We start from the raw sequence: 68,221 nt of genomic DNA, 5'->3' as shown, positions 1-68,221 counted from the left end.
TCCCAGCCTTTCCCCACCCTCCCAGGGAAGGATTCCTTCCTGATATCCCAGCAAAATATCCAATCCCAGGTCCTCCAGGGATTCCCAGAGTGGCTCCCCCATCCCGAGCCGGCACAAGGATCGGCATCCCCCAGATCCCAGTTTGGAAGCGCCTTTCCCACGGGGAATGACCATTCCAAGCCCAGGCTGTGCCTCCTGCTCTCCCAGCCAGGTTATTCCCGGCTCCATCCCACCCTGGGATCAGGGCTGGTGCAGTGGGAAGGGAAGATCCAGCTGGGATGGGGCTGGGAATAGGGCAGGACACGCCTCCATTTATTTCCTGGGATTTTGGGACCCTTTCCCGAGTTTTCCCAAATGATCCCTGCACCTGCCAGGCTGGCTCAGGCCATGGAGGACTTTTCTATGGGAATTCTGGGAGCAAAACCCACGGAACGAGCTCCAGGGCAGGAAAGGAGCCTTGGGATGGGGAGCTGGATCCTCATGGGATGTTTGGATGCTGGTTGGAGCAGCGGGACCTTCTGTGGAGCACCGGGAATTCCCAGCAGGAATCGCAGCTCCTGGGAAGGAGGAGAGCCCAGGTGGTGCTTCCAGAGGGCAGAATTCCTCTTCCCCATCCCCAGAGCGTCCAAGGAATTCCCCTTGGGAAGCGGCTGAAATGGGGAGCAGCATTTCCAAGGATGCGCAGGGATCAGCTCTGCCGGGATGCCAGTCCTTGGCCGTGGATCGGCGCCGGGATCAGCTCATCCCAACAGTGCTGGGAAGGAGGAAAGGATTGGAGCTCCGAGGGCTGGGAGAGCTGGGAATGTCCGGCTGGAGAAGGGAAGGATCCAGGGAATCCTTGGAGCCCCTTCCCGAGCCTAAAGGGGCTCCAGGAGAGCTGGGATTTGGGAAAGGGCTGGAGGGGCAGGAGGCAGGGAATGACTTCCCAGTGGGAAAGGGGATCTTGGGGTGGGATGTTGGGAAGGAATTCCCAGCTGGGAGGGTGGGGAGGGGCTGGACTGGAATTCCCAGGGAATCCCTGGATCCCTGGGAGTGTTCAAGGAAAGGTCGGATCCCCCCTGGGATCGTGGCAGGTGTCGGGGTTGGACCGGGATGATCCTTAAGGCCCCTTCCCACCCAAACCTATTTTGATCCCGAAATCCTCGCTGTGCTGGTGCTGGGAATTTCACATCCACGCAGGCAAGGGAAAACATTCCTCCCCCATCCCCATTATCTCCTGGAGGCAGAGCTCTCCCTCCGAGAGCCGTGTCCCTAAAAATCGGGAAAAATGCCGGATTTTCCTTGTTTTGACTGCGCGGCTCCGTGTTTACATCGCTGCAGCTGTCTCAGCATTCCTGGCTCCGGCTTTTTGGGACGGCGAAAGGATGTGCTGGGGGTGAATCCCAACTCCCACTTCTCTGGTGGCTCCCGGCTTTCTGAAGCTCAGAGCCCGGCTGGTCCTAAAAAAGCAGTCGGGGAAGAGAATTCTTGATGAGCCGGAGCTTCCAATGGATGTGGAGCTCTCCAGGAGGGAAAAACCCCTGGAAAAGGCAGGGTTTTGTAGCTGCTTCTCCCGGCACCTCTGGATCCAAAATTCCCACAGAAGCAGGGTTGGGAACGTCCTGTGGGATCGGATCTTGTAGGAATGCTGGAATTAAGGGGTTTTTTTTCCCTGGAATAAAAGGTTTCCCTGGCAAATTATTTTAAAAAATGGATTATTCCACCCCTGAATTCTTCATCCATGGGGTCTCCTTATCCCTGGGAGCCTTGGGAAGACCCTGTTCCCATAAAAACATCGGAGCAAGGGTCCATGGGGTGGATTTGATCCCTCCTGGGTTTCATCCAAGCCAGCTCTGCTCCCTTTTCCCTGGAAAACAGCTCAGGAAGGGCTGGAATCCGCATCCTTTGGGGCAGGGACTCTCCCGGAGCACGCTGGGATGGGGGCTGGGAAGGAATTCCCAGCAGGAATCCAGGGCTCTTTTTGGGACAGGATTTGCTGTGGGGACATGGAGGATCTGGGATCTGGGATTATTCCCACCGCTCTTCCCTCAGAGATTCCCCCCATGCACTTCCAGGATGTTCTCCAGGTTTCCAGAGATCCCAAGGCCTGCGTTCCTAGCATTCCATAGGATTGGGAGCAGGATCGCCCTCCCTGGCTACTGCTCCTGTTCTGGGCCAAATTCCCGCTGGGATCCACAGGATCAAACTCTGAGGGAAATCTGGGATGAAGCCTCTTTGCTGAGATTCCCACCGGGATGTGGATATTTGGGATATCCATGGATGCTGGAATTGTCCGGACAGGGGTCGAGATGTTCTGCTCCGCTCCCGCTCTGGAGCTGTCCCTGCTCTCCAGGAAAACCCTGGAGCAGGTGGATCTTTGATCCCACCCAGTGCTGCTAACAGGAAATCCCTTTTCCTGTTAATTCCAGGGATCATCCCTAAGATCCGGGGTCACAGATTCCCTTCCCAGCCGAAGAATCCAAGTTTCCTTCCAGCTGATTTTTGGGAGCACAGCACACCTGGAATTTTGGGGATGTTCCAAAACTTTGCTGCTGCTTCATCCACATTATTCCGACAGCTCGGAATGGAGAAACCCAGGCCCCAAATGACCCGGAGTGAGAATTCCCGGGATCTGCTGCCTCCAGCCCCGGGGTTGGGAAGTTTTGCTGAGGCTCCCCCAAATCCTGGGTGCTCAGGGAATGCTGCTCCTGGAAAAAAAAATGAGGGAAAAGCAAACAAACATCCCTAGGAATGATAAAAACCCTGATCCCAACCCTGCTCCCATCTCCGGGGCCGGGATCGGAGCTCGGTGTTCCCGATGTGGGAATATTCCAGCGCTCCGTGGTATTTATAGCATCCAGCTCATGAGTTTTTAATTAAAATTCCATTTCCTTGTGCTCCAGATGGCACGGACAACCAGCTCCGTGTTTTCCTTGGGTTTTGTCGGGATCACGCGGCTCCGGCCGGGATGGGGTCATTTGGGAGGGCGTTTTTTGCGATAGGGGGGTTCTCGTGCCCTGGATTGGCATTCCCGGTTGGATTTCGGGGCTGGAAGGGTGGAGGGGTGGCTGCTCCTGGCCCAGAAGTGTCAGATCCGCAGGGATCGCATCCATCCCAAGGGAAGGGAGGGCGGGAAGGGCTCCACGTCAGGAAAAATCACATCAGGAAAAGCAAAGCTCTCACCAGAGCTAAATCGGGACGGCTGCAGAGGGAACAGCGGGAACAGCGGGAACAGTGGGAACAGCGGGGCCGGGATGGATCCCAGTTTCCTCCCTGGGATGGGGACATCCCAATGTCCCACTGGGATGAGCAGCTGGGATGCAGGAGGGATTTCCATGGATGATTTTCTGGCTGGAATCTGGGGGATACTCCCTTTCCTGCCCCATTCCCGCAGCACCTGGAGATCCCAGGAGCTGGGAGCAGCTTCCCGGGGTCCATGGACCCCCTCTCCAAAACCTGGGAAGTGACTCCTCCAAATAACGACTTCTCGAGGTCCAGGAAAATTCCCAATTCCTGGAGCTGGTGCTGCTGGGATGGAGGAAAAGCAAATTCCCAGCTCAGGGGATTCCCAACCTGCAAAGCTGCTCCAGTCTGGGATCCAACATCCCGAGGACATGGAGCTGCTGGAGTGAGGCCAGAGGAGGCCATGGAGCTGCTCCAAGGGCTGGGAGAACTGGGAATGTCCAGCAGGAGAAGGGAAAGATCCAGGGAATCCTCGGAGCCGCTTCCCGAGCCTAAAGGGGCTCCAGGAGAGCTGGGATTTGGGATAAATTTTGGGAGGGGCAGGAGGCAGGGAACGGCTTCCCAGTGGGAAAGGGGATCTTGGGGTGGGATGTTGGGAAGGAATTCCCAGCTGGGAGGGTGGGGAGGGGCTGGGCTGGAATTCCCAGAGAATCCCTGGATCCTTGGGAGTGTCCAAGGCCAGGCTGGATGGGGTTTGGAGCAACTCATCCCATCCCATCCCATCCCATTCCACCCTGAAGGCTCTCCCAGCCCACCCAAGCTCCATTTTCCCAAGGGAGGAGTCTCTCAGAAATTCCCTGGATACCCGGAAAGGCGGGAGGATCCCAGTCTGTGTCCTGCTCCATCAGTGCCCATTCCCATGTGGGATATCCCGGGATTCCCAGCTGCCGGCAGCCCCGGATCCCTGCCCTGGGAGAAGGGATCCGTCGGAGCAGCTGCCTCGGGATACCGGGAGCAGGGATCACCTCCACAAGGCCCTTTCCTCCAGCCAATCCCCAAACCCAACCTGAATCCCTGGATCGCAATTCCAGAGCTCCCATCCAACCCCCTCAGTCCCATTCCCAGCATGGGCTGGGAGCTCATCCCAGAATCCTCGTGCGGAGATGGGATAACAGGGAATTCCCAGTGCTCTCCATTCCCAGCTTTTCACTCCCAAAACCTCTCCCAGGGCAGTGATGGAAAGAAAATTCCTGCAGGATCTTCCCGAGGGGGGTCGGGAATGGCTGACCCAGGACACGGAGCCGACCCACGGCCTTGGAAGGCCGGGAAGCTGCAGGAACATCGTCAGCCGATCCCATGGGAATCGCCGGCTGCCGGGGCTGAAATCCATTAGGATCCCGCAAAGACGAAATTGAAGCTTTTTGGGAATGACTCGGCAGCTCTGGCGGAAGAGCGGGAACACTTTGGGCTTTTTAGGAGCAATTTCGGGAGGATTTTTTTCCGTTTTTTTTCCTTTTAATTCCTTTTATTTTTGGCAGCGGGGAGGGAGCGAAGGGCCCGGCCGGAGCCCAGATCCATTTGTGGTTTTCCAGAGGCAGCAGGGGCCGGAGGTCAGGAGCCTCCAGAGCCCAGGGAATGACTCATGTCGGGAATGGGGAGAGGGGACAAGGAACGGGAGAGGGGAACTGGGATGGGGAGGGGGAACTGGGATGGGGAGATGGGAAAGGGAATGGGGGAGATGGGAACTGGGATGGGGAGATGGGAACTGGGATGGGGAGATGGGAAATGGGATGGGGAGATGGAACTGGGATGGGGAGATGGAACTGGGATGGGGAGATGGGAACTGGGATGGGGAGAGGGGAACTGGGATGGGGAGATGGGAACTGGGATGGGGAGATGGGAAAGGGAATGGGGGAGATGGGAACTGGGATGGGGAGATGGAACTGGGATGGGGAGATGGGAACTGGGATGGGGAGATGGGAACTGGGATGGGGAGAGGGAACTGGGATGGGGAGATGGGAAATGGGATGGGGAGAGGGGAAATGGGATGGGGAGATGGGAAATGGGATGGGGAGAGGGGAAATGGGATGGGGAGATGGGAAATGGGATGGGGAGATGGGAAATGGGATGGGGAGATGGGAGCTGGGATGGGGAGATGGGAGCTGGGATGGGGAGATGGGACTGGAATGGGGAGATGGAACTGGGATGGAGGAGCAGGAAATGGGATAAAGGAAGCCTCCCTGGGATGGAGGCTGCTCCAAACCCCACCTGCACATGGCATGGGAACGAATCCCAGTTCCCACCTCTGGGATGGGATCTGGTGTTCCGGTGTGGGGCTGAGGGAGCAGGGATCCCTGTTCCCACCTCTGGGATGGGATCTGGTGTTCCGGTGTGGGGCTGAGGGAGCAGGGATCTGGTGTTCCCACCCCAGGGATGGGATCTGGTGTTCCGGTGTGGGGCTGAGGGAGCAGGGATCCCTGTTCCCACCCCAAAAATCCCCGGAGCAGCAGAGGAGCTGCGGGAGCCGGGAGCACTGGGATCCCCCTGGACTCAGCTCAGCAGGGAGCAGAATTCTTGGGAATAAAGATCCGTGGGATACTTCCCAGCAGGAGAAGTTCCTCCACCTTTTCCCGGTTCCCGGGGACGCGGCAGCTGCCACCACAGCTTGTGTTGGATCCGGCTGCTCCCGCCTTGGCTCGGGATGGAGCCGGGAAAGCGGGAACAGCCGGCAGCCACAGCATCCCGGGAATCACATCCAACCATCCCGAGAGCCACAGCATCCCGGGAATCACATCCCAACCATCCCATCAGCATCACGGGAATCACATCCCAACCATCCCCAAAGCATCCCGGGAATCACATCCCAACCACCCCCACAGCATCCCAGGAATCACATCCAACCATCCCCACAGCATCCCGGGAACCATATCCCAACCATCCCATCGACATCCTGGGAATCACATCCAACCATCCCGAGAGCCACAGCATCCCGGGAATCACATCCCAACCATCCCATCAGCATCCCGGGAATCACATCCAACCATCCCCAAAGCATCCCGGGAATCACATCCCAACCAGCCCATGATCCACAGCACCCCATAACCCAGCACCCCATAACCCACAGCACCCCATAACCCACACCCCATAACCCCGCACCCCATAACCCACAGCACCCCATAACCCACAGCACCCCATAACCCCACACCCCATAACCCACACCCCATAACCCACAGCACCCCATAATCCACAGCACCCCATAACCCACACCCCATAACCCACACCCCATAACCCACAGCACCCCATAATCCACAGCACCCCATAACCCACACCCCATAACCCCACACCCCATAACCCCACACCCCATAACCCACAGCACCCCATAACCCACAGCGCCCCATAACCCCACACCCCATAACCCCACACCCCATAACCCCACACCCCATTAACCCCACACCCCATAACCCACAGCACCCCATAACCCACACCCCATAACCCCACACCCCATAACCCCACACCCCATTAACCCCACACCCCATAACCCACAGCACCCCATAACCCACAGCACCCCATAACCCCACACCCCATTAACCTCACACCCCATAACCCACAGCGCCCCATAACCCACAGCACCCCATAACCCCACACCCCATAACCCACACCCCATAACCCACACCCCATAACCCCACACCCCATAATCCACAGCACCCCATAACCCCACACCCCATAACCCCACACCCCATAACCCACACCCCATAACCCACAGCACCCCATAACCCCACACCCCATAACCCCACACCCCATAATCCACAGCACCCCATAACCCCACACCCCATAACCCCACACCCCATAACCCACACCCCATAACCCACAGCACCCCATAACCCACAGCACCCCATTAACCTCACACCCCATAACCCCACACCCCATAACCCACAGCACCCCATTAACCTCACACCCCATAACCCACAGCACCCCATAACCCACAGCACCCCATAACCCCACACCCCATTAACCTCACACCCCATAACCCCACACCCCATAACCCCACACCCCATAACCCACAGCACCCCATAACCCCACACCCCATAACCCCACACCCCATAACCCACAGCACCCCATAACCCACAGCACCCCATAATCCACAGCACCCCATAACCCACACTCCATAACCCACACCCCATAACCCCAGCACCCCATAACCCACAGCACCCCATAACCCACAGCACCCCATAACCCCACACCCCATAATCCACAGCACCCCATAACCCACACCCCATAACCCCACACCCCATAACCCCACACCCCATAACCCACAGCACCCCATAACCCACACCCCATAACCCCACACCCCATAACCCACAGCACCCCATAACCCCACACCCCATAACCCCACACCCCATAATCCCGCACCCCATAACCCCACACCCCATAACCCCACACGCTCCCCATCCCCCCCGCCCTCATTCCCAGTGCCCAGGCCCTGCCAGGGCTGCTGGGAATTCCCTCTCCGGCTGCAATTCCCAACTGGGGAGCCCCGGGATCCCCCTCACCCTGCTGGGAGCAGCCCTGGGGGGCCCTGGCTGGCCCAGTGACCCCAGTGACCCCAGTGACCCCACTGACCCCAGTGACACCTGGGGCCTGTCCCAGTGATCCCAATGACACCCGGAGCCTGTCCCAGTGATCCCAGTGACACCCGGGGCCTGTCCCAGTGATCCCAATGACACCCGGAGCCTGTCCCTGTCCCCATCCCAGTGACACCCAGGGCCTGTCCCAGTGATCCCAGTGACCCCAGTGACCCCAGGGCCAGTCCCAGTGACCCCAGTGACACCCAGGGCCTGTCCCACTGACCCCAGTGACACCTGGGGCCTGTCCCAGTGATCCCAGTGACACCCAGGGCCTGTCCCAGTGACCCCAGTGACCCCAGTGACACCTGGAGCTTGTCCCTCTCCTCATCCCAGTGACACCCAGGGCCTGTCCCAGTGACCCCAGTGACACCTGGAGCCTGTCCCAGTGATCCCAGTGACCCCAGTGACACCTGGAGCCTGTCCCAGTGATCCCACTGACACCCAGGGCCTGTCCCAGTGACCCCAGTGACACCCGGAGCCTGTCCCAGTGATCCCAGTGACCCCAGTGACACCCAGGGCCTGTCCCTCTCCCCATCCCAGTGACCCCAGTGACACCTGGAGCCTGTCCCAGTGATCCCAGTGACACCCAGCGCCTGTCCCACAGGGAATGCTCCGGGTCCTTTTCCTTGCAGGAATCCTCCCAAACGTGGAACCCAACTTTTCCCGGAACCCTTTGGATTTTCCAGGGCCTTCCCTGCCCCTCTGCACCCACACAGCCCAAAAACACCCCCAGGAAAAGGGAATGGGGGACACAGGAGGACAACTGGCACCTCCTGGCACCTCCTGGCACCTCCTGGAATGGGGGAAGATCCCTCGGGAAGCTCCCAGGGGAGTTAATTCCTCCTGCCTGGCTCTGGCACCCGATCCTTCCCCCCCAGAGCTCTTCCAGCAGCGCCAGCACCTCCAGGCCCCCCGTTGGGGACAGGATTTGTGTCCCCCTTGTCCCCCAGCCTTGCCGGGGATGAGGCAGTGGGATGGGAGGAGCTCTGGAGAGCTGTTGCCATTGGAATTCCCCGGCTGGAATTCCCTGGGAATCGCAGGGACACGTGTCAGGGCTGCTTTGAGGTGCCAGGACACGTGTGAGGGACAATTGTCCCTCGCTTCGGGTGACAGCAGCTGACAAAACCCATCCCGGGCTGGAAAACATTCCCTGCTCCAGATGGTGGCACGATCCAGCTGGCAGCACCGGGAGCCGCAGGGATCCTGGGCTGATCCCAAAATCTGGGCAGCGGGAAAAGGGGGAATTCTGCCCCTGTGCCCCGCCCAGGTGAGGCCCCACCCGTGGATCCCAAAATCAGCGGGACATGGGGCTGCTGGAGCGAGGCCAGAGGAGCCCTGGAGCTGCTCCGAGGGCTGGATCAGGCTGGGAGAGCTGGGAATGTTCACCTGGAGAAGGGAAGGATCCAGGGAATCCTTGGAGCCCCTTCCCGAGCCTAAAGGGGCTCCAGGAGAGCTGAGATTTGGGAAAGGGCTGGAGGGGCAGGAGGCAGGGAATGGCTTCCCAGTGGGAAAGGGGAGCTTGGGGTGGGATGTTGGGAAGGAATTCCCGGCTGGACTGGAATTCCCAGAGAATCCCTGGATCCCTGGCAGTGTCCAAGGAAAGGTTGGGCAGGGATGGGATGGGGTGGGATGGGATGGGATGGGGTGCAGTGGGGTGCAGGTCCAGGGCTGGGTTCGGGGGATGGGTGCGGTTTGGGGCGCAGGTGGGGACGCGGGTCCGGGGCAGGGTTGGGGTGCAGGAGCTGCTCCCGCTGGGGACGCGGGTTCAGGCGGGATTGGGATTGGGGTTTGGGAGCTGGGGACGCGGGTTCAGGCGGGATTGGGATTGGGGTTTGGGAGCCGCTCCCGGTGAGGACGCGGGTTCAGGCAGGATCGGGATTGGGGTTTGGGAGCTGGGGACGCGGGTTCCGGCGGGATTGGGATTGGGGTTTGGGAGCCGCTCCCGGTGAGGACGCGGGTTCAGGCAGGATTGGGATTGGGGTTTGGGAGCTGGGGACGCGGGTTCAGGCAGGATTGGGATTGGGGTTTGGGAGCTGGGGACGCGGGTTCAGGCAGGATTGGGATTGGGGTTTGGGAGCCGCTCCCGGTGAGGACGCGGGTTCAGGCAGGATTGGGATTGGGGTTTGGGAGCTGGGGACGCGGGTTCCGGCGGGATTGGGATTGGGGTTTGGGAGCTGCTCCCGCTGGGGACGCGGGTTCAGGCAGGATTGGGATTGGGGTTTGGGAGCTGGGGACGCGGGTTCAGGCGGGATTGGGATTGGGGTTTGGGAGCCGCTCCCGCTGGGGACGCGGGTTCAGGCAGGATTGGGATTGGGGTTTGGGAGCCGCTCCCGGTGAGGACGCGGGTTCAGGCAGGATTGGGATTGGGGTTTGGGATCTGGGGACGTGGGTTCAGGCAGGATTGGGATTGGGGTTTGGGAGCCGCTCCCGGTGAGGACGCGGGTTCAGGCGGGATTGGGATTGGGGTTTGGGAGCTGGGGACGCGGGTTCAGGCGGGATTGGGATTGGGGTTTGGGAGCTGGGGACGCGGGTTCAGGCGGGATTGGGATTGGGGTTTGGGAGCTGGGGACGTGGGTTCAGGCGGGATTGGGATTGGGGTTTGGGAGCTGGGGACGTGGGTTCAGGAGTGATTGGGATTGGGGTTTGGGAGCCGCTCCCGCTGGGGACGCGGCTCCTGGCACCGGCTGCGCTTTGTGGTGCGGGCGGGTGTCCCCAGCGGCGGGGACGCGGCCCCGTGCGACACCCGCGTGTCGGGCCGCGCGTGCGGGGGGTCCCCGGTGCTGAAGGACAGCTCCGCCCCCTCCCCCTCATCCCTCCCCCTCCTCCCTCCCCATCCCTCCCCATCCCTCCCTCCTCCCGCTCCTCCGCCGGCCCCGCCGCCGCCGCCGCGGCCGCCGCAGCCGCGCCTCGGCCGCCTCCCCCGGCCGCCCGCCCGCCGCCGCTGCCGGGCGCTGCCGCCATGCCCCAGCCGGCCCCGCCGCGCCCCGCAGCCGCCGCCGGCGCACCATGAAGCGGCAGAACGTGCGGACGCTGGCGCTCATCCTGTGCACCTTCACCTACCTGCTGGTGGGCGCCGCCGTCTTCGACGCGCTCGAGTCCGAGGCGGAGACGGCGGAGAAGCGGCGGCTGGAGGCCAAGAGCCAGGAGCTCAAGAACAAGTACAACCTGAGCGCCGAGAGCTACCGGGAACTCGAGCGGGTCGTGCTCAAGCTCAAGCCGCACAAGGCCGGCGTCCAGTGGAAATTCGCCGGCTCCTTCTACTTCGCCATCACCGTCATCACCACCATAGGTACCGGCTGCCCCCGCCCCGCCCGACTCCCCGCGGGCAGCTCCCGGTTTTTTCCCCAAGTGCCCAGCCCCGGTGGGATCGGGGGATGCACCCGGGAAGCACCGGGAAAGCTCCGCCTGTCCCCGAGGGAGGGGGGGAAATCGGGAGCTCGGTTCTTTCGCTGCACGGAGCGGCCCCCCGGCTGCCGGCCCTGCCGCCCGTCCCGGTGGGATCGGGGCGATCCTTCCCCGCCTCCTCCGGTACCGGGAAACACCCGCCGGGACCCCCCTGTCTCCCATCCCGCTGGGAAAATCGGGGCGATCCCCCTGCCCGGACCCCCCTGTCTCCCATCCCGGTGGGATCGGGGCGATCCCGCTGCCCTGACCCCCCTGTCACCCATCCCTCTGGGATCGGGGCGATCCCCCTGCCCGGACCCCCCTGTCTCCCATCCTGGTGGGATCGGGGCGATCCCCCTGCCCGGACCCCCCTGTCTCCCACTCCACTGGGATCGGGGCGATCTCCCTGCCCGGACTCCCCCTCTCCCACCCCGCTGGAAAAATCGGGGCGATCCCCCTGCCCGGACCCCCCTGTCTCCCATCCTGGTGGGATCGGGGCGATCCCGCTGCCCCGACCCCCCTGTCTCCCATCCCGCTGGGATCGGGGCGATCCCCCTGCCCGGACCCCCCTGTCTCCCATCCCGCTGGGATCGGGGCGATCCCGCTGCCCGGACCCCCCTGTCTCCCATCCTGGTGGGATCGGGGCGATCCCCCTGCCCGGACCCCCCTGTCTCCCACTCCACTGGGATCGGGGCGATCTCCCTGCCCGGACCCCCCTGTCTCCTATCCCGGTGGGATCGGGGCGATCCCGCTGCCCGGACCCCCCTGTCTCCCATCCCGCTGGGATCGGGGCGATCCCGCTGCCCGGACCCCCCTGTCTCCCATCCTGGTGGGATCGGAGCGATCCCCCTGCCCGGACCCCCCTGTCTCCCATCCCGCTGGGATCGGGGCGATCCCCCTGCCCGGACCCCCCTGTCTCCCATCCCGCTGGGATCGGGGCGATCCCTCTCTGGCTCCTCCGGCACCGGGAAAACTCCCCCTGCCCTCCCCTGTCTCCCATCCCGCTGGGATCGGGGCCATCCCCCCGCCAAGCCCCCGGGAATTCCCCCCAAATCCCCGTTCCCGCAGCGCCGGGACTTCCCCGCCTCTCCCACCCGGAAATCACCGCCAGACCCCCGGCACCGGGGGGATTCTCCCGGCCGGGATTCTCCGGACCCCCGGGATGTTCCCGAAATCGCTGCCACCCCCCCCGCCGGTGGCTCCGCTGCCCCGGACCCCCCTGTGGGACCCCCAGCCCGGGGGGAGGGGACAGAGACGTGTCCCCACCCTGCCAGGCCCTACCAGGGGGTGTCACCGCTGTCCCCCAGGGTTGTCCCCACCCCTGACCCCACCCTGGGAAGTGTCACTGGGGGGGGTGTCCCCCTTTGGGGCAGGGGCTGCAGGGGCTGGGGGGGCTCCGGGGTCCCCCGGGTTCCCGATGTCCTGTCATCGTCACCCCCCGTCACCCCCCTGTCACCCACATTGTCACCCCCCTGTCACCAACATTGTCACCCCTCTGTCACCCACACTGTCACCCCTCTGTCACCTACACTGTCACCCCTCTGTCACCCACATTGTCATCCCCCTGTCACCCACACTGTCACCCCCGTCACCCCTCTGTCACCAATATTGTCATCCCCCTGTCACCCACACTGTCGCCCCCCTGTCACCCTCTGTCACCCACATTGTCGCCCCTCTGTCACCCCCATTGTCACCCCCATTGTCACCCCCCTGTCACCCACATTGTCACCCCACTGTCACCCACACTGTCACCCACAATGTCACCCCCATTGTCACCCCCTGTCACCCCCTGTCACCCCCTGTCACCCCTCTGTCCTTTGGGTCCCCTCCAGGGGTGGTCGGGGTCACCCAGTGTCCCCTGGTCCCCAACTGCCCCCCAAACTCAGCGCTCTGGGAGGGCCTGGGGGGCTGGGGGACAGCGGGGGGACAGCGAGGGGACAGCGAGGGGGCAGTGAGGGGACAGTGAGGGGACAGTGAGGGGACAGCGAGGGGGCAGTGAGAGGACAGCGGGGGGACAGTGAGGGGACAGTGAGGGGACAGCGAGGGGGCAGCGAGGGGACAGTGAGGGGACAGCGGGGGGACAGTGAGGGGATAGCGAGGGGACAGTGAGGGGACAGTGAGGGGACAGTGAGGGGACAGCAGGGGGACAGTGAGGGGACAGCGAGGGGACAGCGAGGGGACAGTGAGGGGACAGCGGGGGGACAGTGAGGGGACAGTGAGAGGACAGTGAGGGGACAGCAGGGGGACAGTGAGGGGACAGCGAGGGGACAGCGAGGGGACAGTGAGGGGACAGTGAGGGGACAGCAGGGGGACAGTGAGGGGACAGTGAGAGGACAGTGAGGGGACAGCAGGGGGACAGTGAGGGGGCAGTGAGGGGACAGTGAGGGGACAGCGAGGGGACAGCGAGGGGACAGCAGGGGGACAGTGAGGGGACAGCAGAGGGACAGTGAGGGGACAGTGAGGGGACAGTGAGGGGACAGCGGGGGGACAGTGAGGGGACAGTGAGGGGACAGCGAGGGGACAGCAGGGGGACAGTGAGGGGACAGTGAGAGGACAGTGAGGGGACAGCGGGGGGACAGCGAGGGGACAGCAGGGGGACAGTGAGGGGACAGTGAGGGGACAGCGGGGGGACAGTGAGGGGACAGTGAGGGGACAGCGAGGGGACAGTGAGAGGACAGTGAGGGGACAGCGAGGGGACAGTGGGGGGACAGGAGGGGACAGTGAGGGGACAGGAGGGGACAGTGAGGGGACAGTGAGGGGACAGCGGGGGGACAGTGAGGGGACAGTGAGGGGACAGCGAGGGGACAGTGAGGGGACAGTGAGAGGACAGCAGGGGGACAGTGAGGGGACAGCGAGGGGACAGCGAGGGGACAGTGAGGGAACAGTGAGGGGACAGCGGGAGGACAGTGAGGGGACAGTGAGGGGACAGCAAGGGGACAGCAGGGGGACAGTGAGGGGACAGTGAGGGGACAGCGAGGGGACAGTGAGGGGACAGCAGGGGGACAGTGAGGGGACAGCAAGGGGACAGTGGGGGGACAGGAGGGGACAGTGAGGGGACAGTGAGGGAACAGTGAGGGGACAGCGGGAGGACAGTGAGGGGACAGTGAGGGGACAGTGAGGGGACAGCGGGGGGACAGCGAGGGGACAGCAGGGGGACAGTGAGGGGACAGCAAGGGGACAGTGGGGGGACAGGAGGGGACAGTGAGGGGACAGTGAGGGGACAGTGAGGGGACAGTGAGAGGACAGCGAGGGGACAGTGAGGGGACAGTGAGGGGACAGCGGGTGACACGTGGAGCTGGAGGGATGGGATGGGATGGGATGGGATGGGATGGGATGGGATGGGATGGGGGACACCCGGTTTGAGGCAGATTTCGGGGTGTCTGTTGTCCCCGGAGCTGTGACACGGATTTTGGGCCGTCCCTGTGCATTCCCAGCATTGGGACACGGATGTTGGGGTGGCTGTTTGTTCCCGGGGCTGGAATCCCGGTGTTGGGGTGCTCGGCGATTCCCAGGGTTGGGATTTGGATATTGGGGGGTTCCCAGGCCCGAAATCCCAAGGTTGGGATGCAAAATCATTCCCGGAGCTGAAATACCGGGATTGGGGTGTTTGGTATTCCCAGGGTTGTTATCCTGGTGTTTGTTATTCCTGGGGCTGTTATCCCGGTGTCAGGACGTTATTCCAGAGCTGTTATCCCGGTGTTTGTTATTCCCATTATCCCGGTGTCAGGGTGTTTGTTACTCCTGGGGCTGTTATCCCGGTGTCAGGGTGTTATTCCAGAGCTGTTATCCCAGTGTTTGTTATTCCCAGGGCTGTTATCCCGGTGTTTGTTATTCCAGAGCTGTTATCCCGGTGTTTGTTATTCCCGTTATCCCGGTGTCAGGGTGTTATTCCAGAGCTGTTATCCCAGTGTTTGTTATTCCCAGGGCTGTTATCCCGGTGTTTGTTATTCCAGAGCTGTTATCCCGGTGTTTGTTATTCCCGTTATCCCGGTGTCAGGGTGTTATTCCCAGAGCTGTCATCCCAGTATTTGTTATTCCCGCACTCCAGGTGCTCATTATTCCGGTGGCTCTTTTCCCAGTGTTTATTATTCCCGGCATCCCAGTGTTTATTACTCCCAGTATCCCAGGGTTTGCCATTCCCATTATCCCGGTGCTGTCAGGGTGTTTGTCACTCCCAGTATCCCGGTGTTTTTCATTCCCATTATCCCCCTGTCAGGGTGTTTGTCATTCCCGGTATCCCAGTGTTTTTCATTCCCAGTATCCCGCTGTCAGGGTGTTTGTCATTCCCAGTATCCCAGTGTTTGTCACTCCCAGTATCCCGGTGTTTGTCATTCCCATTATCCCCCTGTCAGGGTGTTTGTCATTCCCGGTATCCCAGTGTTTGCCATTCCCATTATCCCCCTGTCAGGGTGTTTGTCATTCCCGGTATCCCAGTGTTTGCCATTCCCATTATCCCCCTGTCAGGGTGTTTGTCATTCCCGGTATCCCGGTGTTTGTCATTCACATTATCCCGCTGTCAGGGTGTCATTCCCAGTATCCCAGTGTTTGTCATTCCCGGTATCCCGGTGTTTGCCATTCCCATTATCCCGCTGTCAGGGTGTTTGTCATTCCCAGTATCCCAGTGTTTGTCATTCCCGGTATCCCGGTGTTTGTCATTCCCATTATCCCGCTGTCAGGGTGTTTGTCATTCCCAGTATCCCAGTGTTTGTCATTCCCATTATCCCGGTGCTGTCAGGGTGTTTGTTATTCCCAGTAACCCAGTGTTTTTCATTCCCATTATCCCGGTGCTGTCAGGGTGTTTGTTATTCCCAGTATCCCGGTGTTCTTCATTCCCATCGTTATCCCGGTGCTGGCGCAGCTGCTGCCAGGTGGATCCCAGCTCTGGCCTTTCCCAGGATTCCCGATCCTGCTGCCAGGAGCAGCCGGAAAAGCTCTGGAAGCTGGGCGGGTGGGGGGGAGCTGGGAAGCTCCAGCGGGATCCAGCCCATCCCAAGGATCCTGGAATGTCCCTCCGGAGAGGGACACAAATCCACCCGGATCCACTGGGATCCATCCCAAGGAACCGTGACCACGGGCAGGGACCGGGATCTCACTCTGCCTCTCCCGAGATTCCCAATCCCGCTGCCGGGAGCTGGGAATGCTGGAGTGGGGCTGATCCCAAGCCAACCATCGCATCCCAGAAATTCCTGCTGCTCCCAGTGCTCCAAACCTTTAAATCCTGGTGTTGGACTCCATGGCTTTGGGATCGGGATGAGGATTCCCGGTATCCCAAATGTGTGTCCGGGGTGGGAATTGCAGAGGGAATGGCCCCCAATGGCTTTCCCTGTATCCAGCCTGGTTTTCCCGGGATTTCCAGGGATGTGGGAGAAGGGGCTCGGACATCCAGATGTGCAGGAAGATCGGTTTTCCCAAAATCCCATTATTTGGGTGTCTGGATATGCAGCAAAGCTGGGATGAGGCTGGAATGAGAGGAAACCCCTCCAGATCCAGGGAAAAGGGATGGAAAACTCCATTCTTCCCATGGAATTGGGTTTTCCAGGGCAGGAAAAAAGGGATTTTTCCGGGAATTCCGCACCCAGCTCTCGGCGGGACAGGGAAAAGCCAGACTGGGATCGGGAAGCAGCTCCTGAGCCGGGGGAGATCCCGGTGGGACGGGAAGGAGGAAAACCCGGGATTACAGATCCCACTGGGAAAAGTTTGGATCCCTTTTGGGTTTTTTTCCCCTTTATCCATGAAAAAAAAAGCCAGGAGAGGAGCAGCTCCCGGCGCTGCTCCAAAGCAATTCCAGGGGCTGGGATGTCCCCCCCTCCCGCAATTCCAGAGGCAGGGAAGGAGCGGGGCCGCCCTTGGAGCGCGCAGGTCCCCGGGGGGGTGGCGGTGTCACCCCGCGTGTCCCTTGTCACCTCTGCCGCTGCCCCGAGCCAGGGCGGGCTGCGCTGGCTCTGGATCACTCCCAAAAAACGCCATCCCAAAAGACGCCATCCCAAAAAAACGCCATCCCAAAAGATGCGATCCCAAAAAAATGTGATCCCAAAAGACGTGATCCCAAAAAAACGCCATCTCAAAAGACGCCATCCCAAAAGACGCCATCCCAAAAAAATGCCATCTCAAAAGACGCCATCCCAAAAGATGTGATCTCAAAAAAATGCCATCCCAAAAGACGCCATCCCAAAAAAACGCCATCCCAAAAAAACGCCATCCCAAAAGACGCGATCCCAAAAAAACGCCATCCCAAAAGACGCCATCCCAAAAGACGCCATCCCAAAAAGACGCCATCCCAAAAGACGCCATCCCAAAAGATGTGATCCCAAAAGACGCCATCCCAAAAAAATGCCATCCCAAAAGATGCCATCCCAAAAGATGTGATCCCAAAAATACGCCATCCCAAAAGATGTGATCCCAAAAAAACACCATCCCAAAAGACGCCATCCCAAAAGATGTGATCCCAAAAGACGCCATCCCAAAAAAATGCCATCCCAAAAGATGCGATCCCAAAAGACGCCATCCCAAAAAAATGCCATCCCAAAAGATGCCATCCCAAAAGACGCCAGCCCAAAAGACGCCATCCCAAAAAAAACGCCATCCCAAAAAAATGCCATCTCGAAAGACTCCATCCCAAAAGACACCATCCCAAAAGATGTGATCCCAAAAAAAGCCATCCCAAAAGACGCCATCCCAAAAGACGCCATCCCAAAAGACGCCATCCCAAAAAAACGCCATCCCAAAAGACGCGATCCCAAAAAAATGCCATCCTAAAAGACTCCATCCCAAAAGACGCCATCCCAAAAAAACGCCATCTCAAAAGACGCCATCCCAAAAAACGCCATCCCAAAAGACGCGATCCCAAAAAAATGCCATCCTAAAAGACTCCATCCCAAAAGATGCCATCCCAAAAAAACGCCATCTCAAAAGACGCGATCCCAAAAGACGCCATCTCAAAAGACGCGATCCCAAAAAACGCCATCCCAAAAGACGCCATCCCATCCTCCCCGCTCCCCCCCGGCCGCCAGCGGAGAGGGAGCAGGTGGCAAACGCCACCGCGGTGTCACCATCTGCCACCGACCCGCCCGGGCCTCTGGCACGGGAACAGCGCCCGGAACCGGAGCCGGGAGGAGACCGGGGCCCTTTGTCCCCGTTTGTCCCCTCCTGTCCCCTCCTGTGCCCCCCGTCCCCTCCTGTCCCCATTTGTCACCCCCCCCCGGCCCTTCCTGTCCCCAGAGCCCCCCCCCGTTTCCTTCTGTCCCCTCCTGGCCCCGCTGTCACCCCCTCTTGTCCTCCTTCTGTCCCCTCCTGTCCCCTCCGTGTCCCCTCCTGTCCCCTCCATCACCCCCTGTACCCTCCTGTCCCCCGTGTCCCCCGTCCCCTCCTGCCCCCACAGCCCCTCCCGTTCCCCTCTGTCCCCATTTCTCACCCTCTCGTCCTCCTTCTGTCCCCAAAGTCCCCCTCGTGTCCCCTTCGTGGCCCCTGTCCCCCCTTCTGCCCCATTTGTCACACCTCTGTCCCTTCCTGTCCCCCTCTGTCCCCACAGTCACTCCCTGACTCCTTCCTGTCCCCCCTTATCACCCCCCGTCCCCCCTTATCACCTCCTGTCCCCCCTTATCACCCCCCGTCCCCCCTTATCACCTCCTGTCTCCTCTGTCCCCTCCTGTCCCCCTCTGTCCCCTCCTGTCCCCCTCTGTCCCCACAGTCACTCGCTGACCCCTTCCTGTCCCTCCTTATCACCCCCCGTCCCTCCTTATCACCCCCTGTCCCCTCTTATCACCCCCCGTCCCTCCTTATCACCCCCTGTCCCCTCTTATCACCCCCTGTCCCCCCTTATCACCCCCAGTCCCCTCTTATCACCTCCCTGTCCCTCCTTATCACCCCCTGTCCCCTCTTATCACCCCCTGTCCCCCCTTATCACCCCTTGTCCCCCCCTTATCACCCCCTGTCCCCCCTTATCACCCCCTGTCCCTCCTTATCACCCCCTGTCCCCCCTTATCACCCCCCTGTCCCTCCTTATCACCCCCTGTCCCCCCTTATCACCCCTTGTCCCCCCCTTATCACCCCCTGTCCCCCCTTATCACCCCCTGTCCCTCCTTATCACCCCCTGTCCCCCCTTATCACCCCCTGTCCCCCCCTTATCACCCCCTGTCCCTCCTTATCACCCCCTGTCCCCCCTTATCACCCCCCGTCCCCTCTTATCACCCCCTGTCCCCCCTTATCACCCCCTGTCCCTCCTTATCACCCCCTGTCCCCTCTTATCACCCCCTGTCCCCCCTTATCACCCCTTGTCCCCCCCTTATCACCCCCTGTCCCCCCTTATCACCCCCTGTCCCTCCTTATCACCCCCTGTCCCCCCTTATCACCCCCCTGTCCCTCCTTATCACCCCCTGTCCCCCCTTATCACCCCTTGTCCCCCCCTTATCACCCCCTGTCCCCCCCTTATCACCCCCTGTCCCCCCTTATCACCCTCCTGTCCCTCCTTATCACCCCCTGTCCCCCCTTATCACCCCGTCCCCCCCTTATCATCTCCCTGTCCCCCCTTATCACCCCCTGTCCCCTCTTATCACCCCCTGTCCCCCCCTTATCACCTCCCTGTCCCTCCTTATCACCCCCCATCCCCTCTTATCACCCCCTGTCCCCCTTTATCACCCCCTGTCCCCTCTTATCACCCCCCATCCCCTCTTATCACCCCCTGTCCCCCCTTATCACCCCCTGTCCCCCCTTATCACCCCCTGTCCCCCCTTATCACCTCCTGTGTCCCCTTATCACCCCCTGTCCCCTCTTATCACCCCCTGTCCCCCCTTATCACCTCCTGTGTCCCCTTATCACCCCCTGTCCCCCCTTATCACCCCCTGCCTCCTCTGTCCCCTCCTGTCCCCCTCTGTCCCCCCAGTCACTCCCTGACCCCTTCCTGTCCCCTCTTATCACCCCCTGTCCCCTCTTATCACCCCCTGTCCCTCCTTATCACCCCTTGTCCCCTCTTATCACCCCCTGTCCCTCCTTATCACCCCCTGTCCCCCCTTATCACCCCCCATCCCCTCTTATCACCTCCCTGTCCCCTCTTATCACCCCCCTGTCCCTCCTTATCACCCCCTGTCTCCTCTGTCCCCCTCTGTCCCCACAGTCACTCGCTGACCCCTTCCTGTTCCCCATGATCACCCCCTGTCCCCTCTTATCACCCCCCGTCCCCTCTTATCACCCCCTGTCCCCTTTATCACCTCCTGTGTCCCCTTATCACCCCCTGTCCCCCCTTATCACCCCCTGCCTCCTCTGTCCCCTCCTGTCCCCCTCTGTCCCCCCAGTCACTCCCTGACCCCTTCCTGTCCCCTCTTATCACCCCCTGTCCCCCCTTATCACCCCCTGTCCCCCCTTATCACCCCCTGTCCCCTCTTATCACCCCCTGTCCCTCCTTATCACCCCCTGTCCCCTCTTATCACCCCTTGTCCCTCCTTATCACCCCCTGTCCCCTCTTATCACCCCCCATCCCCTCTTATCACCCCCTGTCCCCTCTTATCACCCCCTGTCCCCTCTTATCACCCCCCATCCCCTCTTATCACCCCCCTGTCCCTCCTTATCACTCCCTATCCCCTCTTATCACCCCCTGTCCCTCCTTATCACCCCCTGTCCCCCCTTATCACCCCCTTTATCACCCCCCCTTATCAGCCCCGTCCCCTCCTGTCCCCTCCCGTCCCCCCCGGGCCGGTGCCCCCCCGCTGTTCCCAATCCATGGCATCCACGGCCCTTCCCTGCTCCCAGTCCTGGCATGGGGCAGGATTTGGGATCAGCGCTGTCACCTCCAGCAGTGGGGCCACCGCCGGGGCCGAGGCTCTGAATTCCCTGGATTTGAGGGAAAAACTCCGGGAATATTTGGGAATTGCTGGGATAAGGAGCATGGAGCAGTTGGGGAACGGCCCCTTCTCCTTCCATTCCCTCGGGACGTTGCTGTTCCACAAAAAACCAATTTCCGTGGAAATCTGTGGTGGCCCCTTGGAACAGGGAATGGGACTTGGAATTAACAGGAAAGGGGGAGAATTCCCACCGGAATTCCAGGGCTGGAATTCCTTCCATCCCCTCGGGACGTTGCTGTTCCCGTTCCACAAAAAAAACCCCATTCCCATGGAATTCACTGGTGGCACCTCCCAAACCATCCATAGGCTTTGGAATTAACAGGGAAGGGGGGAAATTCCACTGCAGTTCCAGGGCTGGAATTCCTGTTCCCTCCTGGCTTTTCCCGGGAGAGCGATCCCGGCCATCCCTGGGGTTGTTGGGGCGTCCCATTCCCGGGAATTGTCAGAGAGCAGCACTGGAAAATCGGGATCGCTTCCCTCCCTTCCCAGTTGCCTTTCCCAGTTTCATACTGGGATTCCTGGGTGTTCCCTCTGGATCCTCTGCCAGGGATTTTCCCACCGGGAATGAGCAGGAAGGGGGTGGACGAGGACGTGGAGAATTCCTGTTGGGATCGGAGCCCCTTCCCGGTGGGATGAGGGTGTGGGGTGACAATCCCAGCCCGGATGGGATCCAGTGCCTTTTCCAGGGAATCTCTTCCCAAGGAGACTCCGGCAAACCCGAGGGTGGGGAGGCCTCATGTGGGTTTTCCCATGGGATTCAGCACAGGGATCGGGATCGGGATTGGTATCGGAGCCCCTCTGGATCCTCCCTCTCCCTGCATCCCTCTCCCATCCCTCTCTCCCGCCCAGGCCATAAATTCCCGGCTTTTTTCCATCCGGGAGCGACAGCAGCCATCCATTCCCGCTCCTGGCCTTTCCCAGCGGATTCCTCCTTAAATCCCAGCAAATCCCGGCTGGGAGCAAGGAACGAACACCACGGGCCGGGGAGGGGGGGTGGATCCGGGCCAGGAAAAACCATCCCAGATTTTGGGAGGTTTAGGAGTTTTTCCCAATTTTTCCCGAGCACCGGGGCTGGTGTCTCGGGCTGGGTGTGGATCCAAGAGCCGGGAATGGGATTTCTGGGATGGACGGAATCAGCAGCTCCCAGGCAGAAGGGACTGGATCCATCCCTGCATCCCTCATTCCTGCCCTGCATCCCCATTCCCATCCCACGTTCCCATCCCACATTTCACATCCCATATCCCACATCCCACATCCCATATCCCATATCCCCATATCCCCATATCCCCATATCCCCATCCCACATCCCCATCCCATATCCCATATCCCATATCCCATATGCCCATCCCATATCCCATATCCCCATCCCATATCCCCATCCCATATCCCATATCCCATATCCCATATCCCCATCCCATATTCCATATCCCACATCCCATATCCCATATCCTCTATCCCATATCCCATATCCCACATCCCACATCCCATATCCCCCATCCCCCCTCCCACATCCCCCTCCCATATCCCACATCCCATATCCCACATCCCATATCCCATATCCCATATCCCACATCCCATATCCCATATCCCCATATCCCCATATCCCCATCCCACATCCCCATCCCATATCCCATAGCCCACATCCCATATCCCATATCCCCGTCCCACATCCCCATCCCAGGGATCCTTTGGAATCCTGCCCGGGGCCGGGGGCTCTGTCCCTCCTCAGGTGGGCTCAGGACCCCTGGATGCTCCGGGAGGGAATTCCGTGCCTGGACCAGGATCCCCCTTTCCCGGGAAGGACCCGGCCCCCCATCCCTGCCCATTTTGAGACACAAATCCATCCTAAATCCTTGTGGACTTTTCATTCCCGCTGGAGCCGGTGCCCCCCTCCCAAAGGTGGGACCACCCCCTTTGGGATATCCCATTCCCGGATATCCCACCTTATCCATGGGCTCAGGACCCCCCTTCCTGCTGGGGGCCCCCCTTTTCCAGGGAGAGGGGAGGGCTGGCGGGGGGGGCCGGGAAGGGGCTGGCGAGGCCCCAGAATCCAAGGAAAAATTGCCAGTTTTGGCGCAAACAGGGAGCTTGGCCGGCGCCGGGATTTTCCATGACTCCATCCCGACCCCCCCGGCTGCGGGAGGCGCTGGGGAAGGGGGAAATCAGCCACCCCCCCCCCCCCCACCCCAAAAAATCCAGGAGGGATCCCAGTGTGGATGCAAATCCCTTTGGGAATGACGCAGGAATTTTGGGGGGATGTGGGGAATAAAGGGGGGCACTCAGGGTGCGGCCCCACATCCAACCCCCCCCCAATCCTGCTGGGAATGGGGAATCCTGGGAGTCCCCAATCCTTGGGATCCCATGGGGACTCTCACATTGTTCCAGCACCCCATCCATGGAATGACATCCCACTTTTCTGGGGTGGGGGGAAAGTGGGAGCAGGGGGAGACAGAGCAGAGGGAGTTTGGGATGTGGGAGGAGAGAGGGATGGAGGGAGGGAGGCATGGATGGATGGAGGGATGGATGGAGGGATCCATGGATCCATGGATGGAGGGATGGAGGGATGGAGGGAGGGATGGAGGGATGGATGGAGGGATCCATGGATGGATGATGAATGGATCCATGGATGGATGGATGGCTGGATCCATGGATCCACGGATGGGTGGAGGGAGGGATCCATGGGTGGATGTATGGATCCATGGATGGATGGATCCACGGATGGATGGATGGATGGAGGGATGGATCCATGGATGGATGGATGATTGGATCCATGGATGGATGGATCCATGGATGGGTGGATGGATGGATGGATGGAGGATGGATCCATGGATGGATGGATGATTGGATCCATGGAGGGATGGATCCATGGATGGGTGGGATGGATGGATGATCCATGGATGGATGGATGGATCCATGGAGGGATGGATCCATGGATGGATGGATGGATGGATGGATCCATGGATGGATGATGGATCCATGGACAGATGGATGGATCCATGGATCCATGGAGGGATGGATGGATGGATCCATGGATGGATGGATGGATGGATGGATCCATGGACAGATGGATGGATCCATGGATCCATGGAGAGATGGATGGATGGATCCATGGAGGGATGTCTGGATCCATGGATCCATGGATGGGTGGATGGATACAAGGAACAGCTGCAACAGAACAGTCGGCATTCTGGGTGTCCAGGGGTCCCTCCAGCTCTTCATTCCCGGCTCATCCCACTCCAGATCCCATCCCTCTGCTCCAGCTGCAGGAGGTGTCCCTGGGCCCCTTCCCCTGCCCTCAGCCCCATCCAGGGATTCTGGTGGCTCTGCAGGACCCAGGTGTCCCCCTGGCCGTGTCCCTCGGTGCCAGCTCCAGGTTTTCCCGGCACAGGCTGGAATTCCGCAGCCACCGGCACCTGCTGCCGTTCCCAGCTGCCCTCTCACGGCTCGGTTGCCATTCCCGGGAATGCGGGCGGCTCCTGGGGAACAGCTGGGTCCCCTCCCCCGGCCTGGGGACAGCTGGGATGGCCGGGCTGAGTCCTGGCGCTGGGAACAGTGGGATGCTGATCCTTACTGGGAGCACTGGGACAGTGATCCTTACTGGGAACAGTGGGATGCTGATCCTTACTGGGAGCACTGGGAACAGTGATCCTTACTGGGAACAGTGGGATGCTGATCCTTACTGGAGCACTGGGAACAGTGATCCTTACTGTGAACAGTGGGATGCTGATCCTTACTGGGAGCACTGGGAACAGTGATCCTTACTGGGAACAGTGGGATGCTGATCCTTACTGGGAGCACTGGGAACAGTGATCCTTACTGGGAACAGTGGGATGCTGATCCTTACTGGGAGCACTGGGACAGTGATCCTTACTGGGAACATTGGGACAGTGATCTGTACTGGGAACAGCAGGACAGTGATCCGTACTGGGAGCACTGGGACAACGATCCTTACTGGGAACAGTGGGATGCTGATCCTTACTGGGAACAGGGGGACAGTGATCCTTAGTGGGAGCACTGGGACAATGATCCTTACTGGCAACAATGGGACAATGATCCTTACTGGGAGCACTGGGTCAATGATCCTTACTGGGAGCACTGGGACAGTAATCCGTACTGGGAGCAAGATGCTGATCCTTACTGGGAGCACTGGGATATGGGGAAGGGCTGGCATGAGGAGACTCCATCCATCCCCCGCCCCATTCCCTGAATCCCCTGTCCCGGTTCCCTGGATCCCCCTGTCCCATTCCCTGGATCCCCCTGTTCTGATTCCCTGGTTCCCCTACCCCATTCCCTGATTCCCTGATTCCCCCATTCCCCTATTCCCTGATTCCCCCATTCCCTGATTCCCTGATTCCCAGCACCCCCTGCCCCATTCCCTGATTCCCTGATTCCCTGGTTCCCCTGCCCCATTCCCTGATTCCCTGACTCCCTGATTCCCCGATTCCCTGATTCCCCGACTCCCTGATCCCCGACTCCCTGATTCCCTGATTCCCCGATTCCCCGACTCCCTGATTCCCTGACTCCCTGATTCCCCGACTCCCTGATTCCCTGATTCCCCGATTCCCCGACTCCCTGATTCCCTGACTCCCTGACTCCCTGATTCCCTGATTCCCTGGTTCCCCTGCCCCATTCCCTGATTCCCAGCACCCCCTACCCCATTCCCAGATTCCCCGGTTCCCCGATTCCCCGATTCCCTGACTCCCTGATTCCCTGACTCCCTGATTCCCAGATTCCCTGATTCCCAGATTCCCTGACTCCCTGATTCCCTGACTCCCTGATTCCCAGATTCCCTGATTCCCAGATTCCCTGACTCCTTGATTCCCTGACTCCCCGATTCCCTGACTCCCCGATTCCCTGACTCCCTGATTCCCCGATTCCCTGTTTCCCCTGCCCCATTCCCCGGTTCCCCGCATCCCCCGCCCCACTCCCTGCGCTCCCTCCTGGAGGGCTCATCCCCCTCCCACCCTTCCAGCCTCATTCCCAGTGATCCTTTCCTGCCTTCCCAACCCTCTGCCCGCTCCAGCCGCGTCCCATTTTCCCCCTCGCCGTTCCCGTTCCCGCAGCTGTCCCGCTAATCCCGGCCGTCCATCGCTCCGACAGCCGGGCTTCGCTCCCGGCCCGGGGCCAGGCCTGCACCTGCTCCGAGGCCGGATCCAGCCCCGCTCCTCCATCCCTAAAAAGGCCAGGATCGGCCGCGTTCCTTCGGGACGTGTCATCCTCCCTCCCTGGGGACACGATCCCTGCTCCCGGCCCGCCCGCAGCGGGATCCCGACCCCGCCGTCCCTCGGCTCCAGCGCTCCCGGGACACCTCTGGGAGCTGGGAAGGACTGGGGGGGTGGAGGGGGGCAGGAGGTGGAGAAGGAGCCGGGATTTCAGGGCTTATTCCCGGCGGATTTCCAGGCTGGAATGTGGCCCTGCTCTCCGACACAATTCCTCGCCAGCCGCGGGTCCCAGAGGGATTTGGGGGTCACCCCCTGCGCCGCTTTCCCGGGGTTTTCCCTCTCGCCGCTGGCTGGATCTGCCGTTCCCGACCTTCTCCCCCAAGCTCAGACGTGCCCGAGCTCAGGCAGCTCCTGCTAAAACCGGGGACGGGGGGGGCGGATCGGGGGATTGACGGACGCTTGGAGAGCTCATAAACTCCCTTCCCTCGGGAAAGAGGGCTAAAAATAGCTCCGGGAGGCTGGAGAGGGATGCAGAGGGATGGAGAGGCTGGAGGCGGCTGGAGAGGGCAGGAGCAGGCAGGGAAAGGCAGGGAAAGGCAGGAGGATGCTCAGGGAGGTTTTGGGAAGACACCCGTGGGCACTGCTGGAGGCTCCATCCCAAAATCCATCCCAAACAGCTGGAATGGGGAGATTTGGGATGATGGGAAGGGGATGGTGGAGGGCGGGATGAGGGCTGGGGATGTGACTCTGGAGTGAACACGAGGAGCAGGGAAGGGACTCAGGGAACAGGGAAAGGGCACAGGGAACAGGGAAAGGACACAGGGAACAGGGAGAGAAGGACACAGGGAACAGGGAAAGGACACAAGGAGCAGGGAAAGGACACAAGGAGCAGGGAGAGATGGACACAGGGAGCAGGGAAAGGACACAAGGAGCAGGGAGAGAAGGACACAGGGAACAGGGAGAGAAGGACACAGGGAGCAGGGAAAGGACACAAGGAGCAGGGAGAGATGGACACAGGGAGCAGGGAAAGGACACAGGGAGCAGGGAAAGGACAGAGGGAGCAGGGAAAGGACACAAGGAGCAGGGAGAGATGGACACAGGGAACAGGGAGAGAGGGACACAGGGAGCAGGGAAAGGACACAGGGAGCAAGGGAAGGGACACAAGGAGTGAGAAGGACATGGGGAACAGGGAAGGGACATGAGGAGCATGGAGAGAGACAGAAGGGGCAGGAAGGGACACGAGGAACAGGGAAGGGACACGAGGGAGGAGCAGGGAGCACACGAGGAGCAGGCGATGCTCTCAGGGGATGCTCTCAGGTGGTTCTCAGGTGATGCTCAGGGGATGCTCAGGGGGATGCTCTCAGGGGATGCTCTCAGGTGATGCTCTCAGGGGATGCTCTCAGGTGTTTCTCAGGTGATGCTCAGGTGATGCTCTCAGGTGGTTCTCAGGTGATGCTCTCAGGTGATGCTCTCAGGTGATGCTCCAATGATGCTCTCAGGTGATGCTCTCAGCTGATGCTCTCAGCTGATGCTCTCAGCTGATGCTCTCAGGTGTTTCTCAGGTGATGCTCTCAGGTGATGCTCACGTGATGCTCTCAGGTGTTTCTCAGGTGATGCTCACGTGATGCTCTCAGGTGGTTCTCAGGTGATGCTCTCAGGTGATGCTCTCAGGTGATGCTCCAATGATGCTCTCAGGTGATGCTCTCAGCTGATGCTCTCAGCTGATGCTCTCAGGTGTTTCTCAGGTGATGCTCTCAGGTGATGCTCACGTGATGCTCTCAGGTGTTTCTCAGGTGATGCTCACGTGATGCTCTCAGGTGTTTCTCAGGTGGTTCTCAGCTGACGCTCTCAGCTGATGCTCTCAGGTGTTTCTCAGGTGATGCTCTCAGGTGATGCTCTCAGGTGGTTCTCAGGTGGTTCTCAGGTGGTTCTCAGCTGATGCTCTCAGCTGATGCTCTCAGGTGTTTCTCAGGTGATGCTCTCAGGTGATGCTCTCAGGTGGTTCTCAGGTGGTTCTCAGCTGACGCTCTCAGCTGATGCTCTCAGCTGTTTCTCAGGTGATGCTCTCAGGTGATGCTCTCCAGTGATGCTCTCTCTCAGGTGATGTTTTCTGGTGGTGGTCTCAGGGAATGCTCTCAGGTGATGCTCAGGTGATGCTCAGGTGATGATTTTAGGTGCTGCTCTTCAGGGATGTCCGGATGACGCTCTCAGGTGATGCTCAGGTGATGCTCTCCACTGATGTTCTTGGTGATGCTCTCAGGTGATGTCCCAGGTGATGTTTTTTGGTGATGCTCAGGTGTTGCTCTCCAGAGATGTTCTCAGGTGCCTCTCTCAGGTGCTGCTCTCTCTCCATCGATTCCCTCCCATCAATCCCCTCCCATCATTTCCTTCCCATCGATTCCCTCCCACTGATTCCCTCTCCATCAATTCCCTCCCTGTTGTTTCCCTCTCCATGGATTCCCTCTCCATGGATTCCTTCCCACTGATTCCCTCTCCATTGATTCTCTCCCCATTTGATTCCCTCTCCATGGATTCCCTCGCCATCGATTCCCTCTCCGTTGATTCCCCCTCTGCCGATTCCATCCCTCCCTGTCTCCCACAGAGACGATCCCATGGCAGCCCCTCCCTGGAGGAGATCTCGCGATCCCGGTTTTCCCCTCGCTCCAGCTCAATCCTTGTCCCCCCCAGGGTGGCAGCGAGGGGGACACAGGGTCGGGATTAGGGACAGGGGCCGGATGAGCTGCTCTCGGCATTCCCAAGGGTTTGGGGGACTGGTCTGGGATAGGCCTTGGAAAAGGGGCCCAGGGCATGTCCCAGGAATGCTCCGAGTCCCAGGGAAGGGTTTGGAGTCTCCCGGGCAGCCTCTGCTCCTGTCTGCTCCCAGGTTTCCTGGGAAAGGGAAAGGAAAAGGGAGAGGGAAAAGAGGGAAGTGGAAAGGAAAGAGAAAAGGGGGAAGGGAAAAAGAGAAAGGGAAAAGAGGGAAAGGAGGAAAATGAAAAACAGGGAAAGTAAGAAAGAAAAGGAAAAGGGAATTGGAAAAGGGGAAAGGACACGGAAAAGGATGGAAAGGAAAAAGAAAGAAAGAAGAAAAGGAAGAAAAGGAAAAAGAGAAAGGGAAAGAAAAAAGATAAGGAAAGGGGAAGACAAAGGGAAAGGAGGAAAAGGAGAAGGAACAGAAAAGGAGGAAAAGGAGAAAAAGGAGGAAAAGCAGGAATAGAGAAAAATGAGAAAGAAGAAAGAGAAAGGGAAAGGAAGAAAGAGAAGGAAAGGGAAAGGGATTGGAAAGGGATGGAAAAGGAAAAGGAGGAAAGGGACAGGGACAGGAAAAGGGACAGGAAAAGAGGAACAGCGGGTTCCTGCCACCCCCATCCCAAGGCCTGAGCTGGCCCTGGCCAGGCCATCCCGGGATCCATCCGGGAACGCCGATCCGCCGGCACGGAGCGGGATAAATCCCATCTGCAGCGTCGAGGGATTACGGGAGCGCAGCGGCTGCCGGGGCTGGATGCGGATGCAGCCCCTGGATGGCGGGAACTGGGGCACCGGGACGGGGGCAGGGCGGGGGTGACAGAGCGCAAACGGAGCCCTTGGCCCCCGAGACCGCCAGAATTCCCGATCTCCCCATCTCCGCGGCTCTGGGATGGGAATTTTGGGGAGTGGGATCTCCAGTGCCCAAAGCCAGGGGTCCATCCAAACATCGTCACTGGCACAGGATTCCCAGGGAAGCTGTGGCTGTCCCCTGGATCCCTGGGAGTGTCCAAGGAAAAGCTGGATGGGGCTTGGAGCAGCCTGGGAGAGTGGAAGGTGTCGGGGTTGGAACGAGGTGGGATTTGAGGTCCCTCCCTCCCCCCCAAACCATTCCAGGATTCCATGCTAAAGGAGACTCAGAATCCATCCAGAGGGATCTTTGTGGAAGTCGGGGATGGGAAAAGGGAGGAAAAGGGAAGGGAGACCCTTCCTGGAGTCCTGAGATTCCAAGTGAAGCCCCTCGTTCCTGAAACTCTTTCTTGGAGAGGAGTCAGGATGGGGATGGATCCAATGCCAGGCTGGGAGAGCTGGGAATGTTCACCTGGAGAAGGGAAAGATCCAGGGAATCCTCGGAGCCGCTTCCTGAGCCTAAAGGGGCTCCAGGAGAGCTGGGATTTGGGAAAGGGCTGGAGGGGCAGGAGGCAGGGAATGGCTTCCCAGTGGGAAAGGGGAGCTCGGGCTGGGATCTTGGGAAGGAATTCCCGGCTGAGAAGTTGGGGAGGGGCTGGATTGGAATTCCCAGAGAAGCTGTGGCTGCCCCTGGATCCCTGGCAATGTCCCAGGAAAGGCTGGAGCACCCCGGGATCGTGGCAGGTGTCAGCACTGGATCGGGATGAGCTTTAATCTCCTTTCCCCCCCAAACCATTCCAGGATTCCATGCTAAAGGAGACTCAGAATCCATCCAGAGGGATCTTTGTGGAAGTCGGGGATGGGAAAAGGGAGGAAAAGGGAAGGGAGACCCTTCCTGGAGTCCTGAGATTCCAAGTGAAGCCCCTCGTTCCTGAAACTCTTTCTTGGAGAGGAGTCAGGATGGGGATGGATCCAATGCCAGGCTGGGAGAGCTGGGAATGTTCACCTGGAGAAGGGAAAGATCCAGGGAATCCTCGGAGCCGCTTCCTGAGCCTAAAGGGGCTCCAGGAGAGCTGAGATTTGGGAAAGGGCTGGAGGGGCAGGAGGCAGGGAATGGCTTCCCAGTGGGAAAAGGGAGCTCGGGCTGGGATCTTGGGAAGGAATTCCCGGCTGGGCTGGAATTGCCAGAGAAGCTGTGGCTGCCCCTGGATCCCTGGCAGTGCCCAAGGCCAGGCTGGAGCACCCTGAGATCGTGGCAGGTGTCAGCGTTGGATCGGGATGAGCTTTAATCTCCTCTCCCACCCAAACCATTCCGGGATTCCGCCACTCCCGCGCTTCCGAGCGCCCTTCCCCACTCCCGATTCCCGCCGGGAGCACGGATCCGATCCCTCTCTCCCTTCTCCCCAGGCTACGGGCACGCGGCGCCCAGCACGGACGGCGGGAAGGTTTTCTGCATGCTCTACGCGCTGCTGGGCATCCCCCTGACGCTGGTGATGTTCCAGAGCCTGGGCGAGCGCATCAACACCTGGGTGCGCTCGCTGCTGCGGCGCCTCAAGAAGCGCCTGGGCATGCGGCGGCCGGAGGTGTCCATGGCCAACATGGTGACCATCGGCTTCTTCTCGTGCGTCAGCACGCTCTGCATCGGCGCCGCCGCCTTCTCGCACTACGAGAACTGGAGCTTCTTCCAGGCCTACTACTACTGCTTCATCACGCTGACCACCATCGGCTTCGGCGACTACGTGGCGCTGCAGAAGGACCAGGCGCTGCAGACGCAGCCGCAGTACGTGGCCTTCAGCTTCGTCTACATCCTGGCGGGGCTCACGGTCATCGGCGCCTTCCTCAACCTGGTGGTGCTGCGCTTCATGACCATGAACGCCGAGGACGAGCGCCGGGACGCCGAGCAGCGGGCGCTGCTCAGCCGGGCCGCCCGGCCCGGCGCCGTCCCCGCCGTCCCCGAGGCCGCCGCGGTGGCCCCGGCCGAGAGCGGCTTCCGGAACGTCTACGCCGAGGTGCTGCACTTCCAGTCCATGTGCTCGTGCCTGTGGTACAAGAGCCGCGAGAAGCTGCAGTATTCCATCCCCATGATCATTCCCAGGGATTTGTCCAGCTCGGACACGGGCGTGGAGCGCAGCCACTCCTCGCCCGCCCGCTGTCCCGAGACTCCGGAGCACCGGTGCTTCTGCCATTCCCGGCGTTCCGCCATCAGCTCCGTGTCCACCGGGCTCCAGAGCCTGGCGGCCTTCCCGGGATTCGCCAAGCGCCGCAGCTCCGTGTAGCCCCTTCGCCCCCTGGCCCGGATCCCGAGGAAGCTGCTCTGGACTCCGGAATGACGCCGGAGCGGGCCCAGATCCCAGATCCCGGTTCGCTCCAGATTGGGATTTTAATTTAAACCTCTTGGATTTTTATTTCACAAAAAAACCACTCCTTGAAAATGTGAAAGTTGGGAGAGCGGGGGAGCCTCGGAATCCAGCGGGATTGGGGGGGCACCTCCCAGTCCTGCCCTCTCCACGCTCTGGATCCTCGGGAATTCCCTGGGAAGTGCAGACGGACCCCACGGCCATGGAAATCAGGCTAAGAGGGGCTTAGCCGGAGCTTTTCCACATCAGCCGGCCGGAAAAGCAGCTGGGAGTCACGTAGGCTGCTCCAAACCCTGCTCTTCCCGGGATTTGGGGTCGTCTTAACCCTTTGTGGGAGGGCAGTGCTGGGAGTCCATGGGATTTAGCAGGAATCACCTGCGGGATTTAGCAGGAATCACCCATGGGACTTAGCGGGAATCACCCGCGGGATTTAGCGGGAATCACCTGCGGGATTCAGCGGGAATCGCCTGCGGGATTCAGCGGGAATCGCCCGCGGGATTCAGCGGGAATCGCCCGCGGGATTTAGGGGGAATCACCCGAGGGATCCAGTGGGAATCACCCGCGGGATTCAGCGGGAATCGCCCGCGGGATTTAGGGGGAGTCACCCGCGGGATTCAGCGGGAATCGCCCGCGGGATTTAGGGGGAGTCACCCGCGGGATTCAGCGGGAATCGCCCGCGGGATTTAGGGGGAGTCACCCGCGGGATTCAGCGGGAATCGCCCACGGGATTCAGCGGGAACCACCCGCAGGATTCAGCGGGAATCGCCCGCGGGATTCAGCGGGAATCGCCCGTGGGATTTAGCGGGAATCGCCCGTGGGATTCAGCGGGAATCGCCCGTGGGATTTAGGGGGAATCACCCATGGGATTCAGCAGGAATCGCCCACGGGATTCAGCGGGAATCGCCCGTGGGATTCAGCGGGAATCACCTGCGGGATTCAGCGGGAATCACCCATGGGATTTAGCGGGAATCGCCCACGGGATTCAGCGGGAATCGCCCGCGGGATTTAGCAGGAATCACCCGCGGGATTCAGCGGGAATCACCCGCGGGATTTAGCGGGAATCGCCCGCGGGATTTAGCGGGAATCGCCCACGGGATTCAGCAGGAATCGCCCGCGGGATTTAGCGGGAATCGCCCACGGGATTCAGCGGGAATCACCCGCGGGATTCAGCGGGAATCGCCCGCGGGATTCAGCGGGAATCGCCCACGGGATTCAGCGGGAATCGCCCGCGGGATTCAGCGGGAATCGCCCGCGGGATTCAGCGGGAATCGCCCGTGGGATTTAGCGGGAATCGCCCGCGGGATTTAGGGGGAATCGCCCGTGGGATTTAGGGGGAATCACCCGCGGGATTCAGCGGGAATCACCCGCGGGATTCAGCGGGAATCACCCGCGGGATTCAGCGGGAATCGCCCACGGGATTTAGCGGGAATCGCCCGTGGGATTTAGGGGGAATCACCCGCGGGATTCAGCGGGAATCACCCGCGGGATTCAGCGGGAATCGCCCACGGGATTCAGCGGGAATCGCCCGCGGGATTCAGCGGGAATCGCCCGCGGGATTCAGCGGGAATCACCCGCGGGATTCAGCGGGAATCGCCCACGGGATTCAGCGGGAATCACCCGCGGGATTCAGCAGGAATCGCCCGCGGGATTCAGCGGGAATCGCCCGTGGGATTTAGCGGGAATCGCCCGCGGGATTTAGGGGGAATCGCCCGTGGGATTTAGGGGGAATCGCCCGTGGGATTCAGCGGGAATCGCCCGCGGGATTCAGCGGGAATCACCCGCGGGATTCAGCGGGAATCGCCCGCGGGATTCAGCGGGAATCGCCCGCGGGATTCAGCGGGAATCGCCCACGGGATTCAGCGGGAATCACCCGCGGGATTCAGCGGGAATCGCCCGCGGGATTCAGCGGGAATCGCCCACGGGATTCAGCGGGAATCGCCCGCGGGATTCAGCGGGAATCACCCGCGGGATTCAGCGGGAATCACCCGCGGGATTCAGCGGGAATCGCCCGTGGGATTTAGGGGGAATCGCCCGTGGGATTCAGCGGGAATCACCCGCGGGATTCAGCGGGAATCACCCGCGGGATTCAGCGGGAATCGCCCGTGGGATTTAGGGGGAATCACCCGCGGGATTCAGCGGGAATCACCCGCGTGAGGCCGGTCGGTGCCATGGGATCTCCATGCCCAGCCCTGCCGAGGCTCTGCGGATGGAATTGTTCCCCTCGGGAAGGTGTCTGGGGACAATTTGGGATTTTTTCCCCTGGGATCCCCATTTCCATCCTCCTCAAGAATCCAGGGATGGAATTACTTCCCTCCGAGAGGTATTTTGGGGAAAATCCAGGATAGATTCCCTTGGGATCTCCATCCTCACCAAGCCTTCCAGGGATGGAATTGTTCCCCCTGGGAAGGTATTTTAGGGAAAATCTGGGATATTTTTCCTGGAGATCCCCATCTCCATCCCCACTGAGACTCTGGGAATGGAATTTTTCCCTCGGGGAGGAATTTTGGGGACAATTTTCCCCTGGGATTCCCATTTCCATCCTCACCAATTCTCCAGGGATGGATCTGTTCCCCTCAGGGAGGTATTTTTGGGAAATTATCCCTTGGGATCTCCATCTCCATTCTCACCAGGACTCCAGGATGGAATTCTTACGCCTGGGGAGGTATTTTAGGGACAATTTGGGATATCATTCCCTGGGATCCCCATCTCCATGCTCACCGAGGCTCCGGGGATGGAACTGTTCCCCCTGGAGAGGTATTTGGGGGAAATTCGGGATATTACAGCACTTTTCCGTCCTTCCCTCCACAGCCCTTCCCGCCCCCACCCTCACCCCTGGGATGGTCCCAGAATTCCCGGGATACCCCGGGGGTCACCTCTGTCACCCCCACCCCCACAGGGAAGCAAAACTTCCCTCCTCTCCCATTCCCACCCTTCCAGGATGGGATTTTCCCCTCCCAGCACCCAAAGTCCCCTGGAGGGGACACAACAGGGGAGGGACTTTGGGGATGTTTTGTCGCCTTTCCAGAGAGGAAAATCCACGGATTTCTGATCCTTGAGCTGTCCGTGTGCGAGATTCCAGAGGATATTTATTGTAAACGGCGCTATCCGTGGAATTCCAGGAATATCCGTCGGGGAGGAGGCTCGGGAGGGACAATTCCTGATGATTCCAGGGAGGAATTTCTGCATCTTCCTCATCCAAGGGCGCCCAATTCCCACCGGGAAGGGTTCCCTGGTTCTCATGCCAAAGCCGATCTGTCCCGCGGGATTCAATTCCTTGGAGAGAGAAATAAAGGATTGTTGGAAAATCGGGAGTGCCTGGGATCTTCCCGAGGGAGAGGGAGAGGGAGGAGGGGCTGGGAGAGGAGGGTCCCGATCCTCGGGGACTTGGGATTCTTCCCTCGGGATCTGCCAGAGGAGGGTCCTGATCCTTTGGGATCTCGGCATCGCCCCCAGTCCTTCCCTCAGGGGTTCGGGAAGGAGGATCCCGATCCTCTGGGACCTTGGATTCTTCCCTCGGGATCTGCCAGAGGAGGGTCCTGATCCTTTGGGATCTCGGCATCACCTCCAGTCTTTACTTTGGGATATGGGAAAGGAGGATCCCGATCCTCTGGGACCTCGGATTCTTCCCTTGGGATCTGGGAGGGGAAGAGGGGCTGGGAGAGGAGGATCCCGATCCCCCGGGTCCTTGGTACCAGCTCGGGTTCTTCCCTCGGGAACTGGGAGAGGAGAATCCCAATCCTCTGGGACTTGGGCTCCTTCCCTCAGGATCTGGGAAAGGAGGATCCTGATCCCTGGGACCTCGGCTCCTTCCCTCGGGATCTGGGAAAGGAGGATCCTGATCCCTGGGACCTCAGCTCCTTTCCTTGGGATCTGGGAAAGGAGGATCCTGCTCCCATGGGACCTTGGCACCACCTCGGCTCCTTCCCTCGGGATCTGGGAAAGGAGGATCCTGATCCCACGGGACCTCGGCTCCTTCCCTCGGGATCTGGGAAAGGAGGATCCTGATCCCACGGGACCTCGGCTCCTTCCCTCGGGATCTGGGGAAGGTGGATCCTGATCCCACGGGACCTCGGCTCCTTCCCTCGGGATCTGGGAAAGGAGGATCCCACTCCCATGAGACCTTGGCACTACCTCGGCTCCTTTCCTTGGGATCTGGGAAAGGAGGATCCTGATCCCACGGGACCTCGGCTCCTTCCCTTGGGATCTGGGAAAGGAGGATCCTGCTCCTGTGGGAATTTGGCACCACCTCGGCTCCTTCCCATGGGATCTGGGAAAGGAGGATCCTGATCCCTGGGACCTCGGCTCCTTCCCTCGGGATCTGGGAAAGGAGGATCCTGATCCCTGGGACCTCGGCTCCTTCCCTTGGGATCTGGGAAAGGCAGATCCTGATCCCTGGGACCTCGGCTCCTTTCCTTGGGATCTGGGAAAGGCGGATCCCGCTCCTGTGGGAATTTGGCACCACCTCGTCTCCTTCCCGTGGGATCTGGGAAAGGAGTGAAGGGCTGGGAGAGGAGGATCCCGATCCCCAGCACCACCTTGGAATCTTCCCTCGGGGTCTGGAGAGGGAACGAGGGTTGGGAAAGGAGGATCCCGCTGCCCTGGGATCCCCCCACGCTGCTGCTCCATCGACTCCGCTCGGCAAATTCGGGAAACACCGGATTCTCTTTGGAATAAGGCTCTATCCCACTCCTGACCTTTCCCAGGATGAGGGAGACGAGGTGATTTGGCTTGGAGCTCATCCAGGGATTCCACATCCTTTGGGAAAAGGGATTCCCGGACCAAGGCCAGGCTGGACGGGGCCTGCAGCACCCTGGGATAGTGGGAAGTGTCGGGGTTGGAATGGGATGGGATTTAAGGTCCTTCCAGCCCTTGTCCCAAATCCCTCTCCAGCTCTTCTGGAGCCCCATTAGGCTCGGGAAGGGGCTCCAAGGATTCCCTGGATTCTTCCCTTCTCCAGCTGGACATTCCCAGCTCCTTCCTTCCATCCATCCATCCATGGCTCCATCCTTGCATCCATCCTTTAATCCCGCCCTATTTTCCATGTCCAAATTCCCAACGGAGAAAACAACGGAGCCGGGATTTTCCCATGGAAAACAGCACAAAGCTCAGCTGCCTCCAGCATTTGGGAACACAGCGCATTCCCGAGGATCCAGAGGGATCCAGAGGGATCCAGAGGGGCTGCTCTGGCAGGTCCAGGGACGGGGCAGGAGCCTCCGGGCAGATCCCGAGGGATTCAGGAATCTTGAGCCAATTTTTCCCCTCTTAAAGCGTTTAAATCTTCCCCGTCAGCCGTATCCCAAATATTTACAATCCATCGGAGCGACTTAAAATTCCTGCCGTGGGGGAAGCTCATCCCAGGGCTCATCCCGACTCCTGTGAACCGCCGGGAGCGGGAGGAAAGGTCGTTATCCCGGTGGGAAAGGGGGCGGAAACAGGGGGAAAACAGCGGAAACTGAGGCATGAATGGGGGAAAAATGAGAGGAAAACTGGGGCTGCCTTGGGATCCGAAGGAATTTTTGGTAATTAAGGGTTTCATCCTTAAAAATTCCCTGTCAATTCTTTATGTTTTCCCTTCCCAGGGGAGATGATGCTGGGAAGGGGAATCTGTGGTTTTCTTATCCTGGTTTTCCGCATCCCGTCCCAAACGTGGCCCCGATGCCTCTGGATGCTGAGGCAAGCGGGAGGTTTGGGATAACCGGGATGGGCACAGGGACGTTCCCAGGTTCCGGCCATGGATCCTCCTGATCCCGAGGCTCTGGATGTGCCCGTGTCCCGTCTCCGGGATCCCGGGGGGCCCCGGATTCCCGGTGTTTCCATGGATGCAGGGACAGGAGGTGGCCCCATCCCGCTGCCTTCCCCTTCTCCCTTTGGATCCAAGAGGTCCCCACGGGGGACCGGGATAAACTCGGGATTTCGGGAATGGGGTCACCGGGGGTCCAGAGGCAGATCCAGGTGCTCGGTGTCCCGATCCCGAGGGACTGGGGGAGCTGGGATGAGCCGGAGCTTGGAGAATTCCACACTCCCAGCCCTGGGAAGGGTTAATCCCATCCCGATCCCACCCTTGGAGTGGGAATTTCAAGCCCCAGCCCAGGGAAGGGTTAATCCCATCCCGATCCCGGCCCTGGAGTGGGAATTTCACACTCCCAGCCCTGGGAAGGGTTAATCCCATCCCGATCCCACCCTTGGAGTGGGAATTTCCAGCCCCAGCCCAGGGAAGGGTTAATCCCATCCCGATCCCACCCTTGGAGTGGGAATTCCACACTCTCAGCCCTGGGAAGGGTTAACCCCATCCCGATCCCGGCCCTGGAGTGGGAATTTCCAGCCCCAGCCCAGGGAAGGGTTAATCCCATCCCGATCCCGGCCCTGGAGTGGGAATTCCACACTCCCAGCCCTGGGAAGGGTTAATCCCATCCCGATCCCACCCTTGGAGTGGGAATTCCACACTCCCAGCCCTGGGAAGGGTTAATCCCATCCCGATCCCACCCTTGGAGTGGGAATTCCACACTCCCAGCCCTGGGAAGGGTTAATCCCATCCCGATCCCACCCTTGGAGTGGGAATTCCACACTCCCAGCCCTGGGAAGGGTTAATCCCATCCCGATCCCGGCCCTGGAGTGGGAATTTCAAGCCCCAGCCCTGGGAAGGGTTAATCCCATCCCGATCCCGGCCTTGGAGTGGGAATTCCACGCTCCCAGCCCTGGGAAGGGTTAATCCCATCCCGATCCCGGCCTTGGAGTGGGAATTTCCAGCCCCAGCCCTGGGAAGGGTTAATCCCATCCCGATCCCACCCTTGGAGTGGGAATTTCCAGCCCCAGCCCTGGGAAGGGTTAATCCCATCCCGATCCCACCCTTGGAGTGGGAATTCCACACTCCCAGCCCAGGGAAGGGTTAATCCCATCCCGATCCCACCCTTGGAGTGGGAATTCCACACTCCTAGTCCTGGGAAGGGTTAATCCCATCCCGATCCCACCCTTGGAGTGGGAATTTCCAGCCCCAGCCCAGGGAAGGGTTAATCCCAGCCCAGGGAAGGGTTAATCCCATCCCGATCCCACCCTTGGAGTGGGAATTCCACACTCCCAGCCCTGGGAAGGGTTAATCCCATCCCGATCCCGGCCCTGGAGTGGGAATTTCCAGCCCCAGCCCTGGGAAGGGTTAATCCCATCCCGATCCCACCCTTGGAGTGGGAATTTCACACTCCCCCCTCCCCCCGCGTCCTCCGGCGGTCACGGCCGCTGGAAAGTGGCTGGAAAAAGGGGCTGGAAAAAGGGGTTGGAAAAGGGGATGGAAAAGGGCTGGGAAAGGGGATGGAAAGGGGCTGGAAAAGGGCTGGAAAAAGGGATGGAAAAGGGCTGGGAAAGGGGCTGGGAAAGGGCTGGAAAGGGGGCTGGAAAGGGCTGGAAAAGGGGCTGGAAAGGGCTGGAAAAGGGGACGGAAAAGGGGCTGGAAAGGGACTGGAAAAGGGGCTGGGAATGGGATGGAAAAGGTCAGGAAAAGGGGCTGGGAAAGGGCTGGGAAAGGGCTGGGAAAGGGCTGGAAAGGGGGCTGGAAAAGGGGCTGGGAAAGGGCTGGGAAAGGGGATGGAAAGGGGATGGAAAAGGGCTGGAAAAGGGGCTGGGAAAGGGCTGGAAAGGGGGCTGGAAAGGGCTGGAAAAGGGGATGGAAAAGGGCTGGAAAGGGACTGGAAAAGGAGCTGGGAAAGGGCTGGAAAAGGTCAGGAAAAGGGGCTGGAAAAGGGCTGGGAAAGGGCTGGGAAAGGGCTGGAAAGGGGGCTGGAAAAGGGGATGGAAAAGGGCTGGGAAAAGGGATGGAAAGGGGATGGAAAAGGGCTGGGAAAGGGGCTGGGAAAGGGCTGGAAAGGGGGCTGGAAAGGGCTGGAAAGGGACTGGAAAAGGAGCTGGGAAAGGGCTGGAAAAGGTCAGGAAAAGGGGCTGGAAAAGGGCTGGGAAAGGGCTGGGAAAGGGCTGGAAAGGGGGCTGGAAAGGGGGCTGGAAAGGGGGCTGGGAAAGGGGATGGAAAGGGGATGGAAAAGGGCTGGAAAAGGGGCTGGGAAAGGGCGGGGAAAGGGCTGGGAAAGGGCTGGAAAAGGGCTGGGAAAGGGCTGGAAAGGGGGCTGGAATAGGGCTGGAAAAGGGGCTGGGAAAGGGCTGGGAAAGGGCTGGAAAAGGGCTGGGAAAGGGCTGGAAAGGGGGCTGGGAAAGGGCTGGAAAAGGGGCTGGAAAAGGGCTGGGAAAGGGCTGGAAAAGGGCTGGAAAGGGGGCTGGGAAAGGGCTGGGAAAGGGCTGGAAAGGGGATGGAAAAGGGCTGCAAAAGGGGCTGGGAAAGGGCTGGGAAAGGGCTGGGAAAAGGCTGGAAAAGGGCTGGAAAGGGGGCTGGGAAAGGGCTGGGAAAGGGCTGGGAAAGGGCTGGGAAAGGGGCAGGAACAACAATTCATCACCGGCTACGGGTCAGGCCCGGGGGGGGGAACGGGGGGACGGCGCCGCTGCCTGGGATTATCCCGGGCAGGTTTGTCCTGGGCCGGTTTATCCCAGGCAGGTTTATCCCCGTCGGGTTTATCCCAGTTGGGTTTATACCAGACAAGTTTATCCCAGGCAGGTTTATCCCGGGTTTATCCAGGGCAGATTTATCCCGGGTTTATCCTGGACAGGGTTATCTCAGACAGGTTTATCCCGGACAGGTTTATCCCGAGTTTATCCCAAGTTTACCTCAGGCAGGTTCATCCCAGACAGGTTTATCCCGAGTTTATCCCAAGTTTACCTCAGGCAGGTTCATCCCAGACAGGTTTATCCCGAGTTTATCGCAGGTTTATCCCAGACAGGTTTATCCCGAGTTTATCCTGGTCAGGTTTATCCCAGACAGGTTTGTCCCGGGTTTATCCTGGTCAGGTTTATCCTGGTCAGATTTATCCCAGACAGGTTTATCCCGGTCAGGTTTATCCCAGGCAGGTTTATCTCGGGTTTATCCTGGTCAGGTTTATCCTGGTCAGGTTTATCCCGGTCAGGTTTATCCCAGGCAGGTTTATCTCGGGTTTATCCTGGTCAGGTTTATCCCAGGCAGGTTTATCCCAGGCAGGTTTATCCCGGGTTTATCCTGGTCAGGTTTATCCTGGTCGGGTTTATCCTGGTCAGGTTTATCCCAGACAGGTTTATCCCGAGTTTATCGCAGGTTTATCCCAGGCAGGTTTATCCCGGGTTTATCCTGCTCAGGTTTATCCCAGGCAGGTTTATCTCGGGTTTATCCTGGTCAGGTTTATCCTGGTCAGGTTTATCCTGGTCAGGTTTATCCCAGGCAGGTTTATCTCGGGTTTATCCTGGTCAGGTTTATCCTGGTCAGGTTTATACCAGGCAGGTTTATCCCGAGTTTATCCTGGTCAGGTTTATCCCAGGCAGGTTTGTCCCGGACAAGTTTATCCCGAGTTTATCCCGGGCGGGTCCTGCGGGTCCCGAATCCCGGGAATGGCTCCCGGCGATCCCGGCCCCGCTCCGCCCGCGCCACCTGCCGGGCCCGCGGGGACACGGGGGGGACCCGCGACAGAGGAACGGCGGCCCCGGGACGGGAATCACCGGGATGGGAGCACCGGGACGAGAACCCCCAGGACAGAATTCCCGGGACAAAATTCCTGAGACAAAATCACCGGGACGGGGATCTCCAGGACAGAATTCCCGGGACAGAATTCCCGGGAGTGGATCCCCGGGACAGAATCCCCGGGACAGAATCTCCAGGACAAAATTCCCAAGACAGAATCCTCGGGAAGATTCCCTGGGACAGAATTCCCAGGACATAATTGCCAGGTCAGAAATCCCAGGTCAGAATTCCCAGGACAGAATCCCCGGGACAGAATTCCCGGGATAGAAATCCCAGGTCAGAATTCCCAAGACAGAATCACCGGGACAGAATTCCCAGGTCAGAATCCCCGGAACAGAAATCCCAGGTCAGAATTCCCAGGTCCGAATTCCCAAGACAGAGTCACCGGGACAGAATTCCCAGGACAGAATTCCCGGGACAGAAATCCCAGGTCAGAATTCCCAGGTCAGAATTCCCAAGACAGAATCCTCGGGAAGATTCCCTGGGACAGAATTCCCAGGTCAGAATTCCCAAGACAGAATCCTCGGGAAGATTCCCTGGGACAGAATTCCCAGGTCAGAATTCCCAGGTCAGAATTCCCAAGATAGAGTCCTCGAGACAGAATTCCCAGGTCAGAATTCCCAAGACAGAATCCTGGGGAAGATTCCCTGGGACAGAATTCCCAGGACAGAAATCCCAGGACAAAATCCTCGGAACAAAGTCCCAAGACGGAGTCCCCGGGACAGAATCCCCGGGACAGAATTCCCAAGACGGAATCCTGGGGAAGATTCCCTGGGACAGAATTCCCAGGGAGAAAATCCTCGGAACAAAGTCCCAAGACAGGATTCCCAGGACGGAATTCCCGGGACAGAATCCCCGGGACAGAATTCCCAGCAAAGGATCCCCGGGACCGAATTCCCGGGACAGAATCCCCGGCACCGGCGGCACCGGAGCAGCAGCGGCGCGGGTATGCAAAACAAGGGGGGGGGAGTGGGCGTGGCTATGCAAATGAAGGGGGTTCATTTACATCGCGCTTCCCGCCCATTGCTCGGTGGGCGTGGCCAAACCCCGCGGGGGGGCGTGGCTTCCACAATGGAGCACGCCAGGTGGGCGTGGCCTTTTCCCGGTGGGCGCGGCCTCTCCCGGTGAGCGCGGCCTTTTCCCGGTGGGCGTGGCCTTTTCCCGGTGGGCGTGGCTCTCTCCCGGTGAGCGCGGCCTTTTCCCGGTGGGCGCGGCCTCTCCCGGTGGGCGTGGCTCTCTCCCGGTGGGCGCGGCCTTTTCCCGGTGGGCGTGGCTCTCTCCCGGTGGGCGCGGCCTTTTCCCGGTGGGCGCGTCCGTGGGTGGTGGCGGTGCCGGGGGGGCCATGGCGTGGTCCCGGTACCAGCTGGGCCTGGCCGCGCTCATGCTCCTCACCGGCTCCATCAACACCCTGGCGGCCAAGTGAGTCCCGCGGCGACCCCAAAATCCCCGGGACCCCCCCAACCAAACCCCCCCCCCCCCCCGGGTCCCCGCTCGGTCCCCGCCCCGCCCCCCACCGGCAAGGATTTGGGGTCACCTCGGTGTCCCCACCTCGCTTCGGGGGGGCGGGTCCGGGGCGCCGGTAGGGATTGGGGGATCCTTTTGGGGGATCCTTTTGGGGGATCCAGCTCCTTTTTGGGGTTGGGGAAGGAATTTGGGGGGGGGTCTCCGGCGTCTTTTGGGGGTGGAGCCGCCCCGGATCCCCGCGCGGCTCCTCCCGCACCCCAAAATCCCGGGAAGGGCTGGAGTGACGCCATTCGCAGCCCTCGGTGATCCCAAAATCTTCCCGGGCAAGGCGGACCGGCCAGGCCGGCTCATCCCACCCGGATCCCAGCGGGATTCCAGCCGATCCCAGCCGATCCCAGGCTGCCGCTGGAGCCCGGGAGCCCCGGAACGGGAAACTGAGGCGCGGGGGCCGAGCAGGGCCTGGAGGGGACACGTGAGGTCCCAAAAAAGCCTCTTGCGACACCCCGGGGGCTCAGCCGGGAATGAGTCAGCCCCAAATCCCTCGGGATTGGCGGAAAACCGGGATGGGAAGGGGCGGCCCGGGCACCGCTCGGGTCCCCTTGGGGATCGGGGACATTCCCGGCTGGATTTGGGGGGGGGGCTGCGGGACACTTGGGGTCCGTGGGGACGGGAAATCCGCATCCCAAGGGTGCCGCTTCCAGGTTTATCCAGAGGGGGATTGGAGCACCCAAAAAAAGGGGGATTTGCCCCAAATCAGGGCTTGAGGACCGCTCCAGCCGGGGATCCAGCGTCGCTCACGGCTCCGGGGTCCCTCAGCGGGTGGCGCTGGGAGGGGGGAAGGGCTGGGGGAGCCTCCATTCCCGGCTGGATCCGGAGCGTGGGGACAGGGGTCCCATTCCCGGTGTCCCATTCCCGGTGTCCCATTCCCGGCTGGATCTGGAGCATGGGGACAGGGGGGTCCCATTCCCGGTGTCCCATTCCCAGTGTCCCATCCCCGGTGTCCCATTCCCAGTGTCCCATTCCCGGTGTCCCATTCCGGGTGTCCTTTGGGATCCAGAGCACTGGGACAGGGGTGTCCCATTCCCGCTGTCCCATTCCCAGTGTCCCATTCCCGGCTGGATCCGGAGCGTGGGGACAGGGGTGTCCCATTCCCAGTGTCCCATTCCCGGTGTCCCATTCCCGGTGTCCCATTCCCGGCTGGATCCGGAGCGTGGGGACAGGGGTGTCCCATTCTCCGTGTCCCATTCCCGGTGTCCTTTGGGATCCAGAGCACTGGGACAGGGGTGTCCCATTCCCAGTGTCCCATTCCCGGTGTCCCATTCCCGGTGTCCCATCCCTGTGTCCCATCCCTGGTGTCCCATTCCCAGTGTCCCATTCCCCGTGTCCCATTCCCAGTGTTCCATTCCCCGTGTCCCATCCCTGGTGTCCCATTCCCAGTGTCCCATCCCCGGTGTCCCATTCCCGATGTCCCATCCCCGGTGTCCCATTCCCAGTGTCCCATTCCCCGTGTCCCATCCCCGGTGTCCCATTCCCAGTGTCCCATCCCCGGTGTCCCATTCCTGATGTCCCATCCCCGGTGTCCCCTTCCCGATGTCCCATTCCCCGTGTCCCATTCCCAGTGTTCCATTCCCCGTGTCCCATCCCCGGTGTCCCATTCCCGGCATCCCATTCCCGGCTGGATCCGGAGCATGGGGACAGGGGGGTCCCATTCCCGGTGTCCCATTCCCGGTGTCCTTTGGGATCCAGAGCACTGGGACAGGGGTGTCCCATTCTCGGTGTCCCACTCCTGGTGTCCCATTCCCGGTGTCCCATTCCCGGCTGGATCCGGAGCGTGGGGACAGGGGTGTCCCATTCCCGGTGTCCCATTCCCAGTGTTCCATTCCCTGTGTCCCATTCCCGGTGTCCCATCCCCGGTGTCCCACTCCCAGTGTCCCATTCTCAGTGTCCCATTCCCTGTGTCCCTTAGGATCCAGAGCATTGGAACATGGGGTGTCCCATTCCCGCTGTCCCATTCCCGGTGTCCTTTGGGATCCAGAGCACTGGGACAGGGGTGTTCCATCCCCGGTGTCCCATTCCTGGTGTCCCACTCCCAGTGTCCCATTCCCGGTGTCCCATTCCCAGTGTCCCATTCCCAGTGTCCCATTCCCGGTGTCCCATTCCCGGTGTCCCACTCCTGGTGTCCCATTCCCAGTGTCCCATTCCCGGTGTCCCATCCCCAGTGTCCCACTCCCGGCGTCCCACTCCCAGTGTCCCACTCCCGGTGTCCCATTCCCAGTGTCCCATTCCCGGTGTCCCATCCCCAGTGTCCCACTCCCGGCGTCCCATTCCCAGTGTCCCATTCCCGGTGTCCCATCCCCAGTGTCCCACTCCCGGCGTCCCACTCCCAGTGTCCCATCCCCGGTGTCCCATCCCCAGTGTCCCATCCCCGGTGTCCCATCCCCGTTGTCCCATCCCAGTGTCCCATTCCCAGTGTCCCATTCCCGGTGTCCCATCCCCAGTGTCCCATCCCGGTGTCCCATCCCCAGTGTCCCATTCCCAGTGTCCCATCCCCAGTGTCCCATCCCAGTGTCCCATTCCCGGTGTCCCACTCCCAGTGTCCCATCCCCGGTGTCCCATTCCCAGTGTCCCTTAGGATCCAGAGCATTGGAACATGGGGTGTCCCATTCCCAGTGTCCCACTCCCAGTGTCCCATCCCCGGTGTCCCATTCCCGGCTGTCACTCAATCCCGGGATCCCAGCCAGGATCTGCGGCGGGCCGGGAGAGCCCCAGCGGTGTCACCGTCTCCGGGGACATCCCGGCCCTGGCAGCGTCTCCTGCTGTCCCAGAGCTGTCCCAGAGCGCAGCCCCGAGCGGGATTTTGGGATTTCGGGATGATCCCGATGCCTGATCCCTGCTGTCCCTCCCAGGTGGGCCGACAACTTCAGTGCTCCGGGCTGCGATGGGACGGAGGAGCACCGTTTCCAGCACCCCTTCCTGCAGGTGAGAGAGATCCCATTCCCGCTCCCGATCCCATTCCCGCTCCCGATCCCATTCCCGCTTCTGATCCCATTCCTGCAGGTGAGAGAGATCCCATTCCCGCTCCCGATCCCATTCCCGCTCCCGATCCCATTCCTGCAGGTGAGAGAGATCCCATTCCCGCTCCCGATCCCATTCCCGCTCCCGATCCCATTCCTGCAGGTGAGAGAGATCCCATTCCCGCTCCCGATCCCATTCCCGCTCCCGATCCCATTCCTGCAGGTGAGAGAGATCCCATTCCCGCTCCCGATCCCATTCCCGCTCCCGATCCCATTCCTGCAGGTGAGAGAGATCCCATTCCCGCTCCCGATCCCATTCCCGCTCCCGATCCCATTCCTGCAGGTGAGAGAGATCCCATTCCCGCTCCCGATCCCATTCCCGCTCCCGATCCCATTCCTGCAGGTGAGAGAGATCCCATTCCCGCTCCCGATCCCATTCCCGCTCCCGATCCCATTCCTGCAGGTGAGAGAGATCCCATTCCTGCTTCCAATCCCATTCCCACTCCCGATCCCATTCCTGCTTCCAATCCCGTTCCCGCTTCCGCTCCCATTCCCACTACCATTCCCGCTTCCAATCCCATTCCCGTTTCCACTACCATTCCCGCTTCCGATCCCATTCCCGCTTCCAATCCCATTCCCGCTTCCGATCCCATTCCTGCTCCCTATCCCACTCCTGCTTCCGATCCCATTCCCGCTCCCGATCCCACTCCTGCTTCCGATCCCATTCCCGCTCCCTATCCCGCTCCTGCAGGTGAGGCCCCATTCCTTCTTCCGATCCCATTCCTGCAAGTGAGAGAGATCCCATTCCCGCTTCCAACCCCATTCCAGCTTCCAGCCCCCCATTCCATGTTCTGTCCCCCCCATTCCAGCTTCCAGCCCTCATTCCATGTTCCAGACCCCCATTCCATGTTCTGTCCCCCCCATTCCAGCTTCCAGTCCTCCGTTCCAGCTTCCAGCCCTCATTCCATGTTCCAGACCCCCATTCCATGTTCCAGCCTGGCTTTCCTGCTGATGATCCCCCCCATTCCATGCTCCATCCCCCCATTCCATGTTCTGTCCCCCCCATTCCAACTTCCAGCTCCACGTTCCAGCTTCCAGCCCTCATTCCATGTTCCAGCCCCCCTTTCCTGCTGATGATCCCCCCCATTCCAGCTTCCAGCCTCCCTTTCCCACAAGTGATCCCCCTTACTCCACATTCCAGCTCCTCTTCCTGCTGAGTTCCCATTCCACCTTCCATCCCCCCCATTCCATGTTCCATCCCCCCATTCCATGTTCCATCCCTGCTTTCCTGCAGGGGGCCCCCCCATCCCAGCTTCCAACTCCCTTTCCAGCTTCCAAACTCCTGCAGAGGAGCCCCCATTCCACCTTCCAGCCCCCCGTTCCATGTTCTGTCCCCCTCATTCCAGCCTCCATCCCCCCATTCCCTGTTCCGTCCCCCCATTCCCTGTTCCGTCCCCCCATTCCATGTTCCAGCCCCAATTCCACGTTCCATCCCCACATTCCCACAACCCATCCCCCTCATTCCACCTTCCATCCCCTCATTCCATGTTCCATCCCCCCATTCCATGTTCCATCCCCTCATTCCACCTTCCATCCCCTCATTCCATGTTCCATCCCCCCATTCCATGTTCCAGCCCCTCATTCCATGTTCCATCCCCTCATTCCATGTTCCAGCCCCTCATTCCATGTTCCAGCCCCCATTCCACCTTCCAGCCCCACATTCCCACAACCCATCCCCCTCATTCCACCTTCCATCCCCCTGTTCCATGTTCCATCCCCTCATTCCATGTTCCAGCCCCTCATTCCATGTTCCAGCCCCCATTCCACCTTCCAGCCCCACATTCCCACAACCCATCCCCCTCATTCCACCTTCCAGCCCCAATTCCACGTTCCATCCCCACATTCCCTGTTCCATCCCCTCATTCCATGTTCCAGCCCCCCATTCCATGTTCCATCCCCCCATTCCATGTTCCATCCCCTCATTCCATGTTCCAGCCCCCCATTCCACCTTCCAGCCCCACATTCCCACAACCCATCCCCCTCATTCCACCTTCCATCCCCCTGTTCCATGTTCCATCCCCTCATTCCATGTTCCATCCCCACATTCCCTGTTCCATCCCCCCATTCCATGTTCCATCCCCCCATTCCATGTTCCATCCCCTCATTCCATGTTCCAGCCCCTCATTCCATGTTCCATCCCCACATTCCCTGTTCCATCCCCTCATTCCATGTTCCATCCCCTCATTCCATGTTCCAGCCCCCCATTCCACCTTCCAGCCCCACATTCCCACAACCCATCCCCCTCATTCCACCTTCCATCCCCTCATTCCATGTTCCATCCCCCCATTCCATGTTCCAGCCCCTCATTCCATGTTCCATCCCCTCATTCCATGTTCCAGCCCCTCATTCCATGTTCCAGCCCCCATTCCACCTTCCATCCCCGCATTCCCTGTTCCGTCCCCGCATTCCATGTTCCAGCCCCCCATTCCATGTTCCATCCCCTCATTCCATGTTCCAGCCCCCCATTCCCACAGCCCATCCCCCTCATTCCACCTTCCATCCCCCATTCCATGCTCCAGCCCCAATTCCTGCAGGCGATCTCCTTAATTCCACCTTCCATCCCCCTGTTCCATGTTCCAGCCCCCAATTCCATGTTCCAGCCCCCCATTCCACCTTCCAGCCCCCATTCCACCTTCCAGCCCCACATTCCCTGTTCCGTCCCCCCATTCCATGTTCCATCCCCTCATTCCATGTTCCATCCCCCCCATTCCACCTTCCATCCCCAATTCCATGTTCCATCCCCCCCTTCCAGCCTCCATCCCCCCATTCCATGTTCCCAGCCCCCCATTCCACCTTCCAGCCCCACATTCCCACAACCCATCCCCCTCATTCCCACTCCCCCTCATTCCCGTTCCCCACACCCACCCCCGTCTCCCTCGCTCCCGTGTCCCTCAGGCCGCGGGGATGTTCCTGGGGGAGTTTTCCTGCCTCCCGGTGTTTTACCTGCTGCTCCTGCGCCATCGGCGCCGCGCGGATCCCGGCCCGGCCCCATCCCGACCCTTCAACCCCCTGCTGTTCCTGCCCCCGGCCCTGTGCGACATGGCCGCCACCAGCATCATGTACGTGGGTGAGTACCCGCACGGAATTCCCTCTTTTCCCACCAGCATTCGACGGCTGGACCGCAGAATTCCCGAAACCACGGAATTTTGGGGAGTCTCCAGCAGGCCCCGAGCGCTTTTCCCACACTTTTCCCACCCTTTCCCCGCAGCTTTGAACATGACCAGCGCCTCCAGCTTCCAGATGCTCCGCGGCTCCGTCATTGTCTTCACCGGGCTCCTCTCCGTGGCGTTCCTGGGCCGGAAGCTGGAGCGGAGCCACTGGTTGGGAATTCTGCTCACCATCCTGGGGCTGGCGCTCGTGGGATTGGCGGATCTGCGCGGCTCCGGCGGCACCGAGCACGGGCTGGCCGACGTCATCACCGGTATGCCGGTAATGCTGGGATGCCCTTGGGATGGCGGGATCGGTCTTTGGAGTGGTGGGAAAGCTCCATGGGATGGTGGGAAAACTCCTTGGATGGCGGGATCAGTCCTTAGGATGGTGGGATCCATCCTTGGGATGGCAGGAAAACTCCTTGGGATGGCGGGATCAGTCCTTGGGATGGCGGGAAAACTCCTTGGGATGGGGGGAAAGCTCCATGGGATGGTGGGATCACTCTTTGGGATGGTGGGAAAACTCCATGGGATGGTGGGACCAGTCCTTGGGATGGCAGGATCCATCCTTAAGATGGCAGGAAAACCCCTTGGAATGGGGGGATCACTCCTTGGGATGGCGGGATCAGTCCTTGGAATGGCGGGAAAACTCCTTGGGATGGCGGGATCCGTCCTTGGGATGGGGGAAAAGCTCCATGGGGTGGTGGGAAAACTCCTTGGAATGCCGGGACCAGTCCTTGGGAAGGGGGGAAAATTCCTTGGGATGGCAGGGTCACTCCTTGGGATGGTGGGAAAACTCCTTGGAATGGCAGGATCAGTCTTTGGGATGGTGGGGAAGCTCCATGGGATGGTGGGAAAACTCCTTGGGATGGCAGGATCACTCCATGGAATGGCAGGATCACTCCTTGAAATGTGGGATCCCTCCATGGAATGGCGGGAAAACTCCGTGGAATGGCCTCCGTGGGATTGTGGGATCACTCTTTGGGATTGTGGGATCACTCCGTGGGATAGCGGGATCCCTGGAGCTTCCCTGGACCATGGGGCTCAGCTTCCTCTTCCTCCTCTTCTCTCACTTCCATGTTTTCCTGAACTTCTTTCCCACCTTTTCCCACCTTTTCCCTGGCTTTTGTCCCCCTTTTCCTTTCTCCCCATTCCTGGTCTTCCCCCTTTTCCCTGCCACCTTCTCTCCGTCCCTCATCCTTTCCCCCATTCCCCGGCTTTACTTCCCCCTTTTTCTGCTTTTCCTTCTTCCATGTCTTCTTCCCACTTCCTTGTTTCCCTCCCCATTTCCTTCCCTTCTTTCCCTCTTTCCCTGTCTTTTCCTCCCTTCCTCATCTTTTTTCCCTGCTCCACTTCCTTCCCTCTCCCTTCTTCCCTTTCCCTCCCCTCCTTCCCTGGTTTCTTTCCCTCTTTCCTTTCCTTTCTCCCCCTCATTTCCTTTCCCTCGTTTCTTCTCCCACTTCCTTCTCTCTTCCCCGTTTCCTTCTTTTCCCTTCTCTTCCTCCTCATCTTTTCCCTCCTTCCCTGTTTTCCTCTCCTCATTCCCGGGCTTCTTTCCCCTCTCTTCCTCTATTTTCCCTCCTTCCCTGGTTTCTTTCCCTCTTTCCTTTCCTTTCTCCCCCTCATTTCCTTCTCGTTTCTTCCCTCCCCCTTCTCTCTTCCCCGTTTCCTTCTTTCCCCCTTTTCCTCATTTTTTTCCCTCCTTCCCTGTTTTCCTCTCCTCATTCCTGGGCTTCTTTTCCCATTTCTCTGCTTTCCCCCTTTTCCTCATTTTTCCCCCCTTTTCCTTCTCTCTTCCCACCCTCAATCCCCCATTCCCTGTCTCCTCCCTCTTTCCCTGTCCTCCTGCCCTCATTCCTGCTCTTTTTTCCTCCGTTTCTCCTTTCCCCCTTTTCCTCATCTTTTCCTTCTCTTCCCCATTTCCTTCTTTTCCCTCTCTTCCTCCTCTATTTTCCCTCCTTCCCTGTTTTCTCTCCCCTCCTTCCCTGTCCTCCTCACCTCCTTCCCGATCTTCTTTCCCCCCTCTTGCTCTGTTTTCTTTCCTTTTCTCCTCATTCCCTTTTCTTCCTCACCTTTTCCTCCTCCCTCCTTTCCCTGCCTTTTCCCTGGTTTCCCAGGTGACCTCCTGATCCTGCTGGCCCAGGTCATCGTGTCCATCCAGATGGTGCTGGAGGAGAAATTCATCTTCAGCCACGACGTCCACCCGCTGCGCGCCGTGGGCACCGAAGGTCCGCAGTCCCCTTCCCGCCACGTTCCCAAACCCCGGCAACGGGAATTACCGGGCCGGCGGATCCGCGGAAAAGCCGGAGCAGCCCCTTTTCCCCGCAGGTTTCTTCGGCTTCACCATCCTGGCGCTGCTGCTGGCGCCGCTCTCCTTCATCCCGGCGGGGCGGCTCAGCGGGAACCCGCGCGGGGTCCTGGAAGATCCCGCCGACGCCTTCTGCCAGATCCGCCGGCGGCCCCTGATCCTGGCGGCGCTCCTGGGGAACATCGGGAGCATCTCCTTCTTCAACTTCTCCGGGATCAGCGTGACGCGGGAGCGGAGCGCGACCACGCGCACGGTGCTGGACAGCCTGCGCACGCTGCTGGTCTGGGCGCTCAGCCTGGCGCTGCGCTGGGAGCGCTTCCACGCGCTCCAAATCCCGGGATTCGCGCTGCTCCTGGCTGGCGCCGCGCTCTACAACGGCCTGCTCGGCGCCCTGCTGCCGCGCCGGAGCGCCGGGAATGCCGCCGGCGGGAATGCCGCCGGCAGGAATGCCACCGGGAACGAGGAGGAGCGGGAAGCGCTGCTCGGCGAGGACAGCGCCGCCGTCAACCAGGGATGAGCCGGGAATGTTCCTCGGGATCGGCATCCCAGGGATTGGGAATCCTTATAGGGAATCTCAGCGCCATCATCAACCAGGAATGAGCGTTCCCGGCCAGGAATGTTCCTTGGGATCGGTATCCCAGGGATCGGGAATCCTTATAGGGAATCTCACTGCTGCCATCAACCAGGGATGAGCGCTCACAGCTGGGAATGTTCCTCGGGATCAGCATCCCAGGGATCAGGACTGGGAATCCTTATAGGGAATCTCACTGCTGCCATCAACCAGGGATGAGCATTCCCAGCTGGGAATGTTCCTCGGGATCAGCATCCCAGGGATCAGGACTGGGAATCCTTCTTGTAGGGAATCCCCCCGATGGGGGGAGGGGCTGTGCCGGCTCTTCCCAGTGGGATACAGACCCACAGCTGGGAGATTGGAGCCTCTGTGCCATTCCCACGGGATTGGGATGGGATTGGGATGGGATTGGGGCTGGATCCACCCACTCCCAAATCTGTGCTCCCAATAAAGCCCCTCTGCCGCTGGCTCATTCCACGGGGATCTCTGGGGGGTATCCTGGGGGATTTGGGATCAGCAGGGATGGGAGAGGACAGGGACTGTTCCCCAGGGTGTCCCAGCAGGATTTATCCCGGGATTATTCCCAGGATCTCATCCAGGAGGGATCGGGACCAGGAAATTCCTGTTGCAGGGAAGCTCCTCCGTGGCTCATGAGGGCTGGAGATCCCTTCCCAGTGGGATCCAGCTGATCCTCGGCGTCCCCACGGGATGGGGACAGGCCCTGGCACCCGGATCTGTGTCTGTGGGATTGGGACAGGAGGTAGCACCCTGATCCGTGTCCCAAAGAATGGGGACGGGCCCTGGCACCCGGATCCGTGTCCATGGGATGGGGACAGGCCCTGGCACCCGGATCTGTGTCCGTGGGATGGGGACAGGCCCTGGCACCCGGATCCGTGTCCGTGGGATTGAGACAGGAGGTGGCACCCGGATCCGTGTCCATGGGATGGGGACAGGCCCTGGCACCCGGATCTGTGTCCGTGGGATGGGGACAGGCCCTGGCACTCGGATCCGTGTCCGTGGGATTGAGACAGGAGGTGGCACCCCGATCCATGTCCGTGGGATGGGGACAGGAGGTGGCACCTGGATCCGTGTCCATGGGATGGGGACAGGCCCTGGCACCCGGATCCGTGTCCCAAAGAATGGGGACAGGCCCTGGCACCCGGATCCGTGTCCGTGGGATTGGGAGAAGCCCCCAAGCCCGAGGGGCTCCTGATGGATCCGATTTGGGAACGGAGCCTGAATCCTTGGCTCCACAGTTCCACGGTGATGGATCCGAGGTTGTTTTTCCTCCTTTTGCTCTTGGGATTATCCCAAAAACTCCGGAAGCAGAGCCACGGGGTTCAACTCTACCTTTATTTTCCGTTTGGGGCCCCAGGGGGTCCCGGCAGCGCGAAAGGTCAGGAGGGAAGAGGAGGCAGCGGCGGTGACAATTCCCCCCTGGAAGGGGGATCCGGAGGGGCGGCAGCAGCAGTGGGATCGCCCGGCTACTCTCTGGGAACGAGGGGAAAAAGCGGGATGAGCCCGGTGTTATCCCACGGGGGCGTTTTTTTGGGAGGGTCCCGGACTCACATGGCGTTTTCCTTGTAGTGCTGGAGCGCCTGCTCGGCCACGATCTCCATGAACCTGGGATCGTCCCACGGGATGTCCCCGGGCACGGTCAGCGACAGCGGCTCCGAGTCGAAGAGCTGCACCGTCACCTGCGTGTCCGGCGGCGCCGACGGATCCTCGGGATTCGGGGCCTTGGACAGCACCTGGGAGGGCGGCAGCACCGTCATCCCGTGGGATAATCCCACGTTGTGAGGTCGGGAATCTGGGAACGGCCGCGGGAGCACCGGGAGAGCCCCAGGCGGGCCCCTGACCTTGGCTCCCATCCCGGCAGCCGCATCCGGAGCCGAGAGATTCCCGGCCGGAGCACAAAGGGCCCTTTGTGGCCCTGTCCCACTTTCCCGGCGCCGTTCCCGGCCCCAATCCCGGCCTCACCGTGGTGACCTGCAGGAAGCCGTCGGATCCCTGGGTGTAGTTGGCCAGGCGGGACACCCAGCCAAACTGGCGGTTCAGCTGGTCCAGCAGGCCGGAGGTGTTGAGCATTTCCTCCTGGAATTCCCGGAGCAGGGAATCGTAGCGGCGCGTGAAGCGCTCGGCCACGCGCATGGCGTCCTCCAGCTGCTCCCGCAGCTCCCGCTGCGACGGATCCGCGTGCCCGCAGTCTGGGAATGGGATGGGTGGAGAGGGAGGGTCAGCACGGCCCAGGGGGTTCGGCCCATCCCTTCTCATCCCATCCCGTCCCCATCCCATCCCATCCCCATCCCATCCCATCCCCATCCCCATCCCATCCCCATCCCATCCCCATCCCATCCCCATCCCTTCTCATCCCATCCCGTCCCCATCCCATCCCTTCTCATCCCATCCCCATCCCCATCCCCATCCCCATCCCATCCCCATCCCCATCCCCATCCCATCCCCATCCCATCCCATCCCAATCCCCATCCCATCCCTTCTCATCCCATTCCATCCCCATCCCTTCCCATCCCCATCCCCATCCCCATCCCCACCCCATCCCCACCCCATCCCCATCCCATCCCATCCCATCCCATCCCATCCCATCCCCATCCCCATCCCCATCCCTTCTCATCCCATCCCATCCCATCCCCATCCCCATCCCCATCCCCATCCCATCCCATCCCATCCCATCCCCATCCCTTCTCATCCCATCCCAATCCCCACCCCATCCCCATCCCATCCCATCCCATCCCATCCCCATCCCCATCCCCATCCCTTCTCATCCCATCCCATCCCCATCCCCACCCCATCCCCATCCCATCCCCATCCCCATCCCCATCCCCATTCCCGTTCCCATCCCCATTCCCGTTCCCATCCCCATTCCCGTTCCCATCCCCATTCCCGGCTCACCGAGGGCCAGGATCTCCCGGCACTGCTCGCACTCATCCCGCATCCGCAGGCAGCCGGCCGAGTTCCGCCGGATCTCCCGGCAAACCATCCGGTCATCGCTGAAATTCCGGGATTCTGTGGGAATTCCAGGCCGGCCTCAGGTTCCCAAATTCCCCCCCAACCCCGGGATGTCCCCCCCAGGTGCCATAAAAGTGTTTTTTTCATGGAATTTGGGCCCCTCCCATCCCCAGGGATTCGGCGGCAGACAGTGACGGCACCGGCTGCAGCATTCCAAAAAAAAACACCGGCAGCCATCCCAAAGAAAACAAACACCCGAAAAACATCAGCAGCAATCCCAAAGAAAACAAACACCTGCAACATTCCCAAAAACAACACTGGCAGCAATCCCAAAAAAAAACAAACACCAAAAAAACACCGGCAGCAATCCCAAAGAAAACAAACACCAAAAAAACACCGGCAGCAATCCCAAAAAAAAACAAACACCAAAAAGCACCGGTGGCAATCCCAAAGAAAACAAACACCAAAAAAACACCGGCAGCAATCCCAAAAAAAACAAACACCAAAAAGCACCGGTGGCAATCCCAAAAAAAACCAAACACCTGCAACATTCCCAAAAAACACTTGACATCAATCCCATAAAAACCAAACACCTGCAACATTCCCAAAAAACCCCATTCCCAGGATGGCAGCGGCTCCGGCAGCCAGGACTGAGGTGGGACAACATCCCAAAATCCCGGCCCACAAACAGCGGCGCTTGCGATTCCCACGGGAATTCCTAGACGTGTCCTGTTAGGGTTGAGCTCATCCTCTTAAGTTCCAAGGATTTTTCGGGAATCTCATCCCTAAACCAGCCAAAGATTTGGGATCACAGGGCCCCAATCCCGTTACCTGGCCCGAAGCCTCCCAAGGGATGCTCCCAACTTCCGTGGGCATCCTCCAGCATGCGCTGGGTGATCTGGAAGAGCGGCTGGAAGAGGTGCTGGAAGCCGCGGTGCGGGTGCTGGAAAAGCGGGAAGAGATCCCGGGAGGAGCGGCGGAGGCGCTGCGGGAAGCGCAGGTGCTGCACCGGCGGCCGCAGGGCCTCGCGGAAACCCCCGAAGGGCACCTGGAAAAAGGGATGGAGCCAGCCGGACACCTGGGAGCTGTCCCGGAAAATGTCGGTGACACCGTCCTCCAGCATTCCGAAGCGCTCCTCCAGCTCCTCCAGCTGCTGCTCCTGGCGCTCGTCCCGCTCCAGCAGCGAGTCCAGGCGCTCGCCGTCCACCCAGATGGAGATGGGCGACGAGTGGTTCAGGAATTCCTCCAGCTGCCGGGAAGGGCGGCGGGATCAATGCCCGGCCATTCCCGGGATCCCTGTGTCCCAGCTTTCCAGCCCTCCATGTAACGGGAACGGCCATTCCTGGGATCCCCGTGTCCCAGCTTTCCAGCCCTCTGTTTAATGGGAACGGCCATTCCCGGGATCCCCGTGTCCCAGCTTTCCAGCCCTCCATGTAACGGGAACGGCCATTCCCGGGATCCCCGTGTCTCAGCTTTCCATCCCTCCGTTTAACAGGAACGGCCATTCCCGGGATCCCCGTGTCCCAGCTTTCCAGCCCTCCATTTAATGGGAACGGCCATTCCTGGGATCCCCGTGTCCCAGCTTTCCAGCCCTCCATGTAACGGGAACGGCCATTCCCGGGATCCCCGTGTCTCAGCTTTCCATCCCTCCATTTAACAGGAACGGCCATTCCCGGGATCCCCGTGTCCCAGCTTTCCAGCCCTCCATGTAATGGGAACGGCCATTCCTGGGATCCCCGTGTCCCAGCTTTCCAGCCCTCTGTTTAATGGGAACGGCCATTCCCGGGATCCCCGTGTCCCAGCTTTCCATCCCTCCGTTTAACAGGAACGGCCATTCCCGGGATCCCCGTGTCCCAGCTTTCCAGCCCTCCATGTAACAGGAACGGCCATTCCCGGGATCCCTGTGTCCCAGCTTTCCAGCCCTCCGTTTAACAGGAACGGCCATTCCCGGGATCCCCGTGTCCCAGCTTTCCAGCCCTCCATGTAACAGGAACGGCCATTCCCGGGATCCCTGTGTCCCAGCTTTCCAGCCCTCCATGTAACAGGAACGGCCATTCCCGGGATCCCCGTGTCCCAGCTTTCCATCTCTCCATGTAACAGGAACGGCCATTCCCGGGATCCCCGTGTCCCAGCTTTCCAGCCCTCCATGTAACAGGAACGGCCATTCCCGGGATCCCTGTGTCCCAGCTTTCCAGCCCTCCGTTTAACAGGAACGGCCATTCCCGGGATCCCCGTGTCCCAGCTTTCCAGCCCTCCATGTAACAGGAACGGCCATTCCCGGGATCCCCGTGTCCCAGCTTTCCATCCCTCCATGTAACGGGAACGGCCATTCCCGGGATCCCCGTGTCCCAGCTTTCCAGCCCTCCATGTAACAGGAACGGCCATTCCCGGGATCCCCGTGTCCCAGCTTTCCATCTCTCCATGTAACAGGAACGGCCATTCCCGGGATCCCCGTGTCCCAGCTTTCCATCCCTCCGTTTAACAGGAACGGCCATTCCCGGGATCCCCGTGTCCCAGCTTTCCATCCCTCCATTTAATGGGAACGGCCATTCCCGGGATCCCTGTGTCCCAGCTTTCCATCCCTCCGTTTAACAGGAACGGCCATTCCCGGGATCCCCGTGTCCCAGCTTTCCATCCCTCCATTTAATGGGAACGGCCATTCCCGGGATCCCCGTGTCCCAGCTTTCCATCCCTCCGTTTAACAGGAACGGCCATTCCCGGGATCCCCGTGTCCCAGCTTTCCAGCCCTCCATGTAACGGGAACGGCCATTCCCGGGATCCCTGTGTCCCAGCTTTCCATCCCTCCATTTAATGGGAACGGCCATTCCCGGGATCCCCGTGTCCCAGCTTTCCATCCCTCCATTTAATGGGAACGGCCATTCCCGGGATCCCCGTGTCCCAGCTTTCCAGCCCTCCATGTAACGGGAACGGCCATTCCCGGGATCCCCGTGTCCCAGCTTTCCATCCCTCCGTTTAACAGGAACGGCCATTCCCAGGATCCCCGTGTCCCAGCTTTCCATCCCTCCGTTTAACAGGAACGGCCATTCCCGGGATCCCCGTGTCCCAGCTTTCCAGCCCTCCATGTAACAGGAACGGCCATTCCCGGGATCCCCGTGTCCCAGCTTTCCAGCCCTCCATGTAACGGGAACGGCCATTCCCGGGATCCCCGTGTCCCAGCTTTCCAGCCCTCTGTTTAATGGGAACGGCCATTCCCGGGATCCCCGTGTCCCAGCTTTCCAGCCCTCCATTTAATGGGAACGGCCATTCCCGGGATCCCCGTGTCCCAGCTTTCCATCCCTCCATTTAATGGGAACAGCCATTCCCGGGATCCCCGTGTCCCAGCTTTCCATCCCTCCGTTTAACAGGAACAGCCATTCCCGGGATCCCCGTGTCCCGGCTTTCCATCCCTCCGTTTAACAGGAACGGCCATTCCCAGGATCCCCGTGTCCCAGCTTTCCATCCCTCCATGTAACAGGAACGGCCATTCCCGGGATCCCCGTGTCCCAGCTTTCCATCCCTCCATTTAATGGGAACGGCCATTCCCGGGATCCCCGTGTCCCAGCTTTCCATCCCTCCGTTTAACAGGAACGGCCATTCCCGGGATCCCCGTGTCCCGGCTTTCCATCCCTCCATTTAATGGGAACAGCCATTCCTGGGATCCCTGTGTCCCAGCTTTCCAGCCCTCCATGTAACGGGAACGGCCATTCCCGGGATCCCTGTGTCCCAGCTTTCCATCCCTCCATTTAATGGGAACGGCCATTCCCGGGATCCCTGTGTCCCAGCTTTCCATCCCTCCATTTAATGGGAACGGCCATTCCCGGGATCCCCGTGTCCCAGCTTTCCATCCCTCCATTTAATGGGAACGGCCATTCCCGGGATCCCCGTGTCCCAGCTTTCCATCCCTCCATTTAATGGGAACGGCCATTCCCAGGATCCCCGTGTCCCAGCTTTCCAGCCCTCCATGTAACGGGAACGGCCATTCTCGGGATCCCTGTGTCCCAGCTTTCCATCCCTCTGTTTAATGGGAACGGCCATTCCCGGGATCCCCGTGTCCCAGCTTTCCAGCCCTCCATTTAATGGGAACGGCCATTCCCGGGATCCCCGTGTCCCAGCTTTCCATCCCTCCATTTAATGGGAACAGCCATTCCTGGGATCCCTGTGTCCCGGCTTTCCAGCCCTCCGTTTAACGGGAATGGCGGCGGGATCAAGGCCCGGCCATTCCCGGGATCCCCGTGTGTGCTGTGGGATCCCCACCCTGGCAGTTCTCCAGTTAATGGGAATGGGATCAGGGAAAATCCGGCCAATCCTGGTATCCCTGAGTGCTGTGGGACCCCCCACCTGCCTGCCCTCAGGGAATGGGGGTGGGATCACACTGAATTCCCCCTTCTCCCCGTATCCCAGTTCCCCTCAGCTCCTGACCCGTTGGCTGATGGGAACGGGATCATCCCAAATCCTCCCTTTTCCCAGTGTCCCGACATCCCTCAGCCCCTGACCCTCTGGCTAGTGGGACTGGGACCATCCCAATCCTGCCTTTTCCTGGTATCCCGATATCCCGACATCCCTCAGCCCCTGACCCTCTGGCTAACAGCACAGGGACCATCCCAATCCCGCCCTTTTCCCAGTATCCCGGTGCCACTCACCTCCTGACCCTGTGGCTAACGGGCCTGGGCCCATCCCACCCCCCTTTTCCCAGTATCCTGGTGTCCATCAGCCCCTGACCCTGTGGCTAACGGGACTGGGAATGGAACCATCCCAATCCCCCTTTTCCCGGTGTCCCGGTGTCCCTCACCTCCTGACCCTGTGGCTAACGGGCCTGGGCCCATCCCAATCCCCCTTTTCCCGGTGTCCCGGTGTCCCTCACCTCCTGACCCTGTGGCTAACGGGCCTGAGCCCATCCCCCACCCCCTTTTCCCGGTATCCCGGTGTCCCTCAGCCCCTGACCCTGTGGCTAACGGGCCTGGCCCCATCCCCACCCCCCTTTTCCCGGTATCCCGGTGTCCCGGGTGCCTCACCTGGCGCCCCACGAGCCCGGCCCCGCTGCGGCAGGTGCGGGAGTAGAAGCGGAGGCAGCGCTGCCTCAGGCAGGGCTTGCAGCGCTCCCACAGCGCCAGCGCCGTCCCGTTGCAGCGCTCGCCCCGCGCCGCCAGCTCCTGCTCCTTCTGCCGCGCCAGCTGCACCGCTTCCTGCAGGGAATTCCGGCCCTCAGCCCCGCCGGCAGCCGCTGCTCCCCGCCGCGGCATTCCCAGGTTCCCGGGACACACCAACCCCCCCGGCGCAGCATTCCCAGACTCCCGGGATGCAACGATCCCCGGGAAAGCATTCCCAGGCTGCCAGGACACACCAACCCCCCGGTACAGCATTCTCAGATTCCTGGGACGCAGCAATTCCCAGCACAGCATTCCCAGGCTCCCGGGAGCCGCTGCTTCCCGCCACGGCATTCCCAGATTCTTGGGACGCAGCGATCCCAAGCACGGCATTCCCAGACTCCCGGGACACACCAACCCCCAGCACAGCATTCCCAGATTCCTGGGACGCAGCAATTCCCAGCACAGCATTCCCAGATTCCTGGGACACAGCAATCCCAAGCACAGCATTCCCAGATTCCCGGGACGCAGCGATCCCAAGCACGGCATTCCCAGGCTCCCGGGACACAGCAATTCCCAGCACAGCACTCCCAGATTCCTGGGACGCAGCAATTCCCAGCACAGCATTCCCAGATTCCTGGGACACAGCAATCCCAAGCACAGCATTCCCAGATTCCCGGGACGCAGCGATCCCAAGCACGGCATTCCCAGGCTCCCGGGACACAGCAATTCCCAGCACAGCACTCCCAGATTCCTGGGACGCAGCAATTTCCAGCACAGCATTCCCAGATTCCTGGGACACACCAACCCCCAGCACAGCACTCCCAGATTCCCGGGATGCAACAATCCCCGGGAAAGCATTCCCAGATTCCTGGGACACACCAACCCCCAGCACGGCATTCCCAGACTCCCAGGACACACCGACCCCCCCGGCAGAGCATTCCCAGATTCCCGGGATGTAGCAATCCCCGGGAAAGCATTCCCCCGATTCCAGGACACACCGACCCCTGGCACAGCATCCCCCATTCCCGGGACACCCCGATCCTGACACAGCATTCCCGGGATGGCATTTCCTGACTCCCAGGACACACCGACCCCTGGCACAGCATTCCCTGTTCCCAGGACACGCCAATCCCTGACACAGCATTCCCAGACTCCCAGGACACCCCGATCCTGACACAGCATTCCCTGCTCCCGGGATGGCATCCACTGTTCCCGAGGCACACCGACCCCTGGCACAGCATTCCCTGTTCCCAGGATACCCCCATCCTGGCACAGCATTCCCAGACCCCCGGGACACCATTCCTGGGACGCCATCCCCCATTCTCAGGATGCCACCCCCACTCCCGAGACACCATTCCCGGGATGCCATCCCCCATTCCCGACACGCCATCCCCCATTCCCAGCCTGGCATCCCCCATTCCCGGGACGCCATCCCCCATTCCTGACACGCCATCTCCCATTCCCAGCCTGGCATCCCCCATTCCCAGCCCCCATTCCCAGCCCCCCACCCCCCATTCCCAGCCCCCATTCCCACCCCCCATTCCCACCCCCCATCCCCCATTCCCACCCCCCATTCCCTCCCCCCATCCCATTCCCGCTCTCCAGGACCTCCTTGCGGCGCTTGGTGTCGTGCAGGGAGTGCAGCAGCGCCTGGTGCTCCTTGCTGCTCTCATCCATCAGGGATTTCATCCTCCTCACCCCGTGGATCGCGTTCTCCACCTCGGCGTCGATCCACTTGCTGCCCGCCGCCGAGAGCTCTGCGGGGAAATCCGGGAGAGAACGGGGAAAAGGGGGGAAAAGAATGGGAAAAGGGAGGGGGAGAAGGGGGGGAAGGAATTGGGAAAAGGATTGGGAAAAGGGGATGAAAAGAATGGGAAAAGAAGGGGGAAAGAATTGGGAAAAGAAGGGGGGAAAGAAGGGGGGAAAGAAGGGGGGGGAAAGCATTGGGAAAAGGATTGGGAAAAGCGGATGAAAAGAATGGGAAAAGGGGATGAAAAGAATGGGAAAAGAATTGGGGAAAGAAGGGGGAAAGAATTGGGAAAAGAATTGGGAAAAGAATTGGGAAAAGAATTGGGAAAAGAATTGGGAAAGGGGATGAAAAGAATGGGAAAAGAAGGGGAGAAAGGAAGGGGAGAAAGGAAGGGGAGAAAGGAAGGGGAGAAAGGAAGGGGAGAAAGGAAAGGGAAAGGGGAAAGGGGGAAAAGAGGGGGGAAATGGGGGGGGGAAGGGGGAGAAAGGGGGGGGGGAAGGAGGGAAAAAGGGGGAAAAGGGGAGGGGAAAAAGGGGGGAAAAGGGGAGAAAAAGGGAGGGAAAAGGGGGGAAAAGGGAGGGAAAAGGGGGAAGAGGAGGCCCCTTCCATCAGCTCCCAGATATTTGTGGGAGCAGAGCCCCGGGCTTCCCCCCCAGCCCGGCCCCGTTCCTGCTCCCAGAACCCCGGAAAAGGGATCCCAAAAGCCCTCCCGGGATGGGGGATCCTCGAGCAGGATTAGGCCTCCCACCCCCCAGGAATGGAGCCCCGGGATAACTCTGTGTCCTCCCTGTCCCATGGATCCCATCCCATGGATCCCGTCCCACGGATCCCATCCCATCCCATGGATCCCATCCCATGGATCCCATCCCACGGATCCCATCCTATCCCATGGATCCCATCCCATGGATCCCATCTCATCCCATGGATCCCATCCCATCCCATGGATCCCATCCCATGGATCCCATCCCACGGATCCCATCCCATCCCATGGATCCCATCCCATGGATCCCATCCCATTCCATGGATCCCATCCCATCCCACGGATCCCATCCCATGGATCCCATCTCATCCCATAGATCCCATCCCATGGATCCCATCCCATCCCATGGATCCCATCCCATTCCATGGATCCCATCCCATCCCACGGATCCCATCCCATGGATCCCATCTCATCCCATAGATCCCATCCCATGGATCCCGTCCCATCCCATGGATCCCATCCCATCCCATGGATCCCATCCCATCCCACGGATCCCATCCCATGGATCCCATCCCATCCCATGGATCCCGTCCCATCCCATGGATCCCATCCTATTCCATGGATCCCATCCCATCCCACGGATCCCATCCCATGGATCCCATCTCATCCCATAGATCCCATCCCATGGATCCCATCCCATCCCATGGATCCCGTCCCATCCCATCTCATCCCATCCCATGGATCCCATCCCATGGATCCCGTCCCATCCCATCTCATCCCATCCCATGGATCCCATCCCATGGATCCCGTCCCATCCCATGGATCCCATCCCATGGATCCCATCCCATCCCATGGATCCCATGCCATGGATCCCGTCCCATCCCACAGATCCCATCCCATGTATCCCATCCCACGGATCCCATCCCACGGATGATTCCATGAGCCCCCCCCCCCCCCCCCCCAAAACGAGACCCTGTGCCCGCCCACCCCAAACCCCCCCAGGGACCCCTTGACGCCCCCCAAATGAGCCCCCCCCAAAAGGAGCCCCCCCATCCCAAACCCCCCCAGGAGGAGACCCCGTGAGCCCCCCAAAATGAGACCCCCCTCCCAAAATGAGCCCCGGTGCCCCCCATCCCCAAACCCCCCCAAAATGAGACCCCCCTCCCAAAATGAGCCCCGGTGCCCCCCATCCCCAAACCCCCCCAAAATGAGACCCCCATCCCAAAACCCCTCAAAATGAGCCCCCGTGACCCCCCCATCCCCAAACCCCCCCAAAATGAGACTCCGTGACCCTCCATCCCCAAACCCCCCCAAAATGAGACCCCCCCCAAAATGAAACCCCTTGACCCCCCCATCCCCAACCCCCCCCAAAAGGAGACCCCGTGACCCCCCCCATCCCCAAACCCCCCCAAAATGAGCCTCCCATCCCCAAACCCCCCCAAAACGAGACCCCTCCCATCCCAAACCCCCCCAAAACGAGACCCCTCCCATCCCAAACCCCCCCAAAATGAGACCCCCATCCCCAAACCCCCCCAAAACGAGACCCCTCCCATCCCAAACCCCCCCAAAACGAGACCGCTATCCCCAAACCCCCCCAAAATGAAACCCCTTGACCCCCCCATCCCCAAACCCCCCCCAAAATGAGCCCCCCCTTACAAACCCCCCAAAACGAGACCCCGTGACTCCCCCAAAATGACACCCCCCTCCCCCAAAATGAGCCCCCCTCCCCCACCTTTGAGCTCGCCGGGGGGCACGAGCCCCCGCGCCCCCCCCCCAGGCCAGCAGGGCGAGCAGCGCCAGCAGCGCCATGGTCCCTGCGGGGGGGGAGGGGAGGGGGGGTCAGCGCCGGGCTGCCCCTCCCCCAAACCCCCCCAAAACCCCCCCAACCCCCCCTGCCCCTCCCCCACCCCCCCCAAACCCCCCCTGCCCCTCCCCCAACCCCCCCCACCTCCCCCAAACCACGGGACTCTGACTCATCCCCCCCCCCCCCCCCCCCCCCCTTCGGGATTTCGGGAATTGGCGCTGCCCGAGCCAGCACCGGGACGGGGGGGGGGGGGGTCGCTGGGGGGGGCTGGGGGGTCCCTGAGGGGGTTTTGGGGGGGGTCCCCTGAATTCCCTCGGGGGGGTTTGGAGGGTCCCTGAGGGGGTTTTGGGGGGGTCCCCGGGACGAGTTTGGGGTGACACGGGGGGGGTTGAGGGGTCCCGGGGGGTTTGGGGTGTCCCTGGAGGGGGGGATTTGGGGGGTCCCGGGGGGGTTTGGGGTGACACGGGGGGGTTTGGGGGCTCCCTGGGGGGGTTGAGGGGTCCCGGGGGGGGTTGGGGTGTCCCTGGGGGGGTTTGGGGGCTCCCTGGGGGGATTTGGGGTGTCCCGGGGGGGATTTGGGATGTCCCTGGAGGGGGCTGGGTTGTCCCTGAGGGGGGTTGGGGAGACACGGGGGGATTTGGGGGGTCCCTGAGGGGGGATTTGGGATGTCCCTGGAGGGGGTTTGGGGAGACACGGGGGGATTTGGGGGGTCCCTGGGGGGATTTGGGGGGTCCCTGAGGGGGGTTGGGGAGACACGGGGGGATTTGGGGGGTCCCTGGAGGGGTTGGGATGTCCCTGAGGGGGGATTTGGGGGGGTCCCTGAGGGGGGAATTTGGGGTGACCCTGGGGGGATTTGGGATGTCCCTGGAGGGGTTTGGGGTGTCCCCTGAATTCCCTCGGGGGGGTTTGGAGGGTCCCTGAGGGGGTTTTGGGGGGTCCCCGGGAGGAGTCTGGGGGGTCCCTGGGGGGTTTGGGGTGTCCCGGGGGATTTGGGGTGACACAGGGGGGATTTGGGGGTTCCCTGGGGAGTTTGGGGGGTCCCTGGGGGGGTTTGAGGGGTCCCCTGAATTCCCCGGGGGGGTTTGGGGAACGGACCTGGAATGGGGGGGGCCGGGATCCCCCCAATCCCAATCCCAAAAAAGGAGCACCCCCAGTGTCCCCCCCCACCCCCCCGACGCCCCCCCGTGGGAGCCGCCGCCCGCTCCGGGATTGCGCAATTCCCAACCCCCCTTCCCAAAAATCTTGTGCAATGCGGGCTCGGCCCGGGGGGGGGGAAGGGGGGGGAGGGGGCGCGGTGCCCAAAATCCTCCCCTCCCCCCCCGCAGGTGACACTGCGGCTGCTGCCGCCCCAAACAACCCCCCCGAATCCCAAATAACCCCCCCGGAATCCCAAATAACCCCCCCGAATCCCAAACAACCCCCGGAATCCCAAACAACCCCCGGAATCCCAAATAACCCCCCCGAATCCCAAATAACCCCCCCGAATCCCAAACAACCCCCGGAATCCCAAATAACCCCCGGAATCCCAAACAACCCCCGGAATCCCAAATAACCCCCCCGAATCCCAAATAACCCCCCCCCAGAATCCCAAACAACCCCCCGAATCCCGAACAACCCCCGGAATCCTAAATAACCCCCCCGAATCCCAAACAATCCCCGGAATCCCAAATAACCCCCCCGAATCCCAAACAACCCCCGGAATCCCAAACAATCCCCCCCTTATCCCAAATAACCCCCGGAATCCCAAACAACCCCCCCGAATCCCAAATAACCCCCCTCTTATCCCAAATCCCTCAGCCCGGCCCCGCTCCATCCTGCCCGGCGCAGGGAATTGTGGGAAACTCCCGCGGAGCATCCGCCCCGCTCCATCCCCTCCCCCCGCCCCCGCATCGGGACCCCCCAAAAACCGCCCGGGGGGGGGGGGGGGCGGGGGGGGCAGGAGGGATTTAGGGAAGGGAACCTGGTAATTCGGGAACCTGGGATTTAGGGAACCTGGGATTTAGGGAACCTGGGATTTAGGGAAAGGCCGTGCCCGATTTAGGGAAGGGAGAGGGAGGGGTTTAGGGGAGGAAATCTGGGAATCTGGGAATCTGGGAAGGGATTTGGGGAAGAGAAGGGATTCCTAAGGGAAGGGATTTAGGGAAGGGAAATCTGGGAATTTGGGGAGGAATTTAGCGAAGGGATTTAGGGGAGGGAAGGATTCCCACGGGAAGGGAAGGATTCCCACGGGAAGGGAAGGATTCCCACGGGAAGGGAAGGATTCCCGAGGCAGGGCCGGGGATCCCGGGAATGCCGCACCGCTCCGCTCCGCTCCGGGCCCGCTCGGCGCTGCCGCCGCCCCCGCCCCGCTCGCTCTTTATCCGCTCGGCCCGGGCCCGCCCCGCCCCGGGAGCTCCCGCCCCGCTCCCGCCCCGCTCCCGGAACTCCCGCCCCGCTCCCGCCCCGCTCCCGGAGCTCTCGGAGCTCCCGCCCCGCCCCGGGAGCTCCCGCCCCGCTCCCGCCCCGCCCCGGGAGCTCCCGCCCCGCTCCCGCCCCGCTCCCGCCCCGCTCCCGGAGCTCCCGGAGCTCCCGCCCCGCCCCGGGAGCTCCCGCCCCGCTCCCGCCCCGCCCCACTCCGCTCCCGGAGCTCCTGGAGCTCTCGCAGCTCCCGCCCCGCTCCCGGAGCTCCCGCAGCTCCTCTCCCGCTCCCGCCCCTCCGTCTCCCGCCCCGCCCCGCTCCTTCCCCGCTCCCGGAGCTCCCCTCTCGCTCCCGCAGCTCCCGCAGCTCCCGCCCCACTCCTGCCCCGCTCCCGCCCCGCTCCCGGAGCCCCTCTCCCGCTCCTTCCCCGCCCCGCTCCCGGAGCTCCCGCCCCGCTCCCGGAGCTCCTGCCCTGCTCCCGCTCCCGTTCCTGCCCCTCTCCCGCTCCCGGAGCTCCGCTCCCTCCCCGCTCCGCTCCCGCCCCCGCTCCCGGAGCTCCCTCCCCGCTCCCGCTCCTGCCCCTCTCCCGCTCCCGGAGCTCCGCTCCCTCCCCGCTCCGCTCCCGCCCCCGCTCCCGGAGCTCCCTCCCCGCTCCCGCTCCCGCTCCTGCCCCTCTCCCGCTCCCGGAGCTCCGCTCCCTCCCCGCTCCCGCTCCGCTCCCTGCAGCCCCGTTCCCGGAACTCCGCTCCCGCTCCCGACCCGCTCCGCTCCCGAAGCTGCCGCCCCGCTCCCGCTCCGCTCCTGGAGCTCCTCTCCCGCTCCTCTCCCGCCCCGCTCCCGCTCCGCTCCCGGAACTCCGCTCCCGCAGCTCCCGCTCCTTTCCCGCTCCCGCAGCTCCCGTCCTGCTCCTTCCCCGCTCCCGGAGCTCCCGCTCCGTTCCCTCCCCGCTCCCGCAACTCTGGTCCCGCTCCCGCCCCGCTCCGCTCCCGCTCTCTCTCCCTCTCCCGCCCCGCTCCCGGAGCTCCCGCCCCGCTCTCGCTCCCCTCCTGATTTACCCCAATACGAATATCGATCTACTATCGATATCCAGCTGAGCCGGCCGAAAGCTCTCCAGCAGTTTGGAGTTAGAATTTATGTTTTATTGGCGCCGGGCTCTGCGTGGGAGAGCTCCCGGAGACGCAGGGCCCCGATGCAAGCAAACACAAAGCTTTTTATTTACCAAAATTATGAATATCCAAAATACAAATGCATA

The 68,221-nt window shown here is 60.9% G+C and overlaps 4 protein-coding genes and 2 long non-coding RNA genes across 21 annotated transcripts in view; 3 read left to right on the top strand and 3 right to left on the bottom strand.

The window, feature by feature from the left end:
• Positions 1–10,739: 10,739 nt before the first annotated feature.
• KCNK3 (potassium two pore domain channel subfamily K member 3) lies at positions 10,740–35,424 on the top strand. Its single transcript, XM_048296816.1, has 2 exons — positions 10,740–11,076; positions 31,168–35,424. Exons 1-2 carry the CDS (start codon positions 10,794–10,796, stop codon positions 32,034–32,036), a joined length of 1,152 nt encoding a protein of 383 aa, XP_048152773.1. The 5' UTR covers positions 10,740–10,793; the 3' UTR covers positions 32,037–35,424.
• Positions 27,274–29,107, top strand: LOC125322748. Of its 14 annotated transcripts, none has more exons than XR_007202211.1 (3): positions 27,274–27,494; positions 27,531–27,728; positions 27,777–29,107. It is a non-coding gene; the product is annotated as an uncharacterized LOC125322748 (long non-coding RNA). The 14 variants fall into 14 exon arrangements; XR_007202209.1 differs by having other exon boundaries at positions 27,531–27,741; positions 27,812–29,107; XR_007202202.1 differs by having other exon boundaries at positions 27,531–27,776; positions 27,812–29,107.
• Positions 35,425–35,456: 32 nt separating the features above from the next.
• On the bottom strand, positions 35,457–39,417 carry LOC125322747 (basic salivary proline-rich protein 1-like). 3 transcript variants are annotated; one of them, XM_048296817.1, is made up of 3 exons: positions 36,082–39,417; positions 36,019–36,029; positions 35,457–35,966 (listed from the first exon to the last, which is right to left on the bottom strand). In XM_048296817.1, the coding sequence occupies exons 1-3, from the start codon at positions 36,741–36,743 to the stop codon at positions 35,689–35,691; spliced, it is 951 nt and encodes a 316-aa protein (XP_048152774.1). In that variant the 5' UTR covers positions 36,744–39,417; the 3' UTR covers positions 35,457–35,688. The 3 variants fall into 3 exon arrangements, with proteins under 3 accessions (XP_048152774.1, XP_048152777.1, XP_048152775.1); XM_048296820.1 differs by having other exon boundaries at positions 36,019–39,417; XM_048296818.1 differs by having other exon boundaries at positions 35,913–36,029.
• Positions 39,418–42,801: 3,384 nt separating this feature from the next.
• Positions 42,802–52,731, top strand: SLC35F6 (solute carrier family 35 member F6). The gene is made up of 6 exons (XM_048298158.1): positions 42,802–43,116; positions 46,068–46,140; positions 49,131–49,302; positions 49,444–49,656; positions 51,502–51,612; positions 51,713–52,731. Exons 1-6 carry the CDS (start codon positions 43,040–43,042, stop codon positions 52,207–52,209), a joined length of 1,143 nt encoding a protein of 380 aa, XP_048154115.1. The 5' UTR covers positions 42,802–43,039; the 3' UTR covers positions 52,210–52,731.
• A 1,097-nt stretch (positions 52,732–53,828) lies between these two features.
• CLU (clusterin) lies at positions 53,829–64,575 on the bottom strand. The gene is made up of 7 exons (XM_048298157.1): positions 64,500–64,575; positions 61,926–62,074; positions 60,243–60,413; positions 56,062–56,479; positions 55,174–55,287; positions 54,244–54,470; positions 53,829–54,014 (listed from the first exon to the last, which is right to left on the bottom strand). Exons 2-7 carry the CDS (start codon positions 62,004–62,006, stop codon positions 53,829–53,831), a joined length of 1,197 nt encoding a protein of 398 aa, XP_048154114.1. The 5' UTR covers positions 62,007–62,074; positions 64,500–64,575.
• A 3,584-nt stretch (positions 64,576–68,159) lies between these two features.
• LOC125323337 overlaps positions 68,160–68,221 on the bottom strand; it is a 616-nt gene continuing 554 nt past the window's right edge. Inside the window, exon 2 of the long non-coding RNA XR_007202487.1 lies at positions 68,160–68,221. This exon is cut by the window's right edge and continues 293 nt beyond it. This is a non-coding gene — a long non-coding RNA (uncharacterized LOC125323337).

The sequence above is a fragment of the Corvus hawaiiensis genome, chromosome 3 (genome assembly GCF_020740725.1).
Source record: "Corvus hawaiiensis isolate bCorHaw1 chromosome 3, bCorHaw1.pri.cur, whole genome shotgun sequence".
Taxonomy (NCBI): Eukaryota; Metazoa; Chordata; class Aves; order Passeriformes; family Corvidae; genus Corvus; species Corvus hawaiiensis.
This window is presented reverse-complemented; position numbering and strand designations above follow the sequence as displayed.

Bases quoted from the DNA above. Each gene is read 5' to 3' on its own strand.
- LOC125322747 (XM_048296817.1), bottom strand. From the start codon at position 36,743: ATGGAGCAGCAGCGTGGGGGGATCCCAGGGCAGCGGGATCCTCCTTTC.
- CLU (XM_048298157.1), bottom strand. From the start codon at position 62,006: ATGAAATCCCTGATGGATGAGAGCAGCAAGGAGCACCAGGCGCTGCTG. The intron at 56,480-60,242 runs GTGAGGCACCCG...CCTTCCCGGCAG, and splicing joins CCGGGCTCGTGGGGCGCCAG to CTGGAGGAATTCCTGAACCA. The intron at 54,015-54,243 runs GTGAGGCCGGGA...CCGCCCTCCCAG, and splicing joins GCTTCCTGCAGGTCACCACG to GTGCTGTCCAAGGCCCCGAA.
- KCNK3 (XM_048296816.1), top strand. From the start codon at position 10,794: ATGAAGCGGCAGAACGTGCGGACGCTGGCGCTCATCCTGTGCACCTTC. The intron at 11,077-31,167 runs GTACCGGCTGCC...CCTTCTCCCCAG, and splicing joins CACCGTCATCACCACCATAG to GCTACGGGCACGCGGCGCCC.
- SLC35F6 (XM_048298158.1), top strand. From the start codon at position 43,040: ATGGCGTGGTCCCGGTACCAGCTGGGCCTGGCCGCGCTCATGCTCCTC. The intron at 43,117-46,067 runs GTGAGTCCCGCG...TGTCCCTCCCAG, and splicing joins ATCAACACCCTGGCGGCCAA to GTGGGCCGACAACTTCAGTG. The intron at 51,613-51,712 runs GTCCGCAGTCCC...TTTTCCCCGCAG, and splicing joins GCGCGCCGTGGGCACCGAAG to GTTTCTTCGGCTTCACCATC.